The following is a 72,089-nucleotide window of genomic DNA, read 5'->3' on the forward strand; positions in this document are numbered from 1 at the left end:
ATTACTTATTAAACTATAAAATATCCATCATATTTATGAGATAATAGAGTGTATCCTCTCTCTGATTGTCCCATGCACATAGGCACATATCCTTGATCAGCATTTCATGATGAGCCCAATGGTTTTTTCACAACTTGGTTTCTCTTCAGCGATTCTAGGGAACAATAATCGTCCATCAAATCTCTATTGTACATAAATTAACCCAAATTTTGAATTAATGATATCTTAAGTATTCCAATTGACTCATTAACAAGGTAGAATACCAAGACGTCATTATCTACTTTTTAGGGCTTCTAACTCCCAAATGATTACAATTTGAACTTAAAGAACTTGAAAAACAAATTATTAAATGAAGAAACAAAGGGAAGAAGAATACCAATTCGATGACCCAACAGTGTCACCATACCAAAGAGTGGCTTCAGATATAATGAGCCGATGCTCATATAGATAACCGTTGTGGTTGAACAACAACAATGTCTAAGGGATTGGGTTGTTAAGGGAAGAGGCAGGGATGATTAAGTGGGGTCATCCTTAGGGTGATTTGAGTGATATGGGACTCGATAATATCTTAAGTATGGGGAAGAAAAGTGGCACTAGAGTCTACACTACCAGATGTACTGGGAGGGCTGGGGAGAATTGCTTCTTTTGGAGCCTCAAAAGTGGATGCCCCCTTATCCAAACATTGTGTGGCAGTGTAATGGCCGCAGGGTGGATGTGTTTTTAATTCTTGGGTTCAAAGTAATGGATGATGGAAAAAATCATCATCATGGGTGGCATGGTTCACATACACATTCTCATGAGGAGGAGATAGATGACAAGTGGATGAAAATACAAAGATGTTGAGACTGAAGTGTCTTTAGAAGATGTATCTAAATAAAAACATTCAGAAGCTTACAAGGAGTATGAATAAGTCAATCCCATGGATTATGAAATGTAGAGAATAGGCACAAAGTTGTCTATCATTTCGACATCAGGAGGGGGGATCACTATGGTGGGTTGAGGAGCCTCCTCCCCTGGCAAGGAATTGGTGCCAGGGGCTGCACCTAGAGAAGTAGAAGGGTCACTAGGAGTGGTATCCATTTCACAAAAAATGCGGAGTATATCGAAAAATATATCGAGATGAGTACAATGATGATAATAATGTTTGTACATACCACACAAATAATAGGGGTGTTTCAAGTGTAACAATTTTTTTTTTCTTATCAAAATTAGGGAAGGTGACTTTCACCTAAGGGATGCTAAGATGTTAGGTTCCTATAATACTAGTGATTACCCCATTACTATTGTAGTTGTATCCCTTATTAATATTCTCATGCCCCTATTGTCCCCATATTATTATTACTGTGCCCCATAGAATCCCTCTATTTTTATTTTTGTGGCTTTATATTATTATTGTTAGGTCGGCTGGGTTATATTGTGACTGCTTAGACTCCTATATATAGAAAGGAGGTTTTGTCATTTGAATCATCCAAGAATTGTTCATTTGTGTAATGTAAAGGAGGTTTCCCCTTCGAAGAGGCTGAATTCTAAGGCGTTCAAATATCTTTTCTATCTTTTTGTGAGCTGGTTTCATAACATTTGGTATCCGAGCTTTCGATTCTAGGGTTTCGCTGCTCCAAATAAGTCATCGTGGCATTTTTTCTATAACTTTTTTTCTGCGATGTTTCAGAAGCTAAAAAAAAACATTTGAGACGAAATCACACTGAACCTTGAATCCAAATTTTAGAGCTTTTCACACTATATTTGTGGAGATATGATCTGAGGAAGTTGGTCTTTTTGCAGACTCCTAAATAACATTCCAAACAGGTGACCTGGGGAAAATCTTCATAACTTTCTCTCTGAGCATCGGATTGAAATTTTGTAACAAGTTACAGAAAGAGGACGGCCTGTAGTTTCTTGTATATATTTTTAGAGCCAAAGGTTGAAACAGTGACTCATGGCACGTCATACAAGTTCACTCTACTGAACAAGTCTATAATCAGGTCACTGTGGGAGATTTGGCATAACTCTTCCGTGGAGAATCCAATTTGGATGAGATTGGTGGCATTGGAAAGAGGACGTAGAGGGCTACTGTAGATTGCAATTTCAGAATTGGATGATTCGAAATTATAGAGATACATCAGATTCAATATCAAGCTCCTACAAAGTGAAAAAAGGTGTGTAATTTTTTTAAAATTTTTGCATAAGCTTGGTTGGAAAAATTAGTTTGAAGGAATTCAAAGGGCATAGTAAAGCATTATTATCAGTAATTGATGCCCCAAGCAAAGAAAATGCAAACACCTAGTAAGCAACCTGAAAGCTCTAGCATGACTCATGAAGAAGAGGAAGAAATGCAACATGATATATCAAAATTACGAGACCAAGTGCAACAAGTGTCACTTGCACAAAAAGGAACAGAATCTAAGATGGATGGTTTAAAGAAAGATGTAGAAGCTAAGATGGATGGTTTAAAGAAAGGCGTAGAAGCTAAGATGGATTGTTTAAAGAAAGGCGTAGAAGCTAAGATGAATGACGTGGAAGCTAAGATGGACGATTTGAAGATAGATTTGAAGACAGGCAAGGAAGATTTGAAGACAGATTTGAAGGTAGATTTGACAAAGTTTCTACAAGAAATGCTTACTAATGGTGGAAGGGTAGTAAAGGAAACTCATGATGAGAACAAAAGAAATGTCAATCATGATTTCATAGACTCTAATGTTGGATTAAAGACCCACCATATTCCAAAAATTGATATGAGGAAGTTTGATGGCAAGGATCCCGCAACATGGATATTACAGATGGAGCAATTTTTCGATCTCAATAATGTGCAAAACACACAAAAGGTACGTATTGCAACCTTATATTTGGAACCAAATCAGTTTGTATGGTATCAATGGCTTTTCTCTCATAAAAAAATTATCACTTGGGCAATTTTTATGGAAGAATTGACAGCACATTATGAGGAAACAAAAAACAACACTTTTTTTAGCCAATTGATAAGTCTCAAACAAAAGGGTTCAATAATGGAGCACATTGAGGAGTTCCAAAAATTGAACATAAGGGTAAAAAATATTCCAGAGGAGCATAGGATTGATGTGTTCATAGGGACTTTAAAGGATAATATCCAACATGATGTTCACCTTTGGGAACTTGATTCATTAGAGAAGGCATTTAGGTTAGCAAGAAAAATGGAAAGCAAAATTATGGCAACCAAGAAGCATACCACTCACAACTATAAAGATGGAAGTGTTGTTGCCCCTAGTCTTCCACAACCTATAAGGTTGACACCACAACAATTGGAAGAAAAAAGAGAAAAAGGGCTTTGTTACAGTTGTGATAGAAAATACACTAAAGGTCATAAGTGTGCTGAGAAGAAATTATTCTACATAGATTGTGAAGAGGAAGAAGAAAAGGAGCAAGAAAGGTCAAAAGAAGAGTATATACTCCAGGAACAAAGCCTAGATAAAGAAGAAATGAATCCAACCATATCTTGTAATGCATTGGCTGGAATTACCACTCCTCAAACCATCAAGATAGAAGGACAAATCAAGAAGAAAAAGGTAATAGTGTTGATTGATTCAAGAAGTACCCACAATTTTATTCATTGTAAGATAGCAAAAGAATTGAATTGCTTCCTATATCCAGCACCAGAGTGTCAAGTGATGATTGCAAATGGAGGAATGATAAATTGCTCTGGAAAGTGTCATAATATCAAGCTATCCATGGGAGAATATGTATTGACTAGCCCAATGCTTTCCATTCCAATGGGAGGTGCTGATGTTGTACTAGGAGTACAATGGCTACAATCCTTGGGTACAATAGCTTTTAATTTTCAAGAACTTTTCATGAAATTTTCTGCGGAAGGAAAGGAAGTTGAATTAAGGGGTATTGCAGGGAAACCGGGAAAGATAATCAGCTCTAACGGTATGAGAAAGCTTCTAAAAAAGTAACAAAAAGGTGTAATTGCACAATTATGTTCGCTAGATTTTTCCACATTGGAATCATCTATTTCTCCATATCTCCAAAAAGTCTTGGACAATCATTCCAAGGTATTTGAGACTCCCAAAGGTCTCCCACCTATGTGTGATCATGATCATGCTATTCATCTGATTCCAGGAAGTGTTCCTCCAAACATCAGGCCGTACAGATATCCCTATGTCCAAAAAAGTGAAATTGAACGTATGGTTGCAGAAATGCTAGAGGCTGGTATAATTCAACCGAGTCAAAGTTCTTTCTCAGCTCCAGTAGTATTGGTGCACAAGAAGGATGGATCATGGCGCATGTGTCCGGATTATAGGGAGCTCAACAAGCTCACTATTAAAGATAAGTTCTCCATTCCTGTCATTGATGAATTACTGGATGAATTGCATGGATCAATTTACTTCACCAAGTTGGATCTTCATTCAGGATATCATCAAATCAGAATGAAGATTGAAGACATTCCGAAAACGACATTTAGAACTCATGAGGGTCATTATGAATTTTTGGTCATGCCTTTTGGCCTTACCAATGCACCTTCTGCATTTCAAGGTTTGATGAATTCCATTTTCAAACCCTTCCTTAGAAAATTTGTGTTAGTATTTTTTGATGATATACTAATCTACAACAAGTCTTGGAAGGATCATGTTGAACATGTTGATAGGGTGCTACAACTATTGAGGAGAAACAATTATATGCAAAAAGATCCAAATGTTTCTTTGGAGTACTAGAGGTAGAATATTTGGGTCATATTGTATCTCATGGAGGAGTTAAGGTAGACCCTAGAAAAATTAAAGCCATTAAGGAATGGAAAATCCCCACATCCATAAAGCATCTGCGAGGATTTCTCAGGTTGACAGGGTATTATCGCAAGTTTGTTAAGAATTATGGGAGAATAACAACACCTCTAACAACATTATTGAAGAAAGATGCATTTTCATGGACTCCAGAAGGATCAAAGGCCTTTGAACATCTTAAAGAGGCAATGTGCCAAGCACCGGTCTTAGCTACACCAGACTTCAGAAAAATATTTATTGTGGAATGTCATGCTTCAAGAAATCGAATTGGTGTTGTTTTAATGCAAGATGAAAGACCCATTGCTTTCGAAAGTCATCCAATCAAGGGAAAGTTTTTACACAAAGCTATTTATGAGAAGGAAATGTTGGCAATAATACATGCACTTAAGAAATGGCAACCCTACCTAATGGGAAGACACTTCAAGGTAAAAATGGATCATGATAGCCTTAAATACTTTTTAGAACAAATATTAACCTCTGAAGAGCAACAAAAGTGGGTCACAAAGATGTTGGGTTATGACATTGAAATCATCTACAAAAAAGTGAAGAAAAATGTGGTGGCAGATGCTCTCTCAAGAAAGGATGAGGATGTGGAAGCATTGTTTTGCGCCATTTCTAGTATCCAACCAGATTGGATAAACGAAGCAAGGGAGGAATGTAAGAATGATGAAGAAGTGTGGACACTTATTCGAATGTTACAACAAGATTCCAATACATCTGATACATTTAGCTGGCAAAATGATTTGTTATGGTACAAAGATCACTTATACCTCTGTAAGAATTCCCAACTCAAAAAAAAGATTCTTATGGAATTGCACACTTCTCCCTTAGGAGGGCACTAAGGATTCTTAAAAACTTACCATAGGTTTAAGAAGGAATTTTTTGGGATGGCATTAAATCGTATATTCAAAATTTTGTGGCAGAATGTTTGGTTTGCCAACAAAATAAAGTTGAAACAATTAAGTCCCCGGGTCTATTACAACCTTTATCCATTCCAAGCCAACGTTGGGAGGAGGTTTCAATGGATTTTATCACAGGTTTACCCAAGTATGAGGGAAAGAGTGTCATCATGGTCAGGGAAAATTTTAAGAACCCCCCCCCCTAAATTTACATGTATAATAAATGGGCGAATCTCCATGGTATATAGGAAAAATGGAAGATGATTTTATCAATAATATGATAAGTATATATAATTTTTTGGTGAATCTCTCACCAGGCATGGCGAATATTTTACTCAATTATAAAATCTTGTGTTTATTGAATACACAAATGAAATCATTGCATTTCTTTAAAATATCTTTTGAAATCAAAATTACCGAAATTACATATCGATAACCTAGTGGGTGTAGGATAAAATTCACCCATGCCATTCACAAAAAGCATGAGAAAAAACCTAATACTATATATAAAACAAAGAAAAATTCAAATTCATCACTTCTAGGGACCTCATAACCACCCTTCCAATACACAAGTATGTTCCTGTTTGCAATTAGAAAAATTACCCAAATTACAATCTATTTACTCCACTTCTAGGGACCTCGTAACCACCCTGCCAATACACAAGTATGTTCCCGTTTGCAATTAGAAAAATTACCCAAATTACAATATGTTTACTCCAGCATATGTTGGAAAGTTATAGAAGGATGACTAGTGCAATCAATCCATTCCGTTTTGCCCTGGATTTGTTTCACTTTAAAACAGAAGTATACAAATATACTTGTCTAATGTCTATGCTTTAACCATTCACCTTAAGATGTTTTTACAATATAATTTCCTAAATCTATTTAATATCTTCATTATCATAAAAACCAACCTATATCCATCTTAACTCCACATCTACCACTCTTAGGGGGATGAAATCTATTTATCCCTCTGAGCACTTGGTAGACCTAGAATTAAGATGGATCTAAGATAAAATTTCCCCTTTAAATAGTCTATGCTCACATGAATACCATGGGTCAATACCATGGGTTATCATAAACCTGGAGCTTAAAAATTACTATTAGTAATTTATAAGAATTAATAAAATTAATAGTTGATTTTTATTTTATTTTTATTTTAACCAAGCTAAAATGTTCAACATACATTAAATTACAACATCCATTTTTACTCTTGATCGGATCAAATATTTTTTCACTCTATGCTAGTTTGCATATGACGATATTTGATACCTCTCGGGGGTTAGTAGATCCAGAGTAAATATGGATCTATGCTGGTTTAATTCCCCCATTTAAATAGGCTACATTCCAAGTGAATACCATGGGTCAATACCATGTGCCATTTTGGTGAATACCATGGGTCAATACCATGTGCCATTTTTATTTTTATTAATATTAATATTAGGGTTAATAATGTTTTTTTGGATGGTATTAATAACAATCTAGTCCATGGTATTTGTCCCATAGTATAAATATAAGGTGACTTATGGAGTAAATATAAAAAAATGTTTTATTTGTTTACCATACCTCTCGTTTATTTATATTTTTATTAATTTACCATACCATTCATAAATACAACGTGACTTATGGAGTAAATATAAAAAAATGTTTTATTTGTTTACCATGCCTCTCACTTATTTATATTTTTATTAATTTACCATACCTCTTTTACAAATATGGTATTTGGCCCATAGGATTCACTTAAATAAAACCTCTTTCTTGAGCCTTCATAAATAAGTGACTTATGGAGTAAATATAAAAAATTCTTTATTTATTTACCATACCTCTCATTTATTTATATTCTTATTAATTTACCATACCTCTTTTATAAATATGGTATTTGGGCCTTTGGCCCATATGATTCACTTAAATAAAACCTATTCTTGAAAATGGGCGAATGGAAGGTTGTAACTCCTAATTTCAAGGGCTAAATTTACATTTTTTACCCTCTCCCTTGAAATAAGGTGGGCTATTTTAGGTGATTTGTAAAAATGTACTATGATACAAAATATTCGCCCACTAAAAATTTAAAACCCCTTAATTTCGCCTAAGGGCGAACATTCGCCCTTAAAATCACCCCTAATCATGGTGGTAGTTGACAGACTTACCAAGTATGCACACTTTTGTGCATTATCACATCCATTTAAAGCCAGTACAATTTCTACTACATTTATGGAAACAATTCAAAAGCTACATGGAAATCCAAAGATTATTGCAAGTGACAGAGATCCCATTTTCAGTAGAAATTTTTGGACAGAATTATTTTCTTGTCTTGGTACTCAGTTAGCTCATAGCTCATCTTATCATCCTCAATCTGATGGGCAAACTGAGATGGTAAACAAATTTTTGGAAGGATATCTTCGTTGCTTTGTATCTGATAAACAAGAACAATGGGTCAAATGGTTGCCTCTCGCTGAATGGTGGTATAACACTTCATTCCATACAAAAAGAAAAATGACCCCATTTATCGCAGTTTATGGATATTAGCCACCATCCATCACATCATAATTAAGAGAAACTTCTAAGGTTCAAGAAGTGGAACATCACATTTAACATCAACAACAAGTCCTCCAACTCTTAAAGGATAACCTCGTGTTGGCACAGAATAGAATGAAACAACAAGTAGATCAACATTGCAGAGAAAGAAGTTTTGGTGTAGGTGATTGTGTATTCCTACAACTATAACCATATAAAAAAATGTCCCTCAAGCAAGCTAAGAAGGACAATAAATTATCACCAAAGTATTATGGTCCATACAAGGTGTTGCAAAAGATTGGTATGATAGCATACAAATTAGAGCTTCCTGCAGCTTCTCGAGTGCACCTAGTTTTCCATGTTTCATGTTTAAAGAAGGTTATAGGTGACAAGCTCCGAGTTCAAACAATATTGCCAGAACTTGATGAGGAAGGAGAAGTTATATTGGAACCAGAAGCAGTCACAGAAACAAGAACTCGACAGCTACGAAATTGATCAATTTCGGAGTATCTCATCAAGTGGAAGAACTTATCCACTTAGGTTTCCACATGGGAGGATGAGAATTTTGTACAGAAGCATCCAGAACTACTAAAGCATTGAGGAAAACACCTTTTTGAAGGAGAGAGGCATGTTAGGTTCCTATAATACTAGTGATTACCCCATTACTATTGTAGTTGTATCCCTTATTAATATTGTTGTGCCCCTATTGTCCCCATATTATTATTATTGTGCCCCATAGAATCCCTCTATTGTTATTTTTGTGGCTTTATGTTATTATTGTTAGGTTTGATGGGTTATATTTTGTCTCCTGAGACTCCTATTTATAGAAAGGAGGTTTTTTCATTTGAATCATCCAAGAATTGTTCATTTGTGTAATGTAAAGGAGGTTGCCCCCTCGAAGAGGCTGAATTCTAAGGCGTTCAACTATCTTTTCTATCTTTTTGTGAGCTGGTTTCATAACATAAGATTAGGTTAAATGTTGGATTCAAAAACCATGATTTTAATGTGGGGAAGATCAGGGTAATTTTTGGTGGCATGACCATGAACATCACACAAAGCATATGGAAGAGTAGACTTCAGTGCCTTAGTAGGAGTAGGTGCCACTTTGGTTGCCATGTCGTTGTCCCCCTCACCAGATGCTTTCACAACAATAGTGATTTCCTCATAAGGTTTTTTTGGAACTGAAGCAAAGGAAGGGGCTATAGAAACACGTTGTATAAGAGTCAAAGACATGTAAGGCTTGAGCTGGTTAGGAGAGGTGTTTGCAGGAGGATCAATGTACCAAATTCGGATCCCAAAACTCATGTTAGGAAGACTCAACATAAGCATTAGTAGTGTAGAAAATATTCCTGGTGGCGGGAATAAGAAAGGAATCTAACCAAAGGGGTAATGATCTAGAGGAACACCTCCCAAGGGCAGATGGCCTGGGTGAAAATCACTAGTAGGGAAATGTCTTGGAGGAATTGTTCCTGAAGGACCAGTTAAGTCTTGAGAAGTAGATTGTTGGGAATTTGACTACTAAGAAGATGTATCGTACTGCTTGTTGGAGGTCTGTAATGCTTCAATCATGCAAACATTTGAAGATCTAAGCTTAGTGGAAATAAGCGATGGGCCGTGATAAGCCCCAAGTAGTGTGGAATCTTTATAGACTCCAGGGGAAACATCAATGAAGGTAGGAGTGGCCTTATTTCCCACCATTGATGAAATGACATTTTGAGGATACCTCTAGGATTGAGGGCCATAGAAAGTTAGTTGATCGATGGTGATTATCTTGCCGTTATTGGGAAAGCACATCTTACGAAATACAAGAGATGCGGCTGGTGAAACAACGTACATGTAGCACCGACCAAGCAAGAGGTTATAATCTAGAGGGGCATCAATAAATTTAATATCATTCATGACCTTCTTGCTAGCAACACTAATGGGGCAATTTTCATATAAAATAAGATGTTGCAAGGGGTGATTGTCCCATGCACTAAGAGTGATATTTGATGGTGACAGGCGGGGGAACCAAGTTGCTTCCAGACACTAGCAGCCATCACACAAGTGTAAGTGCCTTACTCTACTATACATCATTGAACAATGGTGTTTTTAATCAAGATTGGTATATGAAAAGAAACAAAGGAGGGAAGCGGGGAATGATTCACTTTATCACCATCAAAGGCGATCATATGATCATCAAAAGGATCCATAGTTCCTAAGCAAGTTATTAGAGCTTTCCATTGGGATCGGCATGTCTGAAGGGCTTCTAGTGTTTACTTGGTAGCAAGAGACTACGCAAAGTCATATACAATACTATAACTGTGGGTGACTCAAGAACTAGTATCATTTCGACATAATGGTCCTTTGGTGGAAAAAGGGAGTCATTTGAACCTTTATGTTGAGAATCAGTCATTGAATTATCAGGAGGCTTATCATATGGGTGTGATTGAGTTTGGAGGTTGATTTCTTTAGAATCCATCATGAGAATCTACTAATTTCCATTCCTACATTACGAAGGTGGAGGATTTTGGCAAGCATGGGTGGCCACATATCCTTGCTGAGGGAACGGATTGGTAGGCACTTCCAACTGCATGAAAGGAGGAGGGGGTTGACCGATAGGTTGCTTCCCTATATAGGTAGCATCTTGGGCTTCCCATGCTTAGTGCATCTGAGGGAGAAGGGGATAGTCATGAGTGTAATGGCCATAATTCTTGCAACAAGGACAAGGTTTATTTTCCCCAAGAGCCTTTATATGCTTGGGTTGTCTTCCCTATTGATGGGATGCGAGATTTGACTCATCACCATTATTAGCATTAGGTTTTCTACCTTGGTTTCCATGATTTCCTTGAGATGGTTGATTCTAGTTACCCTTCCCCTTGTTCCTTCTCTTAGGGTTGGGGGGAATAGTAGTACTCTACTGATCATACACTTGACACTATGGACGTAGTTATTTCTGTGGAAGATATTGTTTAGGAATGGGGGGTTGAGGTGTTGGTGTTTTTGGGGTTGGAGAACTAGGTAGCGCATATGAATAGTAAGGGTTCACAGTAACATTTTGGTAACCAGGTTGAGCAATAACTGGTGCTAGTATTGGCTAATGTGAATGGGAAAATGTGTATGATGTACTAGTACATTGGTAAGAGTTGATGTGCGAAGGATCAGGAGGAGGATAATTGTAGTTGGAACTGGTCCCCCCTGGGGTTGACCATAACTTGTAGGAGGTTGATAATATGGTGATGAGTGAGGTTAAGATAGGGATCCAACAATATTGTCAATGACATGGGATGCCCCTGGTGCAAAAGCAACACCATGCTTAGGAAGATTGGGAAGGACGGTATAAAAATAACTTAGCTAGTCGTATATCAAATAATATTTTAGAGCTATGTGGAGAGCTTATTCCTTGGTTTGAGGAAAGTGAAAGGTGACATATTTATTTATTGGGTATGGGAGATTTCTCAAAAACCAATCCATCTAGACACAACTGCCAAATTCAAGAGCTCTATAGAGGCTCCTCCTTCTATGTCATTCTTGTACATGCTAAAAAAGGCGAGTGGCAGAAGTTTGACGGAAGTAAGTCAAAAATTTGGTACCAGTGTCATATCGAAGAGGTAATTGGAAATATGATAGGAAGAAATTAGTGAGAGTCACAAAAGTATAATTAGAGGCATGTCATTGTTTGACATACCACTTGGAAACAACTCCAGTTAGAGTGTGTTAGAATAGATGAAGACAAATGGAGTCCTTGGTGATGGAGTTGGAAGAGAACAACATATGGAAAGAGAGAACATGGTTTGTAGGGTATTCTCCAAGATTCCCTTCAAATTTGGGGATGTATGAGGAAAGTTTGGTTTCCGTGGGAGGCCAATTTTGATCATGGAGAAGGGGGTCATTGATGAGTTGGTTTAAGTCAGGGAGGCTAAAGCTAGCCATGTAGGGAAGTAAAGGTTGATTAGCCACCAACCTGAAGAGGTTCTGGTATTTCATCCTTAAGGGTTACCTTGGTTATTACCAATGTTACCATCATGGCTTCCACCACCCACATTAGTTCCTGACATGGTAATAGTGTGGGGTTAAGATGATGAAGAATCAAAGCAGGAGCTAGAAGAACTAGAGTCTGTATATGGACTAGATGGTAGACTATGTGGATGGATATTGATGCATCATGCAGGGGTAATAATATGTCCTAAAGGAAATTCGGGGCCAAGGCCATGAAGTCTCTATGAAAAATTCCTAGGGGGAACATTGGTGTTAGGATGAAAAATAACCCTAAACAATAAGGGATGAGGATAAAGAAAGAAAGTAAAAAATAGCAAGAAAAAACCTAGTGCAATGGTGCAAGGTGAGAACTAAATATAATTATATGTTACTCTAATTTAAGAAACCAAGTCCTATAAAAGAGAAATGACCTCTAGCCTAAAGGTTTTCTAAATTCTTAAATAAGTCCTAGTTCCATTGTTTTAAATGGACTTCCAAAAAACTTCTTACTTGATAGGGTTTGATGTTTGCAAGCAGAGTTATCTAGTGGAAGGTAAGGTAGGGGATTGGTCACTTCCCACAACCACCCCTATAGGGTATTTTCTTAAGATGATCCATTAACGTTCATTTGTCCCACGGGGGTAGTTGAATATTAGGCTTCTTGGTAGTCAGTTGCCAATGCAGAACCCTAGAACAATGAGTCAAGTAGCCTCATGGAGAGTCGTGCACATCGAGACCTAATTATAACCACCTCTTAATCGAGTTTTTGGTGCACTTCGGTTTTAACCGTGGGATTATGAAGGATTTCAAACTCCCTACAAGTACAAATTTCTATGTCTCAGTGGAAGTGATTGATGGTTGTTTTGGAAACCTATCCCACCATCTTAATCGAAACTACAAGATTGCTTTTCCCAAGTGCCCAAGTGGGCTTAAATATATGTGAGTTAAGTCATTAATGTAGATTGTTTAAAGTCTTGGCTTGGCAATGTTAACCGAGCTCTCATTCACTTAGGGTGTGAGTGTGTGTAAAATGTGTATGTGCATGGGTTGATTAAAGAATGTTTTATTATTCCAAATCTACTAATAAATAAAGTTCATAAATTGTAAATAATATGGAAAATGAATAATAAAATAACAACAAACTCAAGCACACAAATTCCCACCCAAAAAGGCTTATGAAGAAGCAAGAAAAGAGATGGAAAATGAAAGTGACCCAAAGAAACTAAAGGACCAAAATATCTATTGTCTATAGGGACTCGATCTTAAGGACAAATCTGTTGAAATAAAAAATCAACAAAAATAGAAGGTAAAGCGTTGGAAAATAGCAAAAAACAAACTGCAAAATGAAGGATTCTTAAGGGAATCCTAAAGAAGAAATTAAACACAAGTAATTAAGAGAAACAAAGTGTTGTAAAAAGGTCCTAGAAAGGAATGAAAACAATGATGGAAAACAATGGTTGAAAGTTTTGCAAACTAAACTCCTCAACTCAACATTTTTTTTACTAAATGGCAGAGGTGTACTCTAATCTATAAGGGGTTTTTCCCTTCCTCAAAATGAAAAAAAATAATAAGAGACTTTAGGCCTAGGGATGAATGGGAATAGTGAAGAAACTCTTATGAACACCCAGATAAAACTCTTGGAAAAATTTAAAAAATTGTTGAAAATTTTGGAAAAACATAGGCAATGTAGGTCCTAACCTATTTTCTGTGTTTTGGTGCAAGTATTGGCCCAAAATTTTTGTTGGCTTGTTTTGGCTCTGCTCCAAAAAGTGTGTTGGCCCTCCAAGATTCCCGCTTTATAAATATGTTGTAGACAATGTTGTCTCCTACATCGATGGTACCTGTGACCTGCAAAAAAGAAATGGAAACCTAGAAGAATAAAGCTTTTTTTGGCAACGAATAAATATCTAAAAGTAGAAATAGAATGTGAGAGAAAGAAAAATGCTAAAAAATGTTGAAACAACAGTCACTAGGGTTCTAAATTTTTAGGCAAATGGAGTTGCCATTTTTTAGTATGAAGTTTTCTAGTGAGTGTACCAAAATCCTTCACTTAAGCTACTGGTGACAAATAGCCCTAACAACAAACAAAAATGGTTGCTAATATGCTTCAAATCTGCGAAACATTAAGTAGAAAACCTACAAAAAGATGGCATGCAAACATAAAGGAACATATAATTGAAAATGATATACCAAAATCCCAATGGAAATAGAAGAAATTTGGTTTTATTAAAAATATAATGTTTACACATTGTGAGGAGAATATGTAGGCTTCTATCTGCAAATCCTCCTCCATGAGATGGGTTCTTGAATACGGTGTGCTTCATACTCAAATTTCTCTCCTAATGGTTGCAGTGGGAAAATGGTGCTAATGGTGGTTTGAACTAGAAAATGGGAGCTAAAATATCGTAATAAGATAATGAGGATGATGAGAATAGTCATGGTGATGAATGAGGATAAAACATCTGTATCTATAACAAAATATTAAGATAGATCTAGATTTAGGAAAATAATAAAAAATCTTGGACTAAATCAAGATCTAGCCATTAGGAATATTTATCATATTTTAGAAAGAGATATTTTATTTGAAATAATCAAATGTCTTTATTTAGAAAGTGATTAAAGTAATTAAGAAATAAAAAATATTTATTAATTAACTTATGGGGATAAAGTCAAAGATGGATTAGAAATAAATATTAAATAAACATTTAATAATTATTTCATGAGATAAATAAGGGATAATTATGGAATAATAAATAAATAATGATTTATTCAATTATTCTCATGAGATTTTTTGGATTCTAAAGAAAATTATTTGAGGAAAATGGTTCACAAATTATTTCCTAAGGTGAAAGTTGGTTTTAATATGTAAAGCCCCATCTTACACGTTGTATTTTGATCAACCTAGAAGAAAATCGCTAGGTAATCATTTTTTGGGTGATAACACTCTACAAAAGATACAATACTTTGCTCACATCAACAAGCTACAACATAATTACAACTACAACCAACATAGTTGCAACAATAATAAAAAATATAGCTAATAGAGTTTCAACAACAATAATAGCTACAATCAATGGAGTTTCAACAACATATAATGAATAGAGTTGCAAAGTTAGACATTGAAGAAAGTTGCAACAATGTATAGTTATAGCTAAGTTGCAACAACTATGAGCTACAACAAAACAAAAATACATTAGTTTTATTCCACTACTATGTGTTCTTCCTTTTGTTACATTCATCCATATTTATACATAACTTTCAGTCATTAATTAGACTCGAAAAAATTAATAGCCCCTTCGTTGATAAATCTTAAAATATGAATTAGGTAAAAGGATAAGGTTGAAATAAATTATATGGTGGTGTTTCTCATTCAAATTTAAACGAGTTGAGGATGTGGTAGCTCTTCACATTTTCATGTTACCCCTTCAGGTTTCAATGAGATGAGACCGAGGCAAATCTTCATGATTTTAGCCACTAATGAAATAGTTATTGTTACTGACATTCTCCCCCTTAATTGTTTCAACCAAAAGTTTTGTTGTTACATCAAAAACGTAGTTACACCATACACACACCTATATTTTTCCCATGAATTTGAATAACTCATTTTCCAAGGGTTTTGTAACGTACATCCAAATTAGTCTTTTGATCTACAAATTCCATACAAATTTCATTAGAGTTTACTAATTCTTAGATGAAATGATTCCTTATATCAATATGCTTACTTCTTTTATGGAAAAAACATTATTTATTGATAATGCAATGGAAAATTTGTTTTCACAAAAAAATCGAGTTGCTTCTTCTTACCCATGCAACAACTCAATTAACATTCCTCTCACCCATAAAGTTTGACAAGCTATTGTTGTTGCAGCAACATACTTTGCCTTATAAAATGGTAAAGTCACAATGGACCACTTATTTTATGTGCATGATACTACACTTAATCTAAAATTGAGCATATACCTTTACATGCTTTTCCTGTAATCAATATTTCCTACAAAATCACTTTCTGCATATCTGGTCAATTTAAAATCTAGATGTGATGTATACAAGATACCATAAAAAAAAATTCGAACAATATACCTTAAGATCCTTTTTACAACTTTCCAACAGGTACTCTTTGGAGACTCCATAAATCAGGAAATTAAACTTACAACAGACATTATTTCAACACTTGTTACAACCAAATATATGATACTTCCAACCAACTTCTTGTACAAGGACATATCAACACTTAACCTGTAATCCTTCCTATTGAGTTATGTAGCAGTCGCATTATAACTTGATTACAATTCACCATCATAAATCTTTTCAATATATCTTTCTCATATTTAGATTGACAAATAAAAATACCATCTTCATATTGAGCTATTTCAATACCAAGAAAATATTTCATCATCCATAATTTAGTCATATTAAAATCTTTTTTCATCATTGTCTTAAAATCATCTATTGAAATATCTCCACTGAAAATAAAATCATCAATATACAAGCAAACTATCAAAATTTTACCTTCCTAATTTATCTTTGTATATACAGTTGGTTCACTTGGACTTCTATTGGATCCTTTATTATTTAAATATTCATTTGTCATATTGTACCATATTTGGGGTGCTTGTTTCAGTCCATATAATACTTTATTTAACCTATAGAAATTATCTTCTTGTCCGTCAATTTCATATCCTCAAGCTAGTTTCACATAAAAAATTTCTTCTAAAAATAAATTTAAAACTGCAGACTTAACATCTATCTAATACATTTTCCATCTATTTTTCTTCTCTAATAGCCAACACCATCATTACTCTATCAATTCTAGCCACAGATGCAAAAAATTCATTATAATCAGTGTCAGGTTGTTGATTGAACCCTTGTGCTACAAGTCTTGATTTTTGTTTCTCAACTTCACCTATAGCATTCAACTTGCTCTTGTAAATTCATTTAAGACCTATACTATTTTTTCATTTAGGTAGATTTACAAGATCCCAAATATTATTTCTTTCTATGGAATCAATCTCTTCATCCACACCCTTTACCCAAAATTATTCTTTAATAACTTATTCAAAATTTACGGGATCATATGCAATTAATGAAATTTTTGAAACTTGATCTATTTCATCATTATGCTCATATATTTCTCTTAATATTCTAGTCTTCTAACTTTTAACTTTATACTTTAATGTAGCTAATGTAGGATTTGAGTTATTACTTACCAGGATCTTGTTGTTTTTCGTACTTCATAACTTGATGGTCCATCATATTCTTAAGTTCTGGGTGTTCTAAACTTTAACATTAGGGGATTTTTTATGTTTGAATTGGGCCTCTTGACAAAAATAATAAAATAATAGTTAAAATAATAAAATAAGATCTATGAATTTTTAAAGAAAAAGAAAGGAATTTTTTTATATTGTATTTTTGGTTTATCTCCTTTTAATTTTACTCAAATTCCAATTGTAGACACCTGTTGTATGTGGATTTAAATTCCACATCTAACGAGTGCCCACTAAACATACTTATGAGAATGCCCACAACGAAACATATTTTTTTCATGTTTTTTTAATATGGGTCTACTTAGAAATATCCAGAGTGGATACTCATTGGATGCGGAATTTAATTCTGCATCCAACAAGTGCATACACTTGACATTTGAGTAAATATATAAAGAGATAAACGATAAATCACTACAAGAAAAAAGGTCATTGGTGAGGGTCATGCTTGTGACGAACCTTTAAGGTCTGTCACCAATGTCGCATATGGTGACGATCTCTAAAAAAGAGTTGTTGTAAGTGTATATAGTGATGGTCCTTTACAGTTTGTCACCAAAGCCATTTTCAATGACACTTTTAGTGAGGGCCATTAAAGGCTCGTCACTAATTCTCTCTTTGGTGAAACTTTTGGTGAGGGTCGTTAAAGGTCCATCACTAATTCTCTCTTTGGTGACACTTCTAGTGACGATCTTTTATTGATCGTCACCAATGATCTTTTTGGTTACTTTTGGTGATAGTCAATAAATTTTCGTCATCATTTATCATTCCAATGAGTTTTTGATGATGCTTCATGCCTGTGACGGACCTTTAAGGTCCATCACCAATGTCGCATATGGTGACGGTCTTTAAAAAATCATTGTTGTAAGTGTATATAGTGATGGTCCTTCAGGTTTGTCACCAAAGCCATTTTCAATGACACTTTTGGTGAGGGTCGTTAATTGCCCATCAATAATTCTCTCTTTGGTGACACCTTTGGTGAGGGTCGTTAAAGGCCCATCACTAATTCTCTCTTTGGTGACACTTCGAGTGACGCTCTTTTATTGACCCTCACGAATGCTCTTTTTAGTTACTTTTGGTGACAGCCAAAAAATGTTCATCATCATTGATCATTCCAATCAGTTTTTGATGACGCTATGTACTTGTTACTATAATTTTTGTCAAAATATAATGATTTAAGACCATTGTTGTGGAATCTTATTCATTATGTGTCCAAGGTCATAGTGGTTATAATAGCCAACCAATTTGTTAAGAAGTAATTAGTGTGTATCATTTGTTAGAAAATTATATATTACGGAGCAATGGAACACATAAAATATTGCAGAAATATAAACACAAAAAATGCACAAAACAAGAGAGACACAGATATACGTGGTTCACCCAGTTTGGGCTACATCCACCCCGAACAGCCAGTCCTTCCTTTCTATTATCCAGCAAAATGAAGAGATACAACCTACAACAAATCTGTTGTAATATCCTCTGTTTTCTCTCACAGTCTCAGCTCTTTGTTTCTCGCTCACAGAATACACATCTATCACACAGCCTCAAATACAATGCCCTCATACAAAGAGAGGGGTTGCCTTCTAGGGCAAAAAAAAAACCCTAAACTAAACATAAGTTCTACTGTTAGATCATCCACCTAATGAACGGCCCAGATTGACTAGAAATTACTATACTTTTACAAGGCAATTTTACATTTATTTTTGGCTTCGGGGGCGCTGCCCCCGAGCCCCCGCCGGGGGACCGCTGGCCCCTGGACCCCCCAGCCGGGGGGGATGGACCCCCCCAGACCCCCGCGGGGGGGACAAGTCCCCCCCGCACCCCCCCCCCCGCGTGGAGGGGTGTACAAAACTTCCTGTGGTATACATCCGACTGAAACAAAGACCTCTGAACAATCATGCTCCACACACAACAATCTCCCACTTGGAGAATGATTGTAGCAACTCCACCGCTGCTTCATTTGCTGGAAAATGACTCCTCTTTGGACCTGGTTGTTTCTCATCTTCATCGTCATCCTTGAAGACCAATTGAAACTGAGCATGTTCTCAGTTTCTCCCTGGTTACAACTTTTGTTAGCATATCTGCAGGATTCTGGCTAGTGTGTATCTTTTCCAGCTTCAACTCTCCATCTTCCAACACTGATCATATGAAATGGTACTTGAGCTGTATGTGTTTAGTCCTGAAATGAAATGCTGAGTTCTTTCCAAGATGAATGGCACTTTGGCTATCACTGTATAACGTGCTCATATCATGCTCCTTACCCAATTCACCCATAAACCTTTGTAACCAAATCATTTCTTTACTAGCCTCTGTAGCAGCAGCATACTCTACTTCTGTTGTTGAAAGTGCAACAACACTTTGGATTTTTGAAACCCAACTGACAGCTGTTCCTCCAACAGTAAATACATATCCTGTAGTGCTCCTCCTGTTATCTCTGTCACTTGCCATATCTGCATCAACATATCCTTGTAGGCAGATGTTTGAACCACCAAAGCATAATGCTTGATTTGTGGTACCTTTCAAATATCTGAGAATCCATTTCACTGCCATCCAATGTTCCTTTCCTGGATTGTTCATGTACCTGCTTACAACTCCCACTGCATGTGCAATATCAGGCCTTGTGCAGACCATTGCATACATTAAGCTTCCAATTGCTGATGCATATGGAACTTTAGACATATAATCCATGTCTTCTTGGGTCTTTGGGCACATTTCCTTGCTAAGTTTGAAATGGCTAGCAAAAGGTGTACTAACTGGTTTTGCATTGTGCATGTTAAATATTTTCAACACCTTTTGTATGTACTCATTCTGAGACAATGTTAATTTACGATTTTTCCTGTCTCTAGTTATTCTCATACCAAGGATTTGTTTTGCAGCTCCCAAATCCTTCATTGCAAATGAATTTGCCAATTTTCTTTTGAGCACATTTATTTCCTGCATGTTAGATCCTGCAACAAGCATGTCATCTACATACAATAACAATATAATATAGCTGCCATCATTTTGCTTTTTCAAATAAACACAATGATCATAGTGACATCTAGTATAACCTTGTTCAGACATAAACTTGTCAAATTTTAGATACCACTGCCTTGGAGCCTGTTTTAAGCCATACAAGCTCTTCTTCAACCTGCACACTAGTTTCTCCTTCCCTTTCACCTCATATCCTTGTGGCTTTTGCATATATATCTCTTCCTCCAAATCCCCATGGAGAAAGGTTGTCTTTACATCTAACTGCTCAAGATGCAAATCTTCAGCTGCTACAAGACTTAAAATAGTTCCGATTGAAGTCATTTTAACAACAGGAGAAAATATTTCATCAAAATCAATACCTTTCTTCTGTGCAAACCCCTTCACCACAAGTCTATCTTTATACCTCTATTTTCCTCCATCTTCTTCCTTCAGCCTGTAAACCCATTTATTCTGCAATGCTATTTTACCTGCAGGCAACCTGACTAAGTCCCAAGTCTGGTTATGTGCTAAGGAGTCCATCTCTTCTTTCATGGCTTGCTCCCACTTCTTCCTGGTTTCTACCTGCACTGCTTCTTCATAACATTCGAGTTCACCAGAATCAGTCAACAATAAATAATATAATGAAGGAGAGTAACGTTCAGGGGGTCTACCTATCATGGTAGATCTTCTAACACCACTTTCGGGTGTTTTGGGTGCCTTTTACTGTTGTTGTGGTTGTTGATTATTATTATTTTCAGACACCTTTACTTTTTCAGTGATTTCGTCAAGAACTGCGTATTCCTTGTTTTCTTTTTCTTGCTTCTTTTCCTGCAACTGATTCTTATACAAGACCTTTTCATTGAATATTACATCTCTGCTCCTAATGATTTTCTGATTTTCATAATCATATAAGCGATAACCAAAATCATTAACACCATATCCAATAAAGGTACATTTCTTTGACTTTGCCTCAAGCTTTGTTCTATTTTCTTTATCAATATGGACAAAGGCCTCACAAACAAAAGGCTTTAAAAAAGAGTAGTTTACCTTTTTACCTATCCATGCTTCCTCCGGAACACCACCATCCAAGGAAATTGAAGGCCCTCTGTTTATTAGATAAATAGCAGTATCTACAGCATCTGCCCAAAACTGTAAAGGCAATCCTGCATGCAATCTCATGCACCTTGCACGCTCCATGATTGTTCTATTCATCCTTTCTGACACACCATTTTCTTGTGGTGTTCTTGGAACTGTCTTCTCTCTGTGAATTCCATGCTCTGAACAGTACCTATCAAACTCTTTGCTGCAATATTCACCTCCATTGTCTGATCTAAGACACTTCAATTTCTTTCATGTCTCAATCTCAACCAAAGCTTTCCATTTCTTGAAAGTATCAAATACATCAGATTTATTCTTGATACAATAAATCCAAGTTTTTCTAGTTGCATCATCAATAAAAGTAACATAATAACGAGAGCCACCGAGAGATGATACCTAAGCAGGTCCCCATATGTCTATATGCACAAGCTCTAATTTTTCATTCTTCTTTTTTTTCTCAACTCTGAGAAATCTGGCTCTCTTCTGTTTTCCATAAATGCAGTTCTCACAGAAGTCCAAATCAACATTCTTCAAACCTGGCAACAAATTCCTTGAGTGAAGAATCTTCATCCCCTTTTCACTCATGTGTCCCAGCCTATGATGCCATAATGCTGCATCTGCTCCTTTGGAAGTTAAAGCATTAATAGAGTTAGAAATACCATTGCATAAATACAATGTACCAACCTTTTCACCTTTTGCTATTACCAAGGCTCCTTTAGTGACCTTCCAAGCTTTATCTGTGAAAGTTGTCACACAACCTTCACCGCCTAACTGCCCTGTTGAAATCAAATTTTTCTTTAGATCTGGAACATGCCTTACCTCCTTTAATAGCCATTGGTTTCCATTCTGCTGTTTTACAAGAACATTACCCATTCCAACGATTTTACAAGGTTTATCATCACCCAGACGAACTTGTCCAAAATCTCCTTGAACATAGTCATGAAAGTATTTCTTATCAGGTGTGGCATGGAATGAAGCCCCTGAATCTAAAACCCAGGAATCAGTAATATTTTCGAAAGAAAGAATCAAAGCATCTTGTAACACCTCACTTGTCACATTTGATTCATTATTGCTTTCTTGTTGTGCATCTCCTTCTTTCCCCTTCCGAGATCTAAAGTCTTTCTTTGGGTGTCCTTTCTTTCCACATTTCCAGCACACCATCCCCGATCTGGACTTGGATCTGCCTTTCCTTGATTTACTGCGATATCTTGAGCTCTTTCCTCTTTCCATTTTTCTTCCTCTAGACTCTGCACTCAAAGCATTTCCCGATGTCTCACCGGAGCTTTTCCATCGCATTTCCTCGCTAAGGATAGCACCGACAACCTCATCAAACTTTAAAGTACTAGATCCACAAACGGAGTTACTAATGGCCATTACCAAACCATTCCAACTTTCTGGTAATGAGCACAAGAATAACAGAGCTCTAACTTCATCATCAAAGTTTACCCCTACAGAACTTAATTGACTTGTAACTGTATTAAAATCATTTAAATGGTTTGCAACAGATCCACCTTCCGACATATTCATATTAAATAATTGTTTCATAAGAAATACCTTGTTTGAGGCTGAGGGTTTTTCATATAGTTTCGACAACATCTTCATCCAACCCTCTGTCGTGGTTTCCTTCGAAATGTTGAAGGCGACTGACGCAGCAAGGCACAACCGTATTGTTCCGAGTGCCTTTCTATCGAGAAGGTTCCATTCTTCATCTTTCATACCCGTCGGCATCTTTGTTTTTCCGCCCAATGGTAGGTATAGATCTTTCTGATACAGATAATCTTCCATTTGCATCTTCCACAGCGAGAAGTTTTGGCCGTTAAATTTCTCGACCCTAAACTTACCATCTTCAGCCATTGCTCCCACTCGAACCAGGAACCCTTCTTTCCTGCGAGTTTATCAGCCAAATATACCTTCGGCTCTCATACCAGTTGTTAGAAAATTATATATTACGGAGCAATGGAACACATAAAATATTGCAGAAATATAAACACAGAAAATGCACAAAATAAGAGAGACACAGATATACGTGGTTCACCAAGTTTGGGCTACGTCCACCTCGAACAGCCAGTCCTTCCTTTCTATTATCCAGCAAAATGAAGAGATACAACCTACAGCATGTTATGCTTTTAACCTGCAAAGCAATACCCAAACATAGAATTTGCAAAGAAAAGATACCGAGAACACAGAATATGCGAAGAAAATATACCCAGAGCACATAATAGCAATGATTTTATTATTCAGAGAGAAATGTTCACAGGCCTCTTCGAGGGGGCAACCTCCAATAGAGCAGAGCTCGATCACAAAAACAAGACACGATACTCCTCGCAGGGAGTCTCTATCCTTTATATATGACTCATACATGCAATACCACGGGCCAATACCGTGGGTTTTATTAGTACCATCTATCTAATACTACCGCCCATTTGCAACTAACTGTGGTCCCGTCATTAATTACGGGTTAACCACTTACAAATATTAATATGGGCTTTATTGACTCTTGACTATGACGTGATCCCATGACATAAATAAGGGGGTTAGGGTGGGACCCTAACATGCCCTCCCCCTTAAGACTAGCATTGTCCTCAAGGCTGAAGCTGCGGAAACTGCTGAAGAATAGTGGCTGCTTCCCAAGTTGCATCTTCCGGAGAGGTGTCTTTCCATTTGACGAGGACCTCCTTAATCATGCGGCCGTGCAGGTGCTTGTCTTGGGTGTCTAGAACCTGTTCAGGTTGAAGCCAGATTGACCCTTCTTCGTCTAACTCAGGTAGACTGGTTTGAACTCGGCAATTGTTCCCAATCACTTTCTTGAGGCACGATACATGGAAAACTGGATGGATTTTTGCCGTAGGTGGCAAAGCCAACTTGTAAGCTACTTCTCCAATGCGCTGAAGTACTTGGTATGGTCCGTAGAATTTTGGAGAGAGCTTTTGACAACCCTTATCTTTGAGTGATGTTTTCTTATATGGTTGCAGCCTCAAAAAGACCTGATCCCCTTCTTGAAATTGGCGCTCTGAGCGATGTTGGTCGGCCTGTTGCTTCATGCGGTTCTGAGCTTGATGAAGATTCTCGCGAAGGTGGGCGAGCATGGTTGCGCGGTGTTGTAGGAGTTGATCCACTGCTTGTACTTTGGAGCATCCCTTGAGATAAGAAGTAGGGGAAGGCGGAAGTTGACCATATACTGCTTCATAGGGAGTCATTTTGGTGGTAGCATGATAGTTGGTGTTATACGACCATTCAGCCAGAGGTAACCACTGTGCCCAAAGGTGTTGCTTCTCTGAAGTGAAACATCTAAAGTAGGTTTCTAGACATTTGTTGACAGCTTCGGTTTGACCATCTGTTTGCGGATGATATGAAGTACTGAGTTTGAGTTGAGTGCCTTGTAGTCTGAAGAGTTCCTGCCAAAAATTGCTGGTGAAGGTCGGGTTGCGGTCGGACACTATTGAAGTGGGCATGCCATGTAATTTGAAGATCTGATCCATGAAAGTTTGAGCAACCAAGGTTGGTGTAAACGGGTGGGGTAGGGCGTAGAAAAGAGCATACTTCGACAGTCGGTCCACAACCACCATGATGACTGACTTTTTCCCTGACTTTGGAAGACCTGTAATGAAATCCATAGAAACCTCCGTCCAAATTGAGGCCGGAATGGGCAATGGTTGTAAGGTGCCTGGTGTGTTGACGGTTTCCCCTTTGTGGCGTTGACAGACATCACATTCGGCTACGAAAGTAAGGACGTCCTTTTTCATGCCTGTCCAAAAGAATGATCTTCTGGTGCGAGCATACGTCTTCTGAAAGCCCGAATGTCCTGCAATGGGAGATGAGTGCAATTCTGCCAAAAGGCGACTTTTGAGGGTAGATGTTGGTGATATGACGACTCTGTCCTTGTAGCGAAGAATATCATTCTGCCACGAGTAGCCCGTGTTGGAATTAGGATCTACCTGCAATTGAGAAATGAGTTGGGAGAGCCCTGGGTGTGAAAACCATTCCCTGCGAGCCTCTTCAATCCAGTCTGGAATGGGAAGGGAAATTGCGAGCAGAGTACTTTCCTCCTCAAATTGGCACGATAATGCATCTACTACCCTGTTGTCTTTCCCTTTCTTGTAAATGATCTCATAATCATATCCCAGCATTTTGGCTAACCATTTGTTTTGTTGTGGGGAGGATAGGTGTTGCTCCAAAAAATATTTAACACTGTGATGATCTGGGCGGATTTGGAAACGTCGCCCCAATAAGTAAGGTCGCCAGGTCTCGACTGCATGTAAGATGGCCATCATTTCCTTCTCGTAGGTAGATTGACCCAGATTCCTCCCACTGAGTTGTTGGCTTGTGAAGGCCAATGGTCGCCCTTCCTGCATTAAGACCGCCCCAATACCTGTACCCGAAGCATCACTTTCAATGACAAAGGATTTGGTGAAGTCAGGTAGTGCTAAGACTGGAGTGGTACACATGGCGTTTTTTAGCGCGGTAAATGCCTGTTGTGCTTCCTCGGTCCAGAAGAAGGAATTTTTCTTTAGGAGTTGAGTGAGGGGCTTCGCTATTCGGCCATAGTTGCGGACAAATTTACGATAATAGCCTGTGAGACCGAAAAATCCTCTCAAGCTCTTCAAAGTCTTAGGTTGAGGCCATTCTTGCATTGCCTGGATCTTTTTGGGGTCCACCTTGACACCTTCACACCCCACAATGTGGCCCAAATACTCAACTTCTTCCATGCCAAACGCACACTTAGACATTTTGACAAATAATTTATGCTTGCGGAGCAGTTGCAAGAGTAGATCTACATGCTGAAGATATGCCGCCCAGGTGCCACTATAGATGAGAATGTCATCGAAGAAGACAAGAACAAATTTTCTGAGATATGGTTTGAGGATGTGATTCATAAGACTCTGAAAAGTAGAAGGGGCATTACAGAGACCAAATGGCATGACCAGGAACTCATAATGGCCTTCATGAGTTCTGAAAGCTGTCTTGGGAATGTCGCCTTCCTTCATGCGAATTTGGTGGTAGCCGGAGCGAAGATCCAACTTGGTGAAGAATTGAGCCCCATTGAGTTCGTCCAGCAAATTGTCAACCACCGGAATGGGAAATTTATCTTTGACTGTCAACTTGTTGAGGGCCCTGAAGTCGGGACACATCCTCCACTCCCCATCTTTCTTGAGGACCATGACCACTGGGGATGAATAAGGACTAATGCTGGGACGAATGACACCTGCTTCCAACAATTCCTTGATGATTTTTTCTATTTCATTCTTTTGAGTGAATGGATATCGATATGGCCGCACATTTGGGGGTTGAGCCCCTGGAACCAAGGTGATGCTATGATCATGTTCCCCTCGCGAGGGTGGAAGCTCATGAGGCTTGTCAAAGACCGTCCGATGGGTATTTAAAATCTGCTGCATCTCAGGATGAATTGGCAGAGGTCTGGTTTCGACTACCTGGATGGCATTAAATTGCGCTACCACTCCATGATGGCCCTTTTTTAACAATTTTTCCATCCGATGTGAGCTGATGACCGAGGGGGCTCCCGCTTGGAGGCCACGGAGGGTATGTGTGGAGTTTTTCTGCTTAAAACTCATATATAACTCCTGGAAATCCATTGTGATTGGCCCAAGGGTGCGGAGCCATTCAACACCTAGGACAATGTCGCATCCCCCCATGTGTATGGCAAACATGTGGGTTTTCAACTGATAATCCCCCATTTAAAGTTTGACATTTTCATAGCGGCCTTCACATTTTATTGTGCCCCCATCTGCAATTTGGACTTGGAAGTTAGAAACTGCCCTTACAAAATAGTGCGCTGCTTCGGCGATTTTTTGATGGATGAAATTATGGGTACTTCCACTATCAATCAGGACTATTACTTGGCGATGTTTAAGAAAACCCCTGATTTTGAGAGTTTGAGGGGAAGAGATTCCTGCCAATGCATTGAGCGAAATAACTGGGTCGTCAGATACAATCTCCTTTTGGCTGTCTTCTTCGATCACCTCCGATTCCTCAAGAGGTGGATCTTCCTCGGTGGAGCTGTAGTCAGTGGCATCTATTTGAAAAAACTTGGGCTCCTTGCATTTATGACCAGGGGAATATTTTTCATCACAGTAGTAACATAGTCCTTGCTTCCTTCTTTCGGCCATTTCCTGAGGTGACACCTTTTGGACCTTAAGTGTCTGAGTCGTGGTGTGAGCTTGTGGAGAACGACATTTAGTGGGGAAATTGGGGCGGCTGTATTGGGTTGTTATGGCACGTTCCACCTTACGGGCTACCTGGCAAGCCTCCGTCCATGTGGGAGGGTGGTGGAGTAGAACTTGAGCTTTGATGGCTTCTTTAAGACCACTGATAAAACATTCCGTGTAGAACTCATCTGAGAGATGCTGAGTGCGGAAGGCTAAGGCTTCAAAAGCGGTGATATATTCATCCACTGTACCCGTCTGTCGGAGCTTAGTGAGATGGCCCAAAAAGGAGTCTCCCTGTTCAAAGCGATCTTGAAGAGCTTTGGCAAATTGGGCCCAACTCGAAAAAGGTGCATTGCGACATTGATGCCATTCTGCCCATTGCCATCGTTCATTGTCCAAGTACATGGTCGCCACTCCAATCTTAGTCCAATCATCTTGGAGACGATTCAATTTGAAACACTGGTTCATTTGTGCTAGCCATGCGGACGGGTTAGAACCATCAAATTTCTGCATATCCAACTTGGGAGGTCGCTGACTATCCAACTTGGGAGGTGGTGGATGGGTGTGCCAAACGTGAGGTGAGTGGCTAGACTCACCCTCATGGTGTATATGGTCATTATAGGGTTCCTCAAGAGCTGGCTCCTTGCCCTTATCAAGTGCTTGCCGTACCAGGCTCGATAGTCCATCAAGCGTATTTTTGAGCTCGTTCATATCTGTTTCAAGTTTGTCTAGTCTTTCATTGGCCATTGCTTGAGCTCTAGTTTCTACCATACACCAACTTGATGAAAAATTGGGACCGCCAAATTTTTTTTTCTAAGAAATTGAATGGTACCACCGTGCTCAGCTCGTTGTCCTGATGCTGATGGGCTAGATCACAAATAAGCACTTCAGAAGATCTCAGACTCTTTTTTTTTTTTGGAAAACTCCTAACGGAGTTTTACTCCTTCCTGATCAATACTGCAGTCGCCAAATCCTCAAAATGTCAATGCCGCCAAAAGTCTTGCGAAAATTATATCCAGGTACAGGAACCCTTCACAACTACTTCGATCTGGTGGATCTGGAAGATCTGAATGGTGGAACAACTGCTGCTGCTGATCTGGAATATCCGATCTGGTGGGTCTGAGAGATCTGAATGGTGGAACAACTGCTGCTGCTGATCTGGAATATCCGATCTGGTGGATCTGAGAGATCTGAATGGTGGAACAACTGCTGCTGTTGATCTGGAATAGATGATGTGTGATCCCCCGATCAAAAGGGAACTATGGTCTTGGGGAGTGTCAGGTGCTACAGATCGCAATATACATAAGGGTCTGACATTAGTACTCGGCCCAATGTTTCAGGGCTCTAACTAAGGAGGATCGACCGTACCCTTAGCCGTACAACCCCACTACCCTATCGTACGGGCGAGTAATCTCTCCGAGTGCTGTTCTCGGTGTACTGTAGCCACAAGACGGCCGAAGGTTTATCTATGGCGAGGTTTCAAGGGAGCTAGGGGGCTTCCTATATACCCAGAGGGTACGTGGAAGACAGTTCGTGCGCGGTTCTGTCTAATGCGCTACTACTCGAAGGGGTACCCACAAGGGTTACAAGGGAGTCCAACAGACGTGACCACCTCTTGTATTTCCTGCGTGCATGCCTCCCCAAATCCACAGGTTTATGCGCTTAACGACAGATCCCGTGGTTTAAAGACGCCGGAACACGTCTCTAGCCAAAAAAAAAATTGCTAAAATTTGGAGATCCCACCGAGCCCTAGAAAGTGCTCTGATACCACTTGTTATGCTTTTAACCTGCAAAGCAATACCCAAACATAGAATTTGCGAAGAAAAGATACCGAGAACACAGAATATGCAAAGAAAATATACCCAGAGCACAGAATAGCAATGATTTTATTATTCAGAGAGAAATGTTCACAGGCCTCTTCGAGGGGTCAACCTCCAATAGAGCAGAGCTCAATCACAAGAACAAGACACGATACTACTCGCAGGGAGTCTCTATCCTTTATATATGACTCATACATGCAATACCACGGGCCAATACCGTGGGTTTTATTAGTACCATCTATCTAATACTACCGCCCATTTACCATCTATCTAATACTACCACCCATTTGCAACTAACTGTGGTCCCGTCATTAATTGCGGGTTAACCACTTACAAATATTAATATGGGCTTTATTGACTCTTGACTATGACGTGATCCCATGACATAAATAAGGGGGTTAGGGTGGGACCCTAACACAGCAAATCCACTGTAATATCCTCTGTTTTCTCTCACAGTCTCAGCTCTTTGTTTCTCGCTCACAGAATACACATCTATCACACAGCCTCAAATACAATGCCCTCATACAAAGAGAGGGGTTGCCTTCTAGGGCAAAAAAAAACCCTAAACTAAACATAAGTTCTACCGTCAGATCATCTGCCTAATGAACGACCCAGATTGACTAGAAATTACTATACTTTTACAAGGGTATTTTACATTTATTTTTTTACTTCTGTCTCCCCCCCGCACCCCCTCCCCCCCACCCCCCCCCCCCCCCCCCCCCCCGCGTGGAGGGGTGTACAAAACTTCCTGGGGTATACATCCTACTGAAACAAAGACCTCTGAACAATCATGCTCCACACACAACATCATTTCCCTCAAGTCATAATAATATAGTCTTCCTATGAGTCAACACATGATTCATCTCTATTAGGTTTATTATCTAGCAAATTTCCTTTAAATAAAGTTTCACTAGTGTGTAGGAACTATATTATTTAATACATAATCAAGCTTTGTCAATTCTATTAATGAGAGATACCTAGCACTCCTCAACACTCATGGGACACCTTAACATGCTTTGGAACAATACACTAACATTCCTTAGCACCTCGCATGTCTTGGAATATCTTTGCACCTGGAACATCTTTGTACCTAGAACATCTTACCATGATTAGGACACCAAAGCACATGTTGGCATGCCATAGCATAGCATAGCACTCCCCTCTCATGTGTTGGCATTCCCTGTAGTCCCTAGTATGCCCTGGAATGCCTTGGCATAATATTGCATTGACACAATTAGCACTTGGCACACATTGGCACTTGGCATGTATTGGAACATATTATTAGTGTGCATAGCATGCCCCTTTTGAAAAGGATAAAGTCCTGACTTATTAACCCTCTTATGTGTTCATTTCCTTTCATTTTAGCTTGGTTATTCCTTTTGTTGCCTTGAAACTCCTTGACGCATATTGGCATACTCTAGCACCCTGCACATCCTAGCATGTCTTAACACTTGTAATGCCTTGGCACTATTTGGCACATGTTAGCACACCCCGGAACTACTTAGCACACTCTAGCACTTCTTGACATTCCCTGATATTCCTTAGCATGCCTTACCCATTCTTAGCATACCTTGTCATTCCTTCCTTGGCATGACAACTAGCACTGATTGACACTCCCCAACACACCCTCATATTCATTCACTTCCATGCATTTTGACCTAGTGCTCCCTTGTGTTGTCCTAGTACTCCCTAACTCCTCAGCATGCATTGGCACTCTCTAGCTCGCCTTAGAACTCATAAGTGAAGAATGAAACTTGTAACCAATGTTATCAGACTTGGAATAAACAATAAATTGACAAGGCAAAAGAGCTAAGAGTTTTAATTAGATTGGGGAAAAATCAGAAAAAAAATCGGGAAACAATCAGGAAAAAATCAGTGAACTCAATAAATAAAAATATACACATATATTGAATTAAAAAAAAAAAACATTTTTCATTGATATTTAGTAAAGCCATGTCCAAAAATTCATAATATAAATAGATGTCCAAAATATCATGAATGAATCAACATCTCATATATGTTATGAGTCCAAACATGATCCAAAGTACTGAGTCATGACTCCTAACTAGTGACTACATAGAACTAGAAGCAACTGTTTGTAAAAGTTTACAAACAACTACATACTAATTAGAAAAAATTAGTAACTAAGAGTCTAAGACTCTTAAGAGTGAGAACTAGAATTGATTCCTCCCACTCCTCCACTTTCTTGACTCTCAAAGTTCTTCAAGTCATGTAGGCTTAAAAGAGGAGCCTCCTCTAATTGGACCCAATCTGTTGCATTTGTAGTTTGCAAATCTATCTCTTCAAGGTCTATTGGTGAATGATCCAAACCTATCATTATCATGAGACATTGAAATGTGAATTTAAGTTTGACTTTGAACTTTAAAGTTTAAACTTTAAATTCCAAATCAAATTATGAAACCTTCAAATTCAAGCTCTCACCTAGTATTTTCTTGTTGCGAAGTTGTAGATTGTAATGGAAAAATACAAGGTCATTTAAGCGCTTTTGTGTCAATTGGTTGCACTTCTTAGAATGTATTTTCTCAAACATGCTCCAGCTGCACTCACGACCTGAAGCACTGCATACTTGGTTTAAGATTCGAATGGAAAATCTCTTCGAATCTGGCGTATGACTACAAAAGTTTTGCCACCAAAGACCTAGAAAGTGGCAAGGGTTCATGAGTAGATGTACTAAATACTAAATAGGAAAAACTTAAAAAGACAACAAAATTTAATGAAACATTTAACGTAAAAAATAAAGTTTAAACAAATTTAATGAACTGATAAAGCCTTCAAGCCTCAAAGGATACCTGGCAACACCTTAGACCTTTCTTGTATAACACTGGTATAGGAAAGTAATCTAGGTGGTGCTCTATAATCCTATAATTGGGAAAAGACACGACTTTGAAATTCTAGACCAGGGAAGAACCTTTCCATGCATGTCATAAGTCCTCTGTGAACCTCCCCATCCTCATTAAATTTGCATTTATCATAAAAATACTATGGGTTTAAGAAGTACCTGGTAGCATGTAAGGGGGAATGCAATTTCCTATCCCAATGTGCAGCAATAATGTCCCAAAGAGGCATGTGCTTTGCCTCCTCATCCCCATATATTCTTTTGATGGCCTCCTTTGCGAGATCCATCACCTCATAAATGTAACTGATAGCGGGTTTATCACCATCAACAATCCTGAAAGTTCAAGCTTTCAAATTTCAATTAATATGAAACATTGAAAATAAAAATAAGCTCGAAATGAAATTTAAAACATGAAAAAGTTAAAAGACTTGAAGTACCTGAGAACTCTAACAAGGGACTCCATCACAGCAATAATCTCTTCGGCATCTTTCCAAAAACCATCATTAAACATAAGTGCAATAATTTCAATGCCTTCAAGGGTCTTGGAATGTTTAGATGTCGTCCACTCAGGTCCCAACGACATCCTCTTCATATTTATCTTTTGGTCAACCACAAATTGTAAAGATATGAAATTTGTTGCAAATCTAGTCAGTGCAGGTTGAACAATTTCTTTACCTTCAGTGTATTTTCTCATGGTGTTTAGGACAATAATGTGGTTGTATAGGTATTTGGTTATGGATTTTTCCTTCTCCACAACTTCATGTATCCAATGAAGCTTACCAATGTCCTCAAGCATTAAATCTATACAATAAGCAACACAATAGGTCCAAAAAATAGTAGGGTGCCTAATCTCAAAAAGTCTACCAGCAGCCATATAATTAGCTACATTGTCGGTGACAATTTGTACAACATGTTCTTCTCCCACTTCTTGAACGACTTCCTCCATCATTTCACAAATAAGTTGTGTAGCCTTAACCTTGTCTAAGGCATCCACTGCTTTGAGAAACATTGTACCTACTGGACAAGATACAAGGAGATTTATTAAAGTTCTATTCCTTTGATCTGTCCATCCATCACTCATGATCGTGCACCTTGTTTCTACCCATGATGAACAAAACTCAAATAGCACAAGCATGGCATCTTCAACACTTTCTAATAGAAAATTTGTCCTAATTCTCTCTAATGAAGGAGCTTTGAACCCTGGACCTATAACAACAACTGCATCAGTCATATCTTGCCAATAAGGGCTTATGGCATAATGGAAAGGTATGTCAAAATAGTACCAAAAGTTAGCAATGGCCTTCCTTGCCTGACTATGGATATTTTTTTTCCAACCAGTGGTATCCAAGGTAGGTTGGGAATTGGGTTTTGTGCGGGGAGAAAAAAAGGTGTTTATGTTTCCACCTGCAATGTTGAATGCAAGAATATTCATTTGGCCTTGAGTTTGAATTGGACTTGGAGGCATGTGTGGGAAACTTGGGAACTGCATCGAGGATTCAACAGAGGGAGATGACAATGGGGTAGTGGAAAAAAAAAATTCAACTCTAGGAGTTCCTATTTCTTTTTTTTTCTTTTCTTTCTTTGCATTATGCTGACTCAACATATCAATGGCCAAGGTTTCTTGGTGTTTGACATTTTTGTCAACATTTTTGCAGAGACCTATATCATCGCCCGGTATTTATGCAAGGTGGTACTTGAATCTATAAATGCCTCCACTACATTTTGACTTGAAAAATTTACAAAGGAGCTTAAGGTCTCCAAGATTCATGTCACAATAAGCCAAAGCAAAGTCCTTCTCCCTCGGCATTGTTGTCATTTTGGACTTGTGTTTAAATTGTAGCTTCTGTTTAGATTTGGAGTTGTGCCTTCTATTTAATTTGGCTCCTATAAAATACAATAAAAAATTAAAATTAAAAATGCCATATATTACTTCGCAAAACAGAGGGTTGGTTTTAAAGGATATGAGGTTTTGTTAAGGATCAAAGAGGAGTCTGTCCAGCAACACAAGCACATTTCGACCTAATATATCATTATGACCTTGAAACACAATTAGGTATATATGAGGAAATTCTACCTAAAGGAAATATTATTAACATATATTGCATTGTAATCTTGAATTTTCAAGTTTGTTTAGCATAAGACAACTGAACCAATACATCAATAATACATTCTGGAAGAACAAAAATGCCCAAAGTTGTGTATGCATGGTTAAAGCCTTTGAATTCGGCAAGACATCGACCAAGGAAGGAATGCTTGATGACTTGGTCGATGGTTGGTATGAAACCATTTCTCAGTGAATTTTTAAAATCTATTTAAGCCCCATTTATAGGGTTGAAAAGTCATAACTAGAGGAATATGCCGAACATTCGATTGCTGAACAGTGAAACTTGAAACTTGCCATTGAAAATGACATTGAAACTTCAATATAGTAATATACCTATTATTTAAGCCAAGTGCCAATGTACCTCGATTGTTGAATAGGGAAGCGGATAAGCCTAAAGGTAACACATGCTAAAGGTGACGCGCAACTACCCAAGTGTTGATATGGAGTATGGATACAACACACATTGGCGACTGCCCGATATGGAGCCTAGACTTAGGCTCACCTTGGCAGTTCCCCAATATTGAGTCTGGACTGTGTAATAGTGAGTAGTGATTGATTACTAAAGGTCTCGATGTATGATATTTGGGCCTGAGAAATGAGAAATAAATTTTGGAATGACTGACATTTAGTTTGTATATATTGTTCAGAGTCAAAGGTCGAAACAGTGACTTGTGGCATGTCGTACAAGTTCGCTCTACTGAACTAGTCTATAATCAGGTCACTGTGGGAGATTTGGCATAACTCTTCCTTGGAGAATCCAATTTGGATCAGACTGGTGGCATTGGAAAGAGGACACAGAGGGCTACTGTAGATCGCAATTTTAGAATTGGATGATCTGAAAGTACAGAGATACATCAGAGGCAATATCGAGCTCCTACAAAGTGAAAAAAGGTGTGTAGATTCTTTTAAATTTTTTCTTGAGACTGGTTTGAAAAGTTATTTTGAAGGAATTCAAAGGGCATAGTAGAGAATTATTATCAGTAACTGATGCCCCAAGGAAATAAAATTCAAACACCTAGTAAGCAACCTGAAAGCCCTAGCATGACTCATGAAGAAGAGGAAGAAATGCTACATGATATATCAAAATTACAAGAACAAGTACAACAAATGTCACTCTCACAAAAGCTAACAGAAGCTAAGATAAATGGCATGGAATCTAAGATAAAGGGCATGGAATCTAAGATGGATGATTTGAAGATAGATTTGAAGACAGATTTGAAGAGAGACATGGCAGATTCGAAGACAGATTTGAAGACAGACATGGCAGATTTGAAGACTGATTTGACAAATTCTCTACAAGAAATACTTACTAATGGTGAAAAGGTAGTAAAGGAAACTCATGATGTGAACAAAAGAAATGTTAATCATGATTTCATAGAATCTAATGTGGGATCGAAGACCCACAATATTCCAAAAATTGATATGAGGAAGTTTGATGGCAAGGATCCCGCAACATGGATATTACAAATGGAACAATTTTTCGATCTCAATAATGTGAAAAACACACAAAAGGTACGTATTGCAACCTTATATTTGGAACCAAATTATTTTGTATGGTATCAATGGCTTTTCTCTCGTAAACAAATTATTACTTGGGCAATTTTTACGAAAGAATTGACAACACCTTATGACGATACAAAAAGCAACACGTTTTTTAGCCAATTGATAAGTCTCAAACAAAAGGGTTCAATAATGGAGCACATTGAGGAGTTCCAAAAATTGAACATAAGGGTAGAAAATATTCCAGAGGAGCGTAGGATTGATGTGTTCATAGGGACTTTAAAGGATAATATCCAACATGATCTTCGCCTTTGGGAACCTGGTTCATTAGAGAAGGCTTTCAGGTTAGCAAGAAAAAATGGAAAGCAAAATTATGGCTACCAGGAAGCATACCACTCACAACTATAAAGATGGAAGTGTTGTTTCCCCTAGTCTTCCACAACCTATAAGGTTGACACCACAAAAATTGAAAGAAAAAAGAGCAAAAGGGCTTTGTTACAGTTGTGATAGCAAATACAGTAAAGGTCATAAATGTGCTGAGAAGAAATTATTCTACATAGATTGCGAAGAGGAAGAAGAAAAGGAGCAAGAAAGGTCAAAAGAAGAGGATATACTCTAGGAATAAAGCCTAGAAAAAGAAGAAATGAATCCGACCATATCTTGTAATGCATTGGTGGGAATTACCACTCCTCAAACCTTCAAGATAGAAGGATAAATCAAGAATAAAAAGGTAATAGTGTTGATTTATTCAGGAAGTACCCACAATTTTATTCATTGTAGGGTAGCAAAAGAATTAAATTGCTTCTTATATCCAGCACTAGAGTGTCAAGTGATGGTTGTAAATGGAGGAACAATAAATTGCTCTGGAAAGTGCCATAATATCAAGCTATTTATGGGAGAATATGTATCGACTAGCCCAATGTTTTCCATTCCAATGGGAGGTGCTGATGTTGTATTAGGAGTCCAATGGCTACAATCCTTGGGTACAATAGCTTTTAATTTTCAAGGACTTTTCATGAAATTTTCTATGGAAGGAAAAGAAGTTGAATTAACGGGTATTGTAGTTAAACCGGGAAAGATAATGAACTCTAACAGTATGAAAGAGCTTCTAAAAAAGGAACAAAGGGGTGTAATCGCACAATTATGTTCGCTAGATGTTTGACATTGGAATCATCTATTTCTCCAGATCTCTGAAAAGTCTTCGACAATCATTCCAAGGTATTTGAGACTCCCAAATGTATCCCACCTATTCATGATCATGATCATGCTATTCATATGATTCCAGGAAGTGTTCCTCCAAACATCAGGCCGTACAGATATCCTTATGCCCAAAAGATTGAAATTGAACGTATGGTTGCAGAAATGCTAGAGGCTGGTATAATTCAACCGAGTCAAAGTTCTTTCTCTACTCCTGTAGTATTAGTGTAGAAGAAGGATGGATCATGGTGCATGTGTCTGGATTATAGGGAGCTCAACAATCTCACTATTAAAAATAAGTTTCCCATTCCTGTCATTAATGAATTACTAGATGAATTGCATGGATCAATTTACTTCACCAAGTTGGATCTTCATTCAGGATATCATCAAATCAGAATGAAGACTGAAGACATTCCAAAAACAACATTTAGAACTCATGAGGGTCATTATGAATTTTTGGTCATGCCTTTTTGCCTTACCAATTCCCCTCCAACATTTCAAGGTTTGATGAATTCCATTTTCAAACCATTCCTTAGAAAATTTGTGTTAGTATTTTTTGATGATATACTAATCTACAGCAAGTCTTGGAAGGATCATGTTGAACATGTTGACAGGGTGCTACAACTATTGGAGGAGAAACAATTATATGAAAAAGATCCAAATGTTTCTTTGGGTACAAGTGGTGGAATATCTAGGTCATATTGTATCTCATGAAGGAGTTAAGGTAGACCCTAGCAAAATTAAAGCTATTAAGGAATGAAAAATCCCCACATCCATAAAGCATCTGAGAGGATTTCTCGGGTTGACAGGGTATTATCGCAAGTTTGTTAATAATTATGGGAGAATAGCAGCACCTCTAACAACATTATTGAAGAAAGATGCATTTTCATGGACTCCAGAAGCAACAAAGGCCTTCGAACATCTTAAAGAAGCAATGTGCCAAGCACCAGTCTTAGCTACACCAAACTTCACAAAAACCTTTATTGTGGAATGTGAAGCTTCAGGAAATGGAATTGGTGCTATTTTAATGCAAGATGAAAGACCCATTACTTTTGAAAGCTGTCCAATCAAGGGAAAGTTTTTACACAAAGCTATTTATGAGAAGGAAATGTTGGCAATACTCCATGCAGTTAAGAAATGGCGACCCTACCTAATGTTGAGACACTTCAAGGTATAAACGGATCATGATAGCCTTAAATAATTTTTAGAACAAAGATTATCCTCTAAAGAGCAACAAAAGTGGCTCACAAAGGTGTTGGGTTATGACTTTGAAATCATCTACGAAAAAGGGAAGAAAAATGTGGTGGCAGATGCACTCTCAAGAAAGGATGATGATGTGGAAGCATTGTTGTGTGCCATTTCTATTAGCCAACCAGACTGGATAAACGAATAAAGGAAGGAATGGAAGAATGATGAAGAAGTGTGGGCACTTATTCGAAAGTTACAACAAGATTCTAGTACGTCTAATACATTTAGCTGGAAAAATGATTCCTTATGGTACAAAGATCAATTATACCTCTGTAAGAATTCCCACCTAAAACAAAAGATTCTTATGGAATTACACACTTCTCCCTTAGGAGGGCACTCAGTTTTTTTAAAAACTTACCACAGGGTTAAGAAGGAATTTTTTTGGGATGGCCTTAAATCGGATATTCAAAAATTTGTGGCAGAATGTTTGGTTTGCCAACAAAATAAAGTTGAAACAATTAAGACACCGAGTCTATTACAACCTTTATCCATTCCAAGCCAACATTGGGAGGAGGTTTCAATGGATTTTATCACAGGTTTACCCAGTTTGAGGGAAAGAATGTCATCATGGTGGTAGTTTACAGACTTACCAAGTATGCACACTTTTGTGCATTATCACATCCATTTAAAGCTAGTACAGTTTCTACTGCATTTATGGAAACAATTCAAAAGCTACATGGAAACCCAAAGATTATTGTAAGTGATAGAGATCCCATTTTCACTGGAAATTTTTGGACATAATTATTTTCTTGTCTTGATATTCAATTAGCTCATAACTCATCTTATCATCCTCAATCTGATGGGCAAACTGAGATAGTAAACAAATGTTTGGAAGGATATCTTCATTGCTTGTATCTGATAAACAGACACAATGGGTCAAATGGTTGCGTCTGGCTGAATGGTGGTATAACACTTCCATACAACAAAAAAAATGATCCCATTTATGGCACTTTATGGATATCAGCCACCATCCGTCACATCATATTTAAGAGAAAATTCTAAGGTTCAAGCAGTGGAACATCACATCGAACATCAATAACAAGTCCTCCAACTCTTAAAGGATAACCTCATGTTGGCATAGAATAGAATGAAACAACAGGAAGATCAACATCACAGCGAAAGAAGTTTTGATGTAGGTGATTGGGTATTCCTATAGCTACAACCATATAAGTAAATGTCCCTCAAGCAAGCTAAGAAGGATAATAAATTATCACCAAAGTATTATGGTTCATACGAGGTGTTGCAAAATATTGGTACTATGGCATACAAATTGGAGCTTCCTGCAGCTTCTTGATTACGCCTAGTTTTCCATGTTTCATGTTTAAAGAAGGTTATAGGCGACAAGCTCCCAATTCAAACAATATTGCTAGAACTTGATGAGGAAGGAAAAATTATATTGGAACCGGAAGCAGTCACAGAAACAAGAACTCGAAAGCTACAAAACCGATCAATTTCGGAGTATCTTATCAAGTGGAAGAACTTATCCGCTCAAGATCCCACATGGGAGGATGAGAATTTTATAGAGAAGCATCCAGAACTACTCAAGCGTTGAGGACAACTCTTTTTTGAAGGACAAGGACATGTTGGGTCCCTATAATACTAGTGATTACCCCATTACTATTGTAATTGCATCCCTTATTAATATTGTTGTGCCCCTATTATCCCAATATTGTTATTACTGTACCCCATAGAATCCCTCTATTGTTATTTTTGTGGCTTTATATTATTATTGTTAGGTCGGCTGGGTTATATTATGACTCCTTAGACTCCTATATATAGAAAGGAGGTTTTGTCATTTGAATCATCCAAGAATTGTTCATTTATGTAATGTAAAGGAGGTTTCCCCCTCGAAGAGGCTGAATTCTAAGGTGTTGATCTATCTTTTCTATCTTTTCTTGAGCTGGTTTCATAACACACTTGCGCCGCAAAGCCTGCGTTGTAGAGTGTGGAGTTAACACCTACCTCTACATGAAAAAAGCTACACATACCTTTTGACTAGGTTTTTTCACCTTTTGTCCATTATTTGTTTGGAGTCTGGGACGACAAGCTCCACATATTTTTTTTCCATACCTCTATGTGAGTGTAACTTTGCACATTTTATCTGCTTCAACCAATATTAAAAGCATCTGTGAGCTTCTTTCAAGGCATGAATACATGCTTAAATCATGGAAATTAACAAAGTTTCTAAAGCAAAAAATAACCATGGAGTTATCCTTTTCCATTTCAAATATTTTAAGATTCTATTAAGAGTTTTTTAGAGATAATTATTAACTGACCCTCTACGTTTCCCTTTTCCTTAATATAAACTGCATCTCTTATTACATTTCTAATCAAGTGATTTACATCAAATATTGGATCAAAGGGCCAAGGACATTTCATAAATTCTTCCTTGTCTAGTAGAAGAATAAATGGTCAACATGTCAGCTTGGCTCCAATTTCTTGGGAATTAATAATTGTTTTGAAAAATGACTACTCTTGTTTGAATCTAGAACTATGTTTAAGCTTTGAAAATGGATTTTCCTCCAAATTGATCTTGTAAAGTTCCTTATTAAAGGCTTCTCTATATCTCCTCCACTAGAATGAATGGCTTGTATGTTGAAAAGTATAGCAGAGCTCCCTTTTGAAAAGCCTGATCATCCCATTGTCACCAAGAGCTCCTCCTTTTCCCCAAATTGGACCCAAAACAATAATGAGTTCTTAATTATGATCCAACCTGAGAAATTTTGATTAACACTGCAACTCAAGAGCTATTAAATTTAAAGTGTGCTAATATGATTCATCATTATTTCATTGAATAAGCATATTGTTTTTGAATTTGTCATTTGTGCTTGTAGTATGTGGTATTGACCTTGTTTCACCTGAAAGGGTTTTTATTCTTGAACTATGACAATGCTAGTAAGATTTAGGCCTTTTGTAGTATTTGTACCCCATGATCATTTTTGCAAGATGTATGTCCTATGTGGAAAGAAGTAAGCATTTAGTTATTACCTCCTAAACTAAAGCACTGCCTCTTTTATTAGGTGCCATGTAACGTACTCTACAAATTGAGGATGAATGGGACGTAATATCCTATCACTCCCTGTAGAATATAGTCCTCCATTAAGGGAAAAAAACCCCAAAATACCCATTGTTGGGTAATTTTTGGGGAAACTGGGCTTAAAAACCCCAAATTTGGGGTTTGGAGTAAGGTTTACTCAATCACTTAAGAATATGAAACCCCTCTGGAAAATCTATAAATAAAGAAGGATTGAATTCATTTTGGATTACCAAGTGTGGATTAATCCATTTTTTCTTGAGCATTAGGTTTGATATTTTTCAACCCCTTCTATCTCTTGTCAATTTCGATGGTGAAATATTCCACCCTAGTTGACATTCCCTTATTATCTCGTTGTGTGAGCACAAGGGTCTATGGCCGGTCAGCAAATTCTGTTGGATATTGGTCTCTTATCTTTTTCTAGGCATAAGATTTCTATTAAAGGTGAATGGATTTGGAGGATAATGCATGATAGCTTAGTTCTATTTGGCATACACCTCTATTGAAGGAAGCAACAAAGTTTCTGAGTCCTTAATATCTTGTTCTAGGAAAAGCACTTACCTTAGGTAGTGGATTCGTTTCTGGCACCTAGAGTAGCAAAACTCTTTATTTAGTTTTTGCATGCACAGTTAAAAGGATCACTTCCCTAGTTATTAATTCTCAGCCTTAGCTAAGGAAGCATGTTTTCATATCTCATATCATATTTGCTAGTGTCAAACTTTAATTGTCTTATATATCCATGGGAGGAAGGTGCATTAGGATTAGGAGTTAAGAAAGTTGAGACATTGTTGTACATGTTTCCAGATTCATTGTACCTTCTAGACTAAAGGAAAAGTGAATAGTCGTGTTTGAAAATTTTAGTTATTTCTTGTTTCAAAGAGTAATAAATAATGATGTGATTTGAGTTTCAAATATGTGTACTTGTTGTTACTTTCTTTAGTGGCATGTGCTTCCCTGTTCAGAACAAGGGGTTTTTCTGTAGTATCTAGCCTCCAAAGCTTCTTCAATGCAAACTAAATATCAAATCATTCCCTCGTACTCCAAATCATCTAAGGTATCACCCTAGAGAAGTTCCAAAGTAGATGAATGAGCTTTGACAGGCCAACTCCAACTCCATGTCACTTACAAGTGTTGACATCACTGTTACAAAAATTATTCTGAAGTGTTTCATCCTACACCAATTCCTAAGATGGATGCCCAAAGGGGTTCTAGAACGAGGCTCAACCTTCATTACCACATTTAAGAATTTTCAAAGGGATCGGTCCCTTTAAACCATACCAATTTTTACACTTTCAAAATTTGACCATGTTCTTATCAATTTATATTTTGTATTGAAAAGTCAGTCCTATTTTACATGTTTATTAAATTTAGGAACAATTATAGGTCAGCTCTAGCAAAATTTCAACAAATTTGTGGGTTAGGTTGGCATTTCTCCAAATACTATCACACATGTATTTATAATCACACATTTTCCCTTTTAGATCTTGATTTGTTGAACAAAAAGGTTCACTTCCTATGGAATTTTGTCCCATACCTCCACATCAGCACTCACAGATAAAAATATTCTTAATTCTTCATCTGTGTGCACAGTAAGGTCCCTTTTGGTTGTTATTTTTGATGGAGCAACCTCTGATAGTAAGCCTTTTTCCACAGAGATGTTGTTGTTGGATAGAAATCTCCAGAGGAGTCTTACACTAGACATAAAAATGGCTATTGTATATCACAATAATAAGCATTAGCATATGAAGATGTGCATACCCTAAACTATGTGCATTCAATCCATTACTTTTTCTTTCATGGAAAATTTTGTTTTGCATAGTAGATGTGTTGTGGCACATGAGTGTGTTCTCATAAAAAATTCTAAGGCCAAACCGGGATTCTCATGTGTCATGGAAATTCAGCATATGCCTTGTTCACCTAAGAACTCCTTGTAACTCATCTTTGGGTACTCATGTACAATCTCACTCATCCCACTTAACAATTTACCAAGACAAGGCTCATCACATCCAACCTTGGTCTAAAACAATTAAGCAACACAATTTACATCTTGACATGCCATAGCACCTGACATGTCTTAGAATGCCTTAGCACTATGTGGCATGCATTAACATCCCCTACATTTCTTGGCATGCTTTGACACTGCCTAGCACACTGTGGCACTTCCTGACATGCCTTGGTAGTTTAGCATACCTTGGCATTGCCTAGCATATAACCTTGTCACTCCCACCTTAACACACTTAGAACTCATTGAAACTCCCTCTCACACACTCTTATTCATTAATTTCCATGAATTTTGAACTAGTGCTTCCTTATGTTTCCTTGACACCCCCTAACACTCCCTAGCTCACCCTAGCACCTGACACATCTTGGCCTACCACCTTAACACTCTAGCATTCCTTGGCACTACATAGTATACCTTGTCACTCTCTCCTTAGCACACCTAGACATCATTGACACTCTTGGTCACAAACTCTTATTCATTCATTTACATGCATTTTACCTAAGTCTCCCTTGTGTTTCCCTAGCACTCCTTATCACTCCCTAACATGTGTTGTTACACCCTAGCACCTATGACATCTTGGCATGTTTCCCTAGCCTCTAGAGTGCCTTAACACTAGCTAGCATACCTTGTCAATTGATCCTTAGCACACCTAGAACTCACTGAAACTTCTAATCACAAACTCTTATTTTTTCATTTCCATTCATTTTGACATAGTTCTCCCTTGCGTTTCCCTGGCACTCCCAGCTAACACTTCCTTACACGCGTTGGCACATCTTGGCTGCATGTTGCCCTAGAACTCTAGCATTCCTTAGCATTGCCAAGAATGCCTTGTAACTCCTCCTTAACACACTTGGAACTCACTAACACTCCATGACACACACTCTTATTCCTTCATTTCCATGCATTATGACCTAGTGCTCCTTTGTGTTTCCCTAACACTCCCTAACACTCCTTGGCACACATTGGCACACCATGGCACTTTTCACATCTTAGTAGGATTTCCTAGCACTCTATCATCTATTGGCACTACTTATCATATGTTTCCACTCCCTCCTTAGCACACCTATAACTTGTTAAAACTCCCTATCACACACACACATCCATTCATTTACATGTAATTGAAACGAGTCCTCCCTTGTGTTTCCTTGGCAATCCCTAGCATGTGTTGGCACCACATCCTAGAACCTAGCACACATTGGCATGCCTTAGCACTTGGCATATCTTGACATGCCTAGAATTCCTTGTAAATTTCTAACATGTGTTAGCACTTCATGAAATTCCTTGCACACCTTGGAACTCCCTATTTTTCATGCCCTCATAGATAACCTTACTTTTTTTGTGACGGGGGAACCCAACCAAGTCATTGAAAAAATAGTGTTGTGCCTAGACCAAAGTCTCCCTTTGTCTCAAATTTCTTTTTCCATCCTCTTATCACAATTGTAGGCTTCCATCCTACAAGTCCTAATATGAAATTATCCTAACACACTTCGTCCATGGGACACCTAGAGTTCACTGACACTCCCTGGAATAATCTCTTATTCATTCATTTCCATGAACTTTGACCTAGTTCTCCCTTACGATTCCCTGACACTCCCAAACACACCTTAACACGCATTGACACTATCTGGCATATTTCAGCATGCCTTTTCATTCCTCGGCATGCCATGGCACTCCTTAATTATAATTCCCTCATAACTACCCTTATTTTATTTTAAACTTAGGAACCCAACCAAGTCCCGCCTCGACTACAACAAATTGACCAAGTTACATTTACTACAACTAGAATATGCCTTGTTCCCCTAATGGACTATAAATCATCTTAGTCTTCTCATGTCCAATATTAACTCATTCAACTTAACAAGTTACCAAGTCAAGGCTCATATCCAATAGTGCCCATAAAAAAACTAAGCAACATAGTTTACATCTTCACATGCCATAACATCTGGAATGTATAAAACTCCATTGGCACTACATGGAACACATTATCACCCCCTGCATTCCTTGGAATTATTTTCCACTCCCTAACAGACCCTACCACTCCTTAACATGCCCTAACACTCTAGCATGCCTTGGCACTGCCTAGAATATACCCTTGTCACTCCCTCCTTAACACAATTGGAACTTGCTGACATTCCCTATCACACACTCTTATCTATTCATTTCCATGCAATTTGAACTAGTTCTCCCTTGTGTTCTCATGGCACTCCCTGACACACATTGGCACACCCTAGGACTTGGCACATCTTGGCATGTCGCCTTGACACTCTAGCATTCCTTGGAACTACCTAGCATACCTTGTCACTCCATCCTTAGCACACCTAGAATTTGCTGACAATCCCTGTCACACACTCTTATTCATTAATTTCCATGCATTTGAAACTGGTGCTCCCTTGTTTTTCCCTGACACCCCATAACTCTCCCTGGCATGCATTGACACACCTTAGCACTTAGCACATCTTGTCATGTTTCCCTAGCCTCCAGAATGCCTTAGCATTACCTAGCATACCTTGTCACTTCCTCCTTAGCACACCCTAAAATCACTGACACTTCCTATCACAAACTCTTAATAGTTCATTTGCATGCATTATTTTCACCTAGTGCTCCCTTATGTTTCCCTAAAGCTCCCTAACAATTCCTAACACTATTTGGCACACCTTGGCACCTAGCACATATTTACTGCATGTCGCTCTGGCACGCTAGAATGACTTAGCGTTGCTTAGCATACCACATCACTCTCCTCTTACCACATCTAGAACTCATTGACACTCCATGTCACACACTCTTATTCATTCATTTCCATGCATTTTGACCTAGTGCTCCCTTGTGTTTCCCTGGCACTCACTAACACTCATGACACATTGGCACACCTAACTGCAATGAGTTTCACTAACATTCAATCCAAAAACCCTTCTAGAGTCTAGCTAGTTACTTGTTCTTCACTAAGATCTTAGGGTTAAGTTTATTGTATAGTGTTCAGTGTGAAAATATTACTAGGTGTTTTTATTGCATAGGGTAATTATGATCTTCCCCATGTACACAAGGATAACTGAGAAGTGTTTCCCATAATCATGCAAGTGGAAATTCAACATGTACATCAGGATAACCACAAAATATTTATCATATTTACACAATGCAAGGTGATAGGAAAATATTTATATTATCTACGTGAATGTACTAAGATCAGGACCATTAGCATCATAACTACATATTTACCACAAGATGAGGGTCATTAAAACCCCTTAAAAATAGCCATAAGGCCTTCCTCTTCTGCAACTCCTTGAAAAAAGGGTTTAATTGAAAAACACATATTTCCTTCAAAGATTTGTAGGTTGAGGCAGCCACTTCAAGCCCCTGAACTTAAAGATAACCAAATATTTGCAATTTGTTACAATAATAAGTCCATTATGGACACTCCTCATCTTAGAGTTGGGTAGAGAGGGAGAACACTTGATTGATGCCAACCTTGTAAATGAAAAACTTTGCCTACTCATTGGTTGGACACTCCACCACTAGTTGACACCACTAACGCACACCAAAAGTCCAAGATACCCATAATATGTGCCCTACACCCAAGGGATTAGACTACACCTCCATAAAATGTACTTTCAACTTTAGATGTCCCAAAACGGCAATATCCTAACCCTAGGCTATTTGTTAGATTTTTGTAACTTTCATCTTAACTAACATTTGTTTTTAACTATTTGATCCACTTACCATATACTCTCTCTTGTTTGCACCCACCTAGTATACAAGAAAAATTGTGTTTTTAATACAACCAAGATAAGAGGTCATGTGTCTTTCTTGCACTTAAATGTTTGTAATAGAAACAAGTTAAGATCACGTGTTTCCTTTTCAAATTCCAAAAGTATAACATGTTTATCTCTATAAACTAACAACAAAATCATTGCATAAAAAGGGTAAGCTTAAAATTAAATTAAAATTAGATTATTATTATTACGATAAATACGCCAAATATGGAAAAATTGTTTTCAAACACAACCATAAAAAAAATTGCTAGTTTATCAAATACAACTACAAACTTATTAAGCCAGCCTAGATCCACCTTAACTTGGATCTATCAAGCGCCGATAGGGATCCAATCTCTCGATGTGCAAAACTCTTTTTTGGCGCTTGGTAGATCCAGGTTAAGATGGATCTAGGCTAGTTATATAATACTATATAATATATATATTTGTATCTATGTGTCTCTTTCTTATTCCCTCTCTCTATTTCAGCCCCCAAACATACACACTCTCTCTCCATATCTCTCTCTCTCTCCCTCCCTCTTCCTCTCCGCCTCTCTCTCTTCTCTCTATCCCTCCTCTCTCCATCACTTCCTTGTCACTTCCTCTCTCTCTACCTTTCTCTCTCTATGTCTTTCTTCTTCCTTCCCTCTCTCTCCCCCTCTAACTTCATCTCTCTCGCCTCTCTCTTAGTCCTCTCTCTCCCTTTCTCTCTCACCTCCCTCTATCCCTCCCCCATCACTCTCTCTCTCCCCCCTCCATCTCTGTGCGTCCCTCTCTCTCTCTTTCCCTTCTCTCCCTATGTTTATCCCCACCTATTCTCTCTCTCCCCTCCTCTCTTCTCTCCCTCTCTCTCTATCCATCTATCCCTTGTCACTCCCTCTCTCTCTCCACCTCTATCTCCCTATGCCTTAGTTCTTTCCTCCCTCTCTCTCCACCTCTATCTCCCTATGCATTAGTTCTTTCCTCCCTCTCTCTCCCCCTCCAACTCCATATCTCTCTCCCCCACTCTCTTCTTCTCTCTCCCCTCTCTCTCTTCCTACCTCCTCCTCTCTGTCTCCCCCCATCATTCTCACTCTCTCTTTCTCTATATTTCTCTCTCCACCCTCCATCTTTGTCACTATCTCCCTCCCCCTCTCTTCCCTTCACTTTGCTTGCTATCATCACTTGGATCCTTAGTTAAGATAGATATATGTTGGTTCTTACTAATATTTGTATTATATAAATTTCACATCTTTAAATACAAAATTATTCTCATTTTTAATTTTATTAAAACCTTAATTTAACTTATATGGGAATAATTTAGTAGCCATGAGGATATAGGGTTTATATATATCTCAAAACTAATTACAACCCTTTTCCTATTAGCTTCAAATAAAAAATGTTATGAAATTAAATTAAATTAAAATATTTTTATTGTGAAATAAGTTATGGTTTTTGGGCATGTGGTATTGATAAGTCATGATATTGGCCTGTGGTATTGTAACAAAGCATATTTACAAATTAATAATGTCCATGGTAAAGTGGGGGTGAATATCGATGGTTAAGAATCTTGTCATATTGTTATAAAATATTTAGATTATGAAATAAGATATGATTTTTTGGCATGTGGTATTGATAAGCCATGGTATTATCCCATGCTATTGTAACAATGCCTATTCACAAGTTCATAATATCAATGACAGAGTGGGGGTGAATATCCATGATTAAGAATCTAGTCATATTCTTATAAAATATTTTGATTTTGAAATAAGTATGTTTTTTGGGCATGTGATATTGATAAGCCATGGTATTGGCCCATGGTATTGTAACAAAGTCTATCTCCAAGTTAATAATATCCACGGTAAAGTGAGAATGAATATCCATGGTTAAGAATATTTTGATATTGTTATAAAATATTTTGATTGTGAAATAAGTTATGTTTTTAGAGCATGTGATATTGATAAGCCATAATATTGGCCGATGGTATTATAACAAAACCAATTTTTTACAAGTTAATAATATCCACTGTAAAGTGGGGGGTGAATATCCATTGTTAAGAATCTTGTCGTATTGTTATAAAATATTTTGGTTGTGAAATAAGTTATGGTTTTTGGACTTGAGGTATTGATAAGCCATGGTATTGTAATAAAACCTATTCACAAGTTAATAAAAAAATCAAAATATAACAAATTGAATTTTATTATTTTTATTATTAATTGAGCCAACATTTAGATTTTGCACTCATCCCCATACTTTTGACTTTTATTATTATTATTACTATTACTCTTTAACTAAGCCCATATTTAGATTTGTTTACATACTTACATTACACCTACACATCTACTCTATACTCTATAAATATTGTATTTATTGTTTTTTAGGGAGGGAAATTTCAACATTTTTGAAAAAATTCAGCCTTAAATTTGATGTGACAAATCCCTCCTAATTCCAATCTTCATTTACTTTCTAAAACAAGTAGTATATTTTCACTTTTCATAGGGTGGAGGGAAAACTAGTAGATATTTTCACTTTTCACAGGGCGGGAGGGAAAACAAGATTGAAGAGAGTTGTGAATTAAATTTTCACTTTTCATAAGGCGGAGGGAGGAAAAACTAGTAGCATATTTTCACTTTTAACAAGGCAGGAGGGAAAACGAGATTGAAGAGAGTTGTGAATTAAGGTTTTACCAATAGCAAATTGATATCGAACCCCACCATTAGATCTTCAATCCATTAATGGAGCCCAGGTATGTTTCATTTCTAACCTCGCTACATTTACACCCCACTAGATTGAAGAGAGTTGTGAATTAAGGTTTTACCAGTAGCAAATTAATATCGAACCCCACCATTAGATCTTCAATCCATTAATGGAGCCCAGGTATGTTTCATTTCTAACCTCGCTACATTTACACCGCACTTTTAGTCTTCTTCCACATAGGGAGTACACACACCTCAGATCTCTGGTTCAAAATTCACTATTTTTTTCATCCTTGCTTTTATGTTCAATAGTAGTGTTAGTGTCAGTCTTTCCAGCCTTCCTCCAGTGATCAAATATGCTCTTACAAAGTGGTCTCAGAGTGTCAAGGTCAAATTTTGTCATTTCAAAGAGTTTTCAAGCAAAATTTGGTCACTAGGTATTAGGTCTAGGGTTTGCTCTCACTCTTTTCAAAGTTGCCCAAATGCCCATCTATGTCACTATTCAGCTGAGTCTATCATCATTCATAGGGTTGTCATTATCATCTCAGTGTCTAATGAGTCATTTTACACCTTGTTCATGTTTTAGTTGCACCTAGGTAAGGTCATTTCCCTCTCCTAGGGTTTTGAAGGCGATTTCTCGTGGACGGTCAAATCATTGGCAAAACTTGTATCCAGATGTTCATACACCTTCCCCTATCCTTCATGTGTGGAGCTCTGGAAAGGTATGTTTTTGACCAACAATTTAGTGACATTTCGGTAGCAATTGTAACCCTTTCGGCATAATGAATTTAAAGAGATAAAGCATTTTTAGTGGAATATGTGAGAATTAGTATGAAAAGCTTAATCATTGATAATTGTTATTTTTCTATGCAGGAAAGGGTGGAAACGAAGGATTACTGCTTAAGAGGAAAAGACAAAGGAAGAGTAACTGCTGTCCCTTTGGAAGGGAACCAGATGCGAACAAGATCAAGCGGATCGAAGCAGAACGACCCGGGAAAGAAAGAAGAATTATCGAGTCGACGAAGCAGGGAAAGGAAAATCAAGGAGTAACGGCTTGGCGAATCCCTCAGGATCTTTGATCCTGAGGGATCGCTGTCTTGCTTATTTTTGCTATCTAGATACCTCCGCCAATTCTCTTATAAAAAGGGGCAGCAGTGTTAAGCTCGAGGACCTTTTTCATATATGTAAATTTAAGTCTCAGTTTGAACTTTGATCATCGAGTCTCGTTAAGACTTGTTTTGCTGTACTTTTGTTGATGCATTAATACGAAAGACTTGGTGCTTTATTTCATCTCTGCGACTGGAGTAATCTAAGGCAGTGTATCCTTGGAAGCTAAGGGCCCGGCTCCGAAGGACACTTGCTTTTATATCATTATAATTTGGTTTCTGTGTGGATTGTTTGTATAATTTGGTAATCTGACGTTTGTCATATGTTGTTCCATGCTCTGTTATGACTACTTCATTAATGGTTTCATTCAGGAGATTTATGTAAGTAACTCTGTATCGTGTAAATGAATCTCTTCAGAGTTGATTGCATGTTCACTATTTAAGCCAATTGTTTCTGTTACAGAGCTTTCATATTAAATATTGCTATTGGATTCATTTGAACTCTTATTCGTGGGAACCTGAAAGTAATATTATTTCATTTGGAAACAGAAGTCATGTTCTTTGGGAACATCAGATTGCTATAATAAGTGTGTTGTGTATATATGATAAATGTTGTTCCATAATTCATTTGTGAATATCTCCTCATAAAATAAGGTTCATTGGAATTGCTTTTGACGATTGTTGTTTGATTGCGGAATGAGAGTTCAGTTCTAACTCGCGAGATCTAGTTTACTGAGTTGCTGTTCCATTTATTGCCGTTCCATTTACTGCTGTTCCATTTCAGATTTGTTGTTCCATTTTCCGTTTGCTGTTCCATTTCACTTTCTGTTGTTCCATTTTCCTGCATTTACTGTTTTGGTGTGAGAGGAGGTCGAAAGCTGTAGTGAGTCAGCAAGTCGCTGCTTAGCTCCCAGATCTTTGGTCCATACTCTATTTTTCCTTCCATCAGTTTCTAGAGGGATGGGTTATTGCTTCCGCACCCTTGACTGATAAATTGCCTGGTGTGATTCCTTTCTTTTAAAAGCAAATTAGTTATAGCTTAGCATCCATTTACTCTTGTATTTGCTAGACACTGTACTACGAAGCATTACTCTGACGAATAGCCTCGGATTGAGCTACTCTTTGCAATAACAAAGCGTTCCCGGATTGACTTATTAATGTAGCATAACTAGAGGTGAAAGAGACCCTTGTTACAGCCCTACATTTTGGCGCCGTTGCCGGGGAAAGAGTACAGCCATTTGTCTTTTACAGAGTAGTGTACGAATCTGCTAGGGGAGAGTTGGATTTTAAAAATGGAAGGTAAGAACCTGCGTACGGAGCATGTAAAAGCCTTGCTCCACCGTCCGCTTTCCTGGAAGAATTGTGGGTTGAATAGAATTTGGTAGTTTATAGAATGAATGACTAAGCAGAAAAAGCCAGAAAAAATTATCAAACCTCCATTCAAACCCAAAAAAGCTAAAGGGCCGGTAACCCTTGGCTGAACGACCTTCATAGACGAAATCTATAAGAAAACTGAATCTCAGCCATCAGTAGGTTTCAGAAAAACCAATTCCAAGCAGCCTACTAGTTCCCTTCAGGCCACAGGGTCACCATCTGTAGCCTTCGCTGAGGTGCATAGTCAGACTGATGGACAGGACTTTCAAGAAATTGAAAATTCTATTCGAGAACGACTGCAGGAAGGGAATCTAAGCAATCTTTGTGAAGGAGAAGGGGAAACAGGAGAAGTTGAAGAACCAAGATCTCCTAGGATAATCCATCCATTAGAAAGTCCAGATAAAGGGAGCGCTGTAAAAATCATTGAAGGGATTCAATCTCCTCAAGTAGCAGGAGCTTCTATTATTCCAGACAAAGGAAGTGCTATTAAGACAACCAAAACTGTACCTTCTCAGCCTAAGAATACCCTTTTAGAAATCCCTGAAGGTTATTGGCACATATTCGATCCGATGGCGCAGAATCAGCCCAATACTCAAACTTCTACATTACAATATCCTATAGTGGATTCCGCAGCAAATGCTCCTATGAAAGCAATTCCCCTTCAACACATTCCTACATTTCATGGACTGACATCAGAAGACCCGGACGCATTCTTATTTGAATTTGATGTCTTATGTAGGGGATATGATTACACCACTGACCCCCAGAAATTAAATTTGTTCCCCTCCACTTTGAAAGGAGCAGCCTTAAGATGGTTTATGGGTTTAGGTGGTGGGCTTATAAATAACTGGGAGCAGATGAAGGAATCTTTTCTAAAGAAATATCAAGACTACTGTAGGTCTAGAGAATTGAAAGATGAAATATTCCAAATGATAGCTAGACCGAATGAAACATTAGAAGAATATGTAGAACGTTTTCAGTATAATTTACAAAGGTCGCCTTATGCATCATTACCACTGCCTGATAATGTGTTAAAAACTGCATTAATCAAAGGCATGAAAGAGTAGTGGATCGAAACATTAAATATCATGGGAAAATGGGATATTTATCAAGAAAATTTTGCTGACATCATTGATCTATGTATCAGAAGTTCGAGAGGCAGCATAAGGATAAAACCAGCAGAATATGATCGGTTTGTCAGAGATAACAAAGCACCAACAGAAGGAGTAACACGTGTAGAACTTGGCAATTTATTAGAAAACTTTAAAACTGATATTCTGGGGACATTAACTACACAACTTGATATTGTGCAGGCTAAACAGAAGCAGATTGAGGCAGAACAGAATTTGGCGATCTTCTGCCCCCGATGTAGAAAGAAGCACAACCACAAGGAATGTCCGCTGGATACAGTTTAAACATGTGCCATCTGTGCAAAAGATCACCTTACTGAAAGTTGCCCCTCACTTCCTGGATTGAAAGCAGTATATAAGGAAGCAGAAGAAGAACCAGAACCAGCATACTTCATTAACCAGCGTCGCCAATGGCAACCAAGACAATCAGGTATGTTTTCAGACCCGACTTCTTCTTTTCAGCCTCCACAATATAGTATGTGGCAAAATCAATCTCAACCCCCATTTCCGAACTGGTCATCACAACCATTTCCTTCTCCAAATCCATGGATGAATCAGCTAAGCCAATTTGGTTGGCCAAATTTTTCTTACACTCCACCATATTGGCAAAATAACTCATACCCTCCGCAATGGACCCCCCCTACTTCACAAAGTCCACCCTGGCAGACAAATTGGCCAAGATCGACATATCAGCCAACAGGAACTATTCCACTCCCTCAACCGACTCTGCCAGCTTTGCAACAAAATCCCCAGTCTAATCTGAGACCACAACTCCCAGCCCAACCTAATCCTAATCCCAATAATAGGTCGGTCGAGTCTCTCCAAATCATAGAATCAACAGAAATCGAACCTGAACTGAGGGAGTGCAATGATCTTCAGTTAAGATCTGGACGAATAATAGAAACAGAGGGAGATACAACGATGCACATTGAAGATCAGTTACCAATAGAACAACCGTTACAATAAGAGAGCGTAAATAAGGAGCAGAGTCCTCATCAAATAAATGAACCCGCCCCTCCCTTCCCAGAATGATTAGTCTTACCACGACCTGTACAGCAACCAGACTTCGACATTCTGGGGGAGTTACAAAATCTGTACATAAGAATTCCATTCCTCCAAGCCATTCAAGACATCCCTATATACGCAAAAACTATAAAAGAATTGTGCATAAAGAAATCAAAGAGGAATCCAACCACTAACCCAAGAGTCCAAGTAGTCGGTACTTTATCTGACTTGTTATCAGGAATACCCATTAAATATGATGATCCGGGAAACCCAATAGTAACTGTTCAAATCTATGGACAGACTCTGACTAATGCTTTAGTTGATTTAGGAGCTGCAATTAATATTTTGACAACTTCTACGTGCCAAAAACTTGGGATTACATCGGTAGAACCCACTTCTACTTTGTTAGAAGTGGCTGACCGATCTGTAGTACGACCAGAAGGAACTCTATACGATGTCATGGTTTCCGTAGATTCTTGGGAATACCCGACTGACTTCCTGGTAATTAATCCAAAAACCCGACTGGATGGACACCCTTTAATTTTAGGTAGACCCTGGCTGGCCACTGCCGATGCATACATTGGTTGTCGGCAGGGGAATATGACAATAACCAGAGGACCAAATATCAAAAATCTAGTCCTATATCCTCCAGCACAGCCAAGTCTTACAACAATAAAAACTAACCAGCACCCTGTATCATACCTTACTGACAATATCAGATCACCATTGACTATACAGAAGGCTCTAGACTTCAAAGATATAACAGAAGATGATGCCATCAATAACTTCGTTAGTCAAACGGAATCTAGACCTCATGCACAGTGTTTTATGATAGAAGCTGCATTCGAGAATGAACTGGAAGAAGACCCCTTGAAAGATACACATGACCAAACGATACCTGTGACTTCTGTTGCTAATAGTAAAGTAGTGGAAATTGAACCGGGAAAAACACTAAATATTAATGCCAACCTTACACCAGAACAAGAAATCAAACTCATCCATTTGTTACGAAAATATCAAGAAGCATTTGCATGGGACTATCCTGATATGAAAGGGATTGATCCCCAATTGTGCACCCACCATATTTACATAGAAAAAGATGCAAGACCTGTCCGACAACCGCAAAGAAGACTCAACCCCCATCTAAAAGATGTTGTGAAAGCAGAACTTCAGAAGCTTTTAGATGTTAATTTTATTTATCCTATTTCTGATAGTAAGTGGGTCTCTCCACTTGTGGTTGTGCCCAAGAAGAATGGGAAATGGAGGATTTGTGTGGATTATAGGGAGCTAAACAAAGCCACACAAAAAGACCATTTTCCCCTCCCATTCATAGACCAAGTACTGGACACGTTAGCAGGAAAGAAATTCTTTTCTTTCCTAGATGGCTTCAGTGGATACAATCAGATTCAGATTGCCCGTGAAGACCAGGACAAAATTACCTTTACTTGTCGTTGGGGAACGTACGCTTATAGAGCTCTACCCTTTGGCCTATGTAATGCCCCTGCCACATTCCAAAGGGCCATTCTTAGCATCTTTGCAGACATAATAAATGATGGGCTTGAAGTTTATATGGATGACTTTACACCATATGGAGATGATTTTGATCCAGCTCTAGACACTCTAGAAAACGTCCTACAACGCTGCATTGCTACCAGGCTTTGCTTAAGCCACGAAAAGTGTTATATGATGATGACAGAAGGGCTTATTTTGGGGCACTACGTCTCAGCAGCCGGAATTCAGGTAGACCCAGCTAAAATTCAGATTCTTTCGCTCATTCCCACCCCCACTACTCAGACGGAGGTACGCAGCTTTCTTGGATTTTCTGGGTATTACAGACAATTTATAGAACATTATTCACACATTGCTGCACCTCTATATGCACTAACATGTAATGTTGATTTCATGTGGACAGAAAAATGTGACCGCGCTTTCCAGGATTTAAAGAAGCTTGTATCAACAGCTCCAGTCCTTCGAGGACCAAACTGGAATTTACCATTCCAAATCTCATCTGATGCCTCAGACACAGCAATTGGTTGAGTCCTTGGACAGGAGGAGGATAAAAAACCTTATGCTATTTATTACATCAGCAAAAATTTAACCCCTACTGAATTAAATTACACTGTCACCGAAAAAGAATTCCTTGCTGTAATACATGCTGTCAATAAATTTAGACATTATATCACAGGCTATCCCATTGTTTTATATACAGATCATTCTGCTATTAAATATTTAGCAAATAAGCCTGTTACAAATGCGAGAGTAACAAGATGGTTGATCTTATTGCAAGAATTTGATATCACAATCAAAGATAGACCCGGCAAGGAGAACCCTGTAGCTGATTTTCTCTCACGGATACCAAAACCAATTGAAGCAGCAGCAGTAGAAGACCAATTTCCGGACGAACACCTGTTTGTTGTTGCTGCTCAAACACCCTGGTATGCTGATGTTGCCAATTACCTTGCAGCAGGTAAACTACCAAAGCACTTAACCCCTAATGAACATAAGCAGATTGTTCAGAAGAGCACTCGATTTTCGTGGATTGGGGGCTATCTGTTCCACACAGGGGCAGACATGCAAATCAGGAGATGTATTCGAGAAGATGAAATTTTTGACATCTTAAAAGCCTGTCATGACGGACCTTGCGGAGGACACTTTGCAGAAAAAAGAACAGCACATAAAGTACTGCAGACAGGATACTACTGGCCTACAATTTTTAAGGATGCGAAGAAATTCGTTCAAGCCTGTGACAGTTGCCAGCGAGCAGGTCGACCTGGTCAAGCCGACGAGATGCCTTTGAGACCACAATTGGTTATTGAACCATTTGAACGCTGGGCTCTTGACTTCGTTGGACCCATCAACCCATCATCAAATCAGAGAACATATATCTTGGTAGCCACAGAATATGTTACTAAATGGGTTGAAGCGGAAGCGTTACCTAGAGCTACAGAAGATTCGGTAGTTCAGTTCCTATTCCATTTGTTTGTACGATATGGCCTTCCGAGAGAAATAATTACAGATGGAGGACCTCAATTTGCCGGAAACAAATTAGCTGCAACACTTAACAACTATCACGTCCAGCACAAAATTACTACCCCATATCACCCGCAGGCGAATGGGCAAGTAGAGAGTAGCAATAAGGTAATAGAATCAATTTTAACAAAAACCATTGCTTCACATAGGCGTGATTGGGCCGCCCGACTACCTGAAGCACTCTGGGCCTATAGAACCACCTGGAGAAGTACCACTGGTTATTCGCCCTATCAATTAGTGTTTGGGAAACAACCTATTTTCCCCATAGAATTCGAAATCCAAACCCTACGAACTGCACAGGAAGTTGGCCTAGATTTAAGTGAGGCACAAATCAATCGACTACAGCAGATTAATGAATTGGACGAAATAAGGCTCTCTGCATTACAGAATACAGCACTTATTCAACAACAACGAGCTAAATGGCATGATGCACTTATCAAGAACAAAGTCTTTCACGAAGGGGACTGGGCTCTGTTATATGACTCTCAGTTTCAGGATTTCCCGGGGAAACTGCAGACTCGATGGCTGGGGCCATATGAAATTCAGAAAGTACATGATAATGGGACCCTTACTCTCATTACAATCGATGGTTCTGGATATGCATTCAAGGTAAATGGCCATCGAGTTCGTCTCTATCGCAGGCCACTCACTCGGGAATCCTTCTGTGATTAGCTACGTCAAGATACTGACATGAAAATTTTAGGAGAGGAAGTAAAATCTTCCTCACCTACAATTCAGTGAGGAACTCATTCTTTTGACTTGTACATAAGTTCTTGTATATACGTTTTTTTAATATTTTTCTTGATCTCTCTTTCTTAAGATTGCTTTTTACAGTTAGTGTGTTTTTGCTGTTCCTTTTCCGGAAGGAACAGCAATGGTTTGTTTTTGTGTCTTTGCTGTTCCTTTTTTCCAAAAAGAACAGCAGGTGTGAATTTTTGTTGTTCCTTTTCAAAAAGGAACAGCAGTTGCTTGTTTTCGTGTTTTTAGCATTGTCGTGTTTTTGTTGTTCCTTTTTCAAAAGGAACAACACTTCGTGTTTTTGTTGTTCCTTTTTCAAAAGGAACAGCACTTCGTGTCTTTGCTGTTCCTTTTTCAAAAGGAACAGCACTTCATGTTTTTGTTGTTCCTTTTTCAAAAGGAACAGCACTTCGTGTTTTTGCTGTTCCTTTTTTAAAAGGAACAGCACTTCATGTTTTTGTTGTTCTTTTTTCAAAAGGAACAACACTTCGTGTTTTTGCTGTTCCTTTTTCAAAAGGAACAGCATTTTGGGTTTGTTGTTTTAAGTTTTTGCTGTTCCTTTTCAAAAAGGGACAACATTTGCAAGTTTTTGTTGTTCCTTTCCAAAAGGAACAACAGTTGACAATTTTTTTAGACAACACTCATGATCTTAGGAGAACGGCATCCCAACTATTTTCTTGCATGGATTCTTCTCTTTCAAAAGGAACACCATAGTCATATCTTTGTCTCAGTGATGATTCATATTGAGGATGCTTTCTCACCCATCCTCTTTCCACTCTCTAAGATTCAGCTATACACTTATGCAATGAATATCAATTACAACACACCGAAGTCAGGATATCATAAAATCGCTATCTTTATAGAGCCTAGTATTGATAAGAGGACAAGAGGGGGGACATATTTACTTCTCATCCCCGTTGTCATTGACCTATTCCCATTGCCTGGTTGGTTATCTTTATCATGGCGATTTCCTTTAAATATTTTTTTTTTCTAATTATTACATAAGAATAAGAACAGAGGATTTATATTTTCCTGTTGGGATGATAAGACTTCTTCTGCCATTCCCACTCTTAAGGAGTGTTGAACCACCCTTATGTGTAAATATATAAGAAAAAGTACTGGAAAAACAAAAGAAAAAAGGAAAAAATGATGATGAATGTGATTTATTGTCAAATGCAGGATAGGGGGTCTCAGCAAGAGCCAGCCTACCATGATCATCAGGTTGGAAGCGAAGTGGCATTCCCAGCATGGCCACCATACCAGGGAAATGGTCCAAAGGTATATTAACTAAGCAGACCTTGGAACAGGGGGTCTCATCACGAGCCGGCCTGCCCACGTTTCGCGCCTTCCTGGTGAATGGCATTATGGTTACCTGGTTACCAAGCCAGCATAATGGCCTGTATTTTGACAAAATATTTTTATACACATACAGGATTATGGTTCCGGGGGCGAAATAAACAACTCTGCCAAGGTTATGGACACCTGTTGGCAGCAGAGCTCTGTTAATGGTATCGAAGTCATAAATGGTTACACCAACAGGGATAATATTAATACCTCTTTATTTCTTCTATCTTATGAATAATTCATATTTTATTCCCTGATTAACATATCGCATGAATACTCATTACTACCAATCATGGCAAAGGAACTGACAATGACCCCTCGGGACTTCGTACGAGTGATAGACATCCCATCCCCCAGCCTCGCATCATATTACGAAAGCTCTTATGTAAAACGCGATCCACCTTTTTGCCTCGATTTCGGTATTTAGTTGTCTATCCAAAACATGGCGCAATTTTATATGCTGTTCTTTATGACTGGTAACACGATGGTTGCTGCTCCTCTATTTGACGGCTGGGACAGCCTATCACATCGTGGGGGGGGAAGGTAATCTCATTACTCCACAGGGTACGTGTCACCACACCATTCGGGGTAGATAGTGTATGAAGGAATGGCATGGTTTAACGGTATGATAGTTCTATTTTACGCAAAGTTGCCATCCGCAATCCATTTTTGTTGCATGCTCTGTTTTTTCGCAACGATCATCTTCTCTGCATCCCAAAACAGCTCAGACAGTTGCTGTTCCATTAAAAAAAATTTTTTTTAGTAGAACCATGGGAGGTAAGGCAGTCCGAAGCGAGCCCCAGGAATTGACAGCCTCTGCTGCTGCTCGGGAGATCCTGGAAAAGGCTGGATGGCTGAATTATTTCAATCGCTTACAAGAACCAAACGAGACAGTGGCGTTGGAATTTCTGCAAAACTTGCAGGAAGACTACTCCACAGTAAGAGAAAGACGGATACTGGTCACTGACGATGTAATTGCAGAAGTTTCAGGCCTACCAGCCACCGGACCTGTTTGGACGTTGAAGAAAGAAAGACTGCAGAAGATTATAGAGATTTTTCAGGATGAAGGCCAAAGCCTGACAGTGAAAGGGAAGGGAGTTCTGCCAGCTACGTTGGGAGAACCCTGGACCGAACTAGCAAAGATAGTACAGAGCTACATTACTTGCGAAGGAAGGAAGGACGTGGTAAGACCTCGCCATCTTAAACTGTTAGCTGTTTTAAAAGAAAAATGTTCTGTAAATATGCCTGCACTTTTAAATTCGCTATTGCATGATGCGGCCCGAAGCCTGAAAATGGCCCAGCACGAAGACGCAGTTGTTAGCCACCATGGATTGATTCGATTGATAGTGAGCCATAGTCTCACTCAACAGCAGAGCAGCTGGGAGGAGCTCATTGCAGTGATTAAAGGGGGATTGGTTGCACCACCTCCAAAACCTGAAACCTCCTCCAGCACGCCAGAACAATCAGAGAAACGTAGAGAAGTGGCAGCCGGAAAACGTGTCGCTTCGAAACGGAAGCATTCTTCAGATACACCGGAGCGACCAGAAAAATGCAGAGAAGTGATAGCAGAAAAAGTTGTTGCCTGCACACCTAAACAACCAGAAAAACCAAGGAAATCAGTTCGTCTAGCTCGAATACGAGGGAGGCTGGAAAAGATTCGGAACACCAGCCAACCAATTGAGATGAACCTCTAGAACCAGAAGAAATACCTTCTGATGAAAATGCTGGACAATCTGGGGACGAGGTTGAACAAGCCGGAGAAGAAGGAAAGGAAGGAGAAATGCACTCTGAAGCTGAACACCCCAAGGCAGTCACTGAACAAGACAATCGGGAGGAGGAAGTAAGACAGCCAGAAAGCAATCCGCTGCGAGACCTTGTGGGCGAAGAAGAATTGGCCACAATCCTGGCCAGCTTGGGGGAATATGGCCAACCCTCCAGCCCAGCAGGTCCTCCCGATGGACCGCCAGAGGAAGAGATACCCGAGAATTCACATGCAGAGAACCAAGGAGAATAAAATCCACCCGTTCATGAGGAAGAAATAAGGGATACCAGTCGGGAACAATCTGTTCCCGAAGCACCAGAAGAAATGCTGGACATAGGGGCAGATTTAAGGGCTAGGTCCAAACCCTCTGCCGAGACAAGGGAAATCAGGAAATTGAAGACTAAACAGCAGAGGCTACTGAGCACTATAGCCTGACTCCGACAGAAAATTCGCATTCTAAAAGCGAGTCTGAGGATACAAAGGACCACACAGAAGAGGAAGAGGACCGCTACAGCAGAATCCCATCGAACAAGAAGCCAAGGGACTTACACTTGCACTGTTGGTCGAAACCCGATTAGAAGACCTGCAGCTGTTCCAAATGATGCTGAGTAACAAATTGCTGTTCCAATGGCCACTGAGGGACAGACTGCTGTTCCAATTGATAATGAGGAACAAGCTGTTGTTCCAATTGCTATCGAAGAATAGACTGTCGTTCCATTAGCAGAGGAACCACAACAACCTTTTGTTCATGTCAAGAAATAAAAGGAGAATAAGGAAATCCAAACAGAGGCACCGCCCTCAGGGGTGATCCGGGTTCGGAACTCTAAGCAGCATAACAAAAAGGTTCAGGTAAAACTCCTGGCCTCTACAGCCTTATGGAAAAAGAATCCAAAAACAAGGACCTTGCATAAAATGATGAAGGAAGCTCAACAGGAAACTGAAAGATTGAAGGAACAAACAGTCCCCCGGGAGAGATATGAAGAGTTGCAGCAGCAACTTCGGAATATTAGTCAGTCCAAGAGCCAAGCCTTCGAAGGCTGGCAAAAAGAGCAGGAAAAGGTTGCAAAGGTAACTCGTCGATTAGATATTGTTGTTAGACAGATGGACACTGTGTGTTCCTTGTATAATGACGTTTTAGCCTGTAGGGCCTCTGCTAAAAACTATGCTTTATTTTTGCTTGAACGATATTTACGATTAAAGATAAAAGCTGTCAGGGTAGGTGCCCCTATACAAATCAATACCCTTAATGATTTCATAGATTGTTGCAAGCATTATGGAAGTAAGGTCCAAAGATTATTATGTGAATTTTACTTGCATAACCTCGTGCTAGACCAGTAAACTGATTTAAATCCTGGCCCTTTCGTTGGGGACATACAATTGCAATCCTTTGTTTCCTTCAGGGTTAATCAGCTAAAATGGCTCAGGGCTTATACCACTTTCCAGAGGCAGGAAAATAGCCTAGATTTGTGGGTGAGGGCCAAGCCTAGAGACCCAGTATGGTTATGGAGAGCACATAGGAACCTTATGAGAACCCCGGGTGTTATGGAGACATTAGGACCCATGCATGAGGATTTAATCAGACAAAATTTGGAATATTTTCTCACTATTAAAGACCTTGCTATCGATGCTGCAAAATTCCGATATCAGATTTCGAACCCAAACATCCAGCTCAGGGAACCATTCAGATATGAAAATTTTGAGCTGGCAGCCAGCCGTTTGAACCTTTATGGCGAGCGAATTTTGCAAGCAGGGCCATCCTGGTTAGGGTATCGATTTCGTAGTCCAATCATTTGGCACCCTGCACCCGGATACCATGCCTTGTATGAAATGCCTGAAGGTCAAACAAATCAGTTTTTTGATGATTTGGTTGCTCATCACGGTTGTAGGTCTCCACACGAGATTCCCTCTCCGGCCTACTCTCTTACTGCTCTGCATATCAACTATAATGTTTTCATGAGGGCATGAAACAGGGTAAGCAGGGGGGTGTGTGGAGCTCTGGAATGGTATGTTTTTTACCAACAATTTAGTGACTTTTCGGTAGCAATTGTAACCCTTTCGGCATAATGAATTTAAAGAGATAAAGCATTTTTAGTGGAATATGTGAGAATTAGTATGAAAAGCTTAATCATTGATAATTGCTATTTTTCTATGCAGGAAAGGGTGGAAACGAAGGATTACTGCTTAAGAGGAAAAGACAAAGGAAGAGTAACTGTTGTCCCTTTGGAAGGGAACCGGATGCGAACAAGATCAAGCGGATCGAAGCAGAACAACCCGAGAAAGAAAGAAGAATTATCGAGTCGAAGAATCAGGGAAAGGAAAATCAAGGAGTAACGGCTTGGCAAATCCCTCAGGATCTTTGATCCTGAGGGATCGCTGTCTTGCTTATTTTTGCTATCTAGATACCTCCGCCAATTCTCTTATAAAAGGGGCAGCAGTGTTAAGCTCGGGGACCTTTTTCATATATGTAAATTTAAGTCTCAGTTTGAACTTTGATCATCGAGTCTCGTTAAGACTTGTTTTGCTGTACTTTTGTTGATGCATTAATACGAAAGACTTGGTGCTTTATTTCATCTCTGTGACTGGAGTAATCTAAGGCAGTGTATCCTTGGAAGCTAAGGGTCCGGCTCCGAAGGACGGTCAAATCATTGACAAAAATTGTATCCAGATGTTCATACACCTTCCCCTATCCTTCATGTACCTTATCAAATTCTTCCCATCACTGAGATCCCCCAAATTCCTCATTTTTGCACAAACCCTAGTTTCTAGCTACAACCTGGCAATTTTCTAGGTTTGGCCTGTGTTTTTCCCTTTTGGACCCCTTCCCCTGACTCAATCTCTGAGATTCCACTTTCCCCTGCTTCCTAACATCCCTCCCCACTCCCAAAAATTTCCCCAAGAATTTAGAAGCCCCCTATCCCCTTCATTTCGCTCCATTTCGACAAAATTCCTTGTTTCACACATCGGGACAAGTCACACTCAAATGATGTTCCAGAGCAATAAAATATGAATTTTGGAAAACTGAGAGAGGTTTTTGTCCACAACATGTCAAAGAAGAAAAACCTCCTTCACGTTTTGCACAGGTGTCATGGTTTTAGAGAAGTGTCAAAATTGCAATCGCCAGATCCAAGGAGGTTGGCCAAGGCACTAAAATGACGGAAAAGGCCCAATCCACTCCAAATTTTGGCCAAAGCCTCTTTGACTGAGCATGGTACTTTATTGGGGACTCCCAGCCCAAATTTCAAGAAATTTGGAGAAAATTTTGTCAATTGTGAATTTTTTGTGCCAAACACAGGTTTTCTCCACCAATGGGTTGCGCGCCGCGCGCGACCCTTTCGTTGGGCAACTCCTTTTTGGGAAAACTCAGCATTTCTAGATTTTTCATGGAAATTTACACTTGCTCAGCCATTGCCAAGAAATTTCACCAAGTTTTGGGCCTCCAGAAAGTCAAAAAACAAGCAAAAAATGACTTTCTGCCACCTTTTTGACACACAGGAAGCAGTCTTGGGAGATTGCAATTTTGGAGGGGAAAATGATCACCATATTCAGAGATTCCACTTGGGTTGGAAAGTAGACATCCATACCTTTCCAACAAGCCCACGTTTGCCTCATTTGGACACCTGGAAGTACTTCAAAATCAGCTCTAAAGTAGCGCGACCCGTTCAGGAAGAGGGCGCGACCCGTTGGGCAGTTTTCACAGGAATTCATCTACAGCTCGGGAATTCGCCCAGTTTTGACCAGTTTTGACTTGTGATGGGATTTTTCACCCTCTTTGATGTAATTTATGTATTTTCATGTTGACATGACACTTATTTACCTATTCTAGAAGATTCATTCATGAAATAGCAAACATTTAATGAATGAATTGGTTTCCTAGCTTATAGAGGCAAGTTGTTTTGACTGCCTAGATTTTAGTGCTCAGTTTAGAATTGGTTGAAACAGCTCCTAGAAGGATGAGCTCGACCCCTAGAGGCAAGGAAAGGTGTTAGCTTGCCTATATTATGTATTTTCTTAATCATTTTCAGGGGTTGGAGAGGTTGGACTCTTGAGGGAGAAGCTACTATTGTATTATTCATTGTATCTCTGCAGTTTTGGCAAAGGAAGAAAGACCAGGGTTTTGCAGTCCTTTTTGGGATTCCTGTGGTTACATGTATTGATGGTGTGTATCTCTTTGTACTTGTAAATTTTTTATGTGATTCATCATCTTACTTTTCCTTCTACAAATTAGGCAAATGAAGTGTTAAAGTAGAATTCATGATTGCCATGCTCTGCTTTTAAGTTTGCTTAATATTTATGTTTTCATCTGTCTAAAGAGAACCCTTGAAGGTTTCTTGCTCTCTTTAGCTCCTCACCAGTCATTCCTATCCATTCATTTAATTCAAAGGCATCAGTACAGTCTCCTACCTTGCCCCAAAGAACCCCCTGCAAAAAACTGTGTCCAATCCCCGCACCCAAAATTGCCTTTCCCTGATTTTCCACCAAAATCCTAAAACTTCCCAATTCAAACCTTTTATCAGTTTACTAGCCTAAAATCAGTGTTCCCTTATTGGTCATCTCGCCCGTTGAAGATCTTTACCGAGATAGACCGGAGAGAGCCCTCTCCTGCCCCGTAGGGCTAGCTACGAGGCTAAGTGGTTTGATGTTGCCTTGGAGTTTACCTTTCTCATCCTGAGGTGAAATTTCAAGCGCTAACAAGTAGCATATTTTCACTTTTCACAGGGCGGTGGGGGGGAAACAATATTGAAGAGAGTTGTGAATTAAGGTTTTACCAGTAGGACTAATATGGAACCCCACCATTGGATCTTCAATCCATTAATGGCACCTAGGTATGTTTCATTTCTATCCTCGCTGCATTTCCACCCAAGTAGGACTGGTTCAAAATTCACCATTTTTTTCATCCTTTCTTTTAAGTTTAAGAGTAGCATATTTTCACTTTTAACAGGGCAGGAGGGAAAATAAGATTGAAGAGTGTTACGAATTAAGGTTTTACCAGTAGTAGACTGGTGTCAAACCCCACCATTAGATCTTCAATCCATTAATGGTGCCCAAGTATGTTTCATTTCTAACCTCGTTGCATTTCCACCCCACTTTTAGTTTTGTTCCACACAGGGAGGAGTACACACACCTCTGGTCCCCCACCATTGGATCTTCAATCCATTAATGGCACCCAGGTATGTTTCATTTCTAACCTTGCTGCATTTACACCCCACTTTTATCCTTCTTCCACATAGGGAGGGGTACACATACCTCATATCTCTGGTTCAAAATTCACTATTTTTTTCATCCTTGCTTTTAAGTTTACGAGTAGCATATTTTCACTTTTCACAGGGTGGGAGGGAAAATGAGATTGAAGAGAGTTGTGAGTTAAGGTTTTACCTCTTCAATCCATTAATGGTGCCCAGGTATGTTTCATTTCTAACCTAGCTACATTTCCACCCCACTTTTAGTCTTCTTCCACACAAGGAGGACTGGTTCAAAATTCACTATTTTTTTCATCCTTTCTTTTAAGTTTAAGAGTAGCATATTTTCACTTTTCACGAGGTGGGAGGGAAAACGAGGGAACATCGGTGAAAGCATATGTATTTGTCCTTCTTTTATGGTTTGTCTCTATAGAGTTGATTTTACTGGGTGTACACTGTATGCATCTCAAAATTTCTCTTTAAGAAATCCTATTTTTATTCTTTCCAAGAAAAACTGTCTAGGGAATCCCAATGGATGTTTCCCCACATTAATGGATGACATCCCTGGTAAACCCATTGGCATTGACTAGTGCACCTCACCCAAGGGATTTCAAATAGGGCACCTGCCAACATAGAACTAGCCAAATAACTAGTAACATTAATGACATTCGGTTGGGCTAATCCCTTGGGCTCAATAAATCATAATCAACTACACTATTTTCCATATTAACATATTGATCCTATTTAACATTTTGTTAGAGTAACCATAACAATCCAAGCCTGTTACTATTTTTATTTTGGTTTTTAATTCCTTCTTTGGTGTGGGGACAACTTTATATGACTGTATAGATGTCTATTTTTGTTAGAGTATATGTTGAAAAGTAGATTCTCTCTTACATTCTACCTTTTCTGTTATGTATTGATGGAGTTCAGTTTCATTAGTTGTGACCAAAGAACTATGTCAGACATGTATACAAGGATTCTTGTATCATTATTTATAAAATTAACATTGTCCCTAAACAAGCAAAGTAGATCCTTAATACTACATGTTTGTATCTCAGGGAACTTCCAATCCTAATAAATGAGATGAAATTTAAGTGTTTCCAGAATCCAAATCTCATGTTTTGTGAATTCACTCATATATGGTGCTAGAAAAGTGAAGTGAAATTTAATTATTTCCAAATCTTAAGTTCTGCGAATTCACTCATATTTGGTGCTGGAATCTTTTGAGAAAACTAGAAGAATTTCTTTTAGCTGCATTCAAATTTTCCAAAAATAATACTAAATTTCTCCTTGACTAAAATTCTCCCTGAAATGGCTTTGGGATTGAAAATTTTGTAAATATTTTTAGGGAAACAACCCAAAATACTTTTTCCAGATTAGAGTTTTATAACACTAGGTACTAAAACAGTCTTCTATTTTCTGCTACAAATGTCTGATAGAGTATTCCCAGAAACTGATCAGAAAATTAGGTAGATGCGCTGGACAGACTAAATAATTTTTAATGAATAATAATTTAACATAAATGATATATTAGATTGCATAAATATATAACTTAGAAGCATGAAATGAAGAAGAAATCTCAACGAGATTGACATATTCTTAATTGAGTTGAATGAGGCTAGGAATAGCTTTGACTAGAGGGTGCTGAAAATGGCATAATTTTGTTATGGTTGGATAGATTTAGAACTAAAAATTAGCAGTTTTCTTGCTTGCATAACTTGGGAAGATTTATGTATCTCAAGTCTCAACCTTATTGAATAGTATGATTTATGCCTTGCAATGTTTAGATATGCTATGATACCACTTTCTAGTAACCTAAGCACTTTGGACGAAAATTTAGTTGTGAATTTTACTTGCAAAAGATATAAGTGAAAATATAGATTAATTGTCCCTTGTGTAGAATTTCCTTGAAATTCTGCTACTGCTTGAATGAATAAATCTGAAACTAATTGTTGCATGAAGACAAAATATATCTCTACCAATTTGTAGTGGAATAGAACAAAAATAAAACATAGTGACACTATAGCAAAAAAAGACAAAATATTCTAGGGAACCCAACTAGGAAAACCCTCTGTTAGCTGTAGAAATTTAAAATACTATCCATATTAGACTTTGAGACGCCTTCTTCAAGGGCAGGTTCATCGATGCTTATTACTTTCCATATTCATTTTCATAAGCATTAGGGTTGTTGTCCGTCAAATCAGAGTAGCTATAAAGTGTCTCTTTGATTTCAAAAAGAAGATCAGGATCAACTTCATCCAAGAATCCCCTAGAAGGCTCATTAGTAGCAAGAAGAAAGGTCTTTTTTAATTTTATTTCATCACATGCATCCATCATAATCATTGATTTGCCTTCATTTCTTTCACAGTCATTTTCAATGTTAGATGAAAAAGGTATTTTAGTATGATATAATCCTTAGGTAACCAACCTCAGACATATTGTTGGTTAGTTTATGTTGTTTGAAGTTTATTGAGTTTGAGATTTATCATGAAACTACTAGAAGCATAGTAGAATGGGTAATTTGATTATCTTGATAAGAATGTTATGGTTTGATCTAGTCCTTGAAAGGAACTTATATTTGATGGTCAAAATTTCACATTCCTTTCATTTTTTTATCTTCACATATAAAAAATATATTTATGTTATAGCCTCTAGCAAGATATATACAGTAACTGCCACTCAGAAGTTGGATGCCATCATTTTGGAGCTTGAGCTTACTCAACTTACCTTTGTTTGAGTTCAAAATTTTGTTAGATCTCATTATATCGTCTATTGCAGAGCATGAATCCAATTTACCTTTGTTTCAATTAAAAATTTAATTAGATCTTGTTATATCATCGTTTGTAGAGAATGAATCCAATTTCTCATAGTCCATTTGCTTTAGGTATAACAAAGCTACTTTAATTCATTAAACTTATTTTTCATATTCTATTTGCTGATTGTGATTCTGTAGGTCACATTTGCATTGGAAAAGGGTCATATTTAATGAAGTGTGGAAGGAGAGGGAAGCTTCAGTTATGTCCTTTCAAACTTTCTAAGGTATGTAATAAAATTTTAAAGAATTTCTCCATAGAATGTTGTGCTTTAACTTTTTCTTTTGATAATGGATTATTTATGTGATCTCCCCTCTCTTACACACAGCCAGAGTCCATACATACATGGTTTTTTGGGATATGTGGACAATGGACAGATTTACGCTAACCATTTATCTAGAAATTTACACTGTAGAAGATCAAGCATTTACAGTTGAATATTTCGTTTCCACTAAATTAGAGTTGAAGAGTCGGTCTCCTATTTTTCAGGAATATGCCTCACTTTTAAATCAATTTATTGCTGACTCTGTATAGACCTTCCATGGGAGGGAAAAGAGTGATCACTACCATTGCTTAATCTTTTTGAAAACCAAGAAAAGATTCCAAATCTGTATAAATTAGTGGCTCCTTGGAGAATCCTAAGAGTGGTGCTATTGTAGCAACAAGAAATTCGTTTATTTTGAGTTCTTCATTAGTGCATTGATAGTATATTGTTTACTCCATACAATACCTCAAGAGTGTATGATCAAATTATAGTTAAGCTTGTCATAATATTTTGACTTACCCTATTTTAGAGGGAAACTGGAGTGCATGTCAAGCTTGCACTTCACAATTGTATCATGCAAAGTTTACCTGGGACAAGTTTTGTGGATCTAAGCAGCAAGATACCTGTTGGAATTCAAGAGGCAACAATACTACAAAGTGGGAAAGAGGTTTCATAGTTAACTTGGATTTCACATTATGGTTGGAGTCAATTTGTTGGCAAGATGCTGGATACCCCAACTTCCTTTTCATGACTGAGTGCAAGAATGAATCCTTCGACATATTCCTCGCTCAATTGTCATTAAGTGATGGGTTTTCTCAAAAGTGTTGCACAACTATAAACTTGACTAGAGCTGTTATTGAGTCTTCAGAGGTGGTTAGCTTTTCAAAGCACACACGTACAAGAAGAGGAGAAATAATATGCCCGGCTAATTTGAAGTTATTTACTTGTGAATAGGGTGTTCTAATTCATAAACCTGATGACTCGCTCTACTTCTTTCTAGTGAACAACTTTGGGACTTGCCATGAATCGTGAGACAATTCCAACCCCATAACTATAAATTTCTTATTTATATCTATACCCAATAGATTAGAATCTACACAAGGAGAACTCCATTCTTTTTTCGAAAGAACCTGCAATCAACTTGTACCATGTTATTTAATATTTTCTGTATTTATTCGCATCCTTGGTCTGTGACATAGAGATGCAATAAGCTGCCTTGCATTTTGTACACTAACACTCCTAAAAAATAATAAAGCATGCTCAAATCTATCATTTCAAATGATCTATGTAGCTCACCTTTTGCTTTATCAATTATCGAAGTTGTTACCTATATTGATGATAACTTCTACAACTGATACCATAGTGACAACATATGTTATAGTTTAATCCGTGTTTCTCTGAATGTGTTTCTCCTTTAGTAGAGCAACAATACATTCTAGTTTCCATTTAGGGGAGAAGTGTACCCAATATCAAACTTGGCCTGTGTGTAGATGGGTTGAATGCATATTATACTCTATCTGTTGTTTTGAAGGTGTTTCTCCTTCAACAATACATCTTAGTAGATACTTTCCGTTTTCACCTTTAGTATATGCATGCAGCCTTCGGATACATGTTGTAGATTATAGTTTTCCTATGAGGTTGTAGCAGCGATGAAAGAAGTGCATTGATCTTAGGCATATTTAGTATGTTTTTATAGTTTGATTTAGATGCTCACTTTTCTTAATTTAGGTGTTTTTCTTAGTTCTGTTTTATGCACAGATTTATCTTTGAGAAAAGTGCACAGTAGAGAAGGGTTCTATATTTTGAGCAGGGGACACACTTCTAGGTAGGAAGTACTCTATTCTAGGAAGCTTTTTCCATGCAGGTTAGGTGCTTTATCTGAGAATCCCAAAAGGCGCTATTGTAGCAATAAGAAATTTGTTTATTTTGAGTTCTTCATTAGTGCATTGATATTATATTGTTTATTCCATGCAATGCCTCAATATTTTATACATCCATATTTAGTATGCTTTTATAGTTTGACTTAGATGCTCATTTTTCTTAATTTAGGTGTTTTTCTTAGTTTTGTTTTATGCAAAAATTTATCTTTAATAAAAGTGCACAATAGAGAAGGGTTCTATACTTTGAGCAGGGGACACACTTCTAGGTAGGAGGTATTCTATTCTAGGAAGCTTTTTCCATGCAGGTTAGGTGATTTATCCGAGAATCCCAAGAAGCACTATTGTAGTAATAAGAAATTCATTTATTTTGAGTTCTTCATTAGTGCATTGATAGTATATTGTTTATTCCATGCAATAACTCAATATTGTATGATCAAATTACAGTTAAGATTGTCATAATATTTTGACTTACCCTCTTTTAGAGGGAAACTAGACTGTGTGTCAAGCTTGCACGTCACAATTGTATCATGCAGAGTTTACCTGGCACGAGTTTTGTGGATATAAGCAGCCAGATACTTGTTTGAATTCAAGAGGGAACAATACTACAAAGTGGGGAAAGCGGTTTCACAGTTAACCTGCCTTTCAAATTATGGTTGGAGTCAGTTTGTTGGCAAGATGTTGGA

This window comes from Pinus tabuliformis, chromosome 6 (genome assembly GCF_031772625.1).
Source record: "Pinus tabuliformis cultivar Carrire ecotype Pingquan chromosome 6, CPIR1, whole genome shotgun sequence".
Classification (NCBI taxonomy): Eukaryota; Viridiplantae; Streptophyta; class Pinopsida; order Pinales; family Pinaceae; genus Pinus; species Pinus tabuliformis.